This window comes from Dendrobates tinctorius, unplaced genomic scaffold (genome assembly GCF_039654945.1).
Source record: "Dendrobates tinctorius isolate UK_male_01 unplaced genomic scaffold, ASM3965494v1 ptg000086l, whole genome shotgun sequence".
In the NCBI taxonomy this organism is placed as follows: domain Eukaryota; kingdom Metazoa; phylum Chordata; class Amphibia; order Anura; family Dendrobatidae; genus Dendrobates; species Dendrobates tinctorius.
Genome location: NW_027361754.1, coordinates 56,605,412 through 56,677,500, shown reverse-complemented (window position 1 = coordinate 56,677,500; position 72,089 = coordinate 56,605,412). Strand labels below are relative to the sequence as shown.

The 72,089-nt window shown below is 45.5% G+C and overlaps 1 protein-coding gene across 2 annotated transcripts; it reads left to right on the top strand.

The window, feature by feature from the left end:
• The first annotated feature begins 39,693 nt into the window (after nucleotides 1-39,693).
• UBE2J2 (ubiquitin conjugating enzyme E2 J2) lies at nucleotides 39,694-67,907 on the top strand. Of its 2 annotated transcripts, none has more exons than XM_073585425.1 (7): nucleotides 39,694-39,901; nucleotides 51,456-51,586; nucleotides 63,097-63,137; nucleotides 64,077-64,179; nucleotides 64,293-64,431; nucleotides 65,599-65,679; nucleotides 66,999-67,907. In XM_073585425.1, exons 2-7 carry the CDS (start codon nucleotides 51,456-51,458, stop codon nucleotides 67,281-67,283), a joined length of 780 nt encoding a protein of 259 aa, XP_073441526.1. In that variant the 5' UTR covers nucleotides 39,694-39,901; the 3' UTR covers nucleotides 67,284-67,907. The 2 variants fall into 2 exon arrangements, with proteins under 2 accessions (XP_073441526.1, XP_073441527.1); XM_073585426.1 differs by lacking the exon at nucleotides 39,694-39,901 and adding an exon at nucleotides 47,770-47,908.
• The last annotated feature ends 4,182 nt before the right edge of the window (nucleotides 67,908-72,089 follow it).

Below are 72,089 nucleotides of genomic sequence, written 5' to 3'. Positions count from 1 at the left end.
CACCGGAACTGCTGCAACCCACCAACCTTCTGTCTCCTTCCCCACTATCCTGTAGCATGTAAGCCCGAAAGGGCAGGGTACTTTCCCCTCTGTATCAGTCTGTCATTGTTAGGTTGTTTACTGTAAGTGATATCTGAAATTTGTATGTAACCCCTTCTCATGTACAGCACCATGGAATCGATGGTGCTATATAAATAAATAATAATAATAATAATAATAATAATAATAATAATAATAATAATAATAATATGCTGTACTCCTGCATGGTAGTCTACCTGGACAATATCCTCGTTTTTTCTCCAGATCTGTCTGCCCACAGAAAGAACGTGCGCCAAGTACTTCTGCGTTTGAGGGAGAACCGCCGGCAAGATCGAGAAATTTGTCTTCGAACAGACGTCGTTGCCATTCTTGGGGTACATTATCTCAGACTCTAGTCTTCGCATGGATCCGGCGAAAGTGTCCGCCATTCTCGATTGGCCATGGCCCCATGGGGTGAAGGCAATCCAACGCTTCCTTGGCTTTGCGAACTACTATTATCGACAGTTCGCTCCCCATTTCTCCTCGTTGGTTCGACCTATCTCATCCCTTATCCGCAAAGGAGCCAACCCAAATGCTTGGCCCCCTGAGGATGCCTTCCAATCCTTGAAGCAAGCCTTCGCCTCTGCTCCGGCACTTCATCGTCCTGAGGTTAGTAAACCTTTCACTCTTGAGGTGGATGCATCCTCTACTGGGACCGGCGCAGTCCTTTTGCAGAAGTCTTCTTCAGGACGCCTAGTCATCTGTGGCTGTTTTTCTAAAGTATTCTCCCCGATTGAGCGAAATTACTCCATTGGCGACAAAGAGCTATTGGCCACTAAGTTTGCCTTGGAGGAATGGAGATGCTTACTAGAAGGCACCATACATCCGTTCAAGATCTTCACCGACCATAAGAACCTGGCGTACATCCAGTCTGCACAGAGGCTCCTTCCCCGGCAAGCCAGGTAGTCTTTGTTCTTCTGCCCCTGACACTCCCTGTATAGGGGGTGGTCCTCACTAGGTCAGCTCGCCCTGGGTGGGTTGGTATCACGACCTAGAGGGTCCACTCCAGGAGTTGTCACAGTCCCCAATGTCTGCTGCTTGATCTTTTTATAATAGACTGCTATCTTAGAAATTTTATGGACGGAGGAAACATGACGCTCACTGTATCCCTCTGCTAGAAAGCCAGAATTTAGCCCTTCTTTTCTTCACTCAAGACTTTTCTTTTCAACTCCTTTGGCATGGTCAAAAGTTATATTTTCATTCCTGTTACTTTTGGGATATTACTAGAACTTGTTTTCCCATCCAGCTTGTCCTATTGCAAGAGGATTGTGAACACCACAGCAGCGCTTTTTATAGTTTATTTCGTTAAATAAGATTTGGTTCAGGTGATCACCTAATCAGAAGCACATTAAGTAGAATGAGGTGTACTCTGGTTGGAATTCAACTGACACTGGAATTGAATGGATGTCAGGCATGTAGAGAAGCTGATTTTTATAAAACTGTGCAGTGGTCTCTTAAGTTTTGCTAGAGCTGTATGTTCCCCTCACTTATTGTTTTACCTCCATTCTTTAAATTTTCAGACCTTTTAATTCTAAAGGTGAACTAATGAATCTCAAGACTTTACCTCCTCTCTCCTGCTTTGGTGAATCTACATTGGCATACTTATTCCTTTTATATCCACCTTTGCTCACAATCATTTCCCCACAATTTTCTCTGCCACACAAGATACGAAAAAAAGTTGGGGCAGCCATTTTTTTTTGAACGTGCCCATAGGTGCCCTCTAATTTGGATCCTGATGGAAGATACATAATATCAGAAGGCACCCTAAGGGGAAATCCTCTTATATGTGCAACATATATGCTCCTATTGCAGCCTAAATCAAATTTCTTACACGAGTTATGCTTAAGATTTCACGTCTCCCATTTGCAACCATAACCTTAGGAGTGGATTTTAATATGATGTTCTCCGAAACTATGGATAGATCTGCCTTGTCTGGTAAACCACCATCTCCATCCCAAATTTATATTTCTAAGGAATTTTGTAAGCTCATTAGGAAATATTCTTTATATGACTTATGATTATCACTGTGCTTATTATCTCTGTGCTGTGACATAACTGTGCTTATTATCCCTGTATTGTGACATTACTGTGCTTATTATCCTTGTACTGTGACATAACTGTGCTTATTATCCCTGTGCTGTGACATCACCGTGCTTATTATCTCTGTACTGTGTTATGACTGTACAATCTCCAGAAGTGAGCATTAGATTCTTTTTTTAATAAATATAAACTAAAAATTTGAATCACCCTTTTTATGTTTTAAAAAACATATTTAGTAACCCTGTATCAATAAAAGGCTGATCTATCACTATATAACATTAATTTACCTTATTGGTAAATGGTATGAAAAGTAAAAAAAATTGAAACACCACCGGTGCAGTTTTTCGGTCACCGCAACTCTGTAAAAAAATGCAATAAAAGGCAATCAAAACGTCATATCTTCCCCAATATAATATCAATAAAAATCTAAGCTCAGGGCGCATAAAATAAGAAAACAAGCCCCCCGCAGAGCTCAGTATATGTAAAGATGAAAACATTAAGGGTGGCAGAAAATGGCAACCAAAGCTAGTTATTATTATACAGTAATTATTATTACTAGTAGAATACCCGCGGCTTTGCTCGTGGAAAATATGTTAAATTGTTGGTTAGGCCTGTTTCACACTTCAGTTTTTCGACGTCAGTCAAGATCCGACATCTTGGCGGATTGACGGATCCGCTATAAATGTGGCAAAATGGATGCGAGCGGTTGATACGGATCCGTTTTTTGACGGATCCGCTGTACGGATTTTTATACGGATCCATCAAAAAACAGATCCGTATCATTCGCTTGCATCCGTTTTCTGACGGATCCGTTTTTCCACACCTCCAAAATGGGATGCTCCCAAATATGATAGGCGCTTCGAAACTGCTTCCAAACGTGATTGGATCCTGGAAACTAGGGGAAAACTATATCTAGGGTGTTTTAACACAATATCTTTGAAAGGTTGTAGAGCTAGTGGCAGAGATGGAAGGAGTAATAGCGAATATTAATAGCATCTGTGTGGATTTTGATTTTGAGTGCAATCGTTTGGCAATTATTGCTCGGCAGAGGAAGGAAACAAGACTGCGCATCCTGCGTTGGCGAAAGAAGAGACGGCAGTGGATTCATCCTATAAATGCACAGAGATTGACCCTTGGAGTTTTTTCTACAGTACACTTTATCTGGAATTGAGGGAAAACCAGGAAAAGTTCTTCAATTATGTGCGGATGAGACAGGACCTCTTTGAGATTTTGGTGGAGCGTGTCGGAGCGCAAATCCAGAGAAGGGACACCTACTTGCGCTTTTCTTTATCACCGGTGGAGCGTTTGATGGTGACCCTTCTGTAAGTTATCTTTTTTTTTTTAAAGTTTTCTGATTCTGCAGGCTTTTATAGTCATGTCCTTGCTTGTATTTTGTATTAAATTAATTTTTTCCCCTTTTTTTAACAGATTCCTGGCAACTGGAGAATCCTTCACCTCCCTCCATTACCAGTTTCGGCTTGGGATATCTACAATCTCTGGAATAGTCCAACAGACTTGCCGGGCATTGTGGGATTGTCTAAAGGAGGAGTACATCCCACAGCCAACACAGGAAAGGTGGCTTGAGATTGCAAAAAACTTTCAAGAAATACTGTCAATTTCCTAATTGTGTTTTTGCAGTGGATGGGAAGCACATAAGAATTGTGAAACCCGTTGGATCCGGATCTGAATATTTCAACTATAAGAAATTCTTCTCAATTGTACTGATGGCCATTGCAGACTCAAAATGCAAATTTATTGCGGTCGACATTGGTGCGTATGGTCGATCCAATGATTCTCAGGTATTCAAGATATCCGCAATGGGCCGTCGTTTGTATGGAAAAAATTTTGAATTCCCACCTCCAAGACCACTCCCTGGAACCACAGGCCCACCAATGCCATTTGTGTGTGTTGGTGACGATGCATTTCAACTGTGTATAAACATCTTCTGAAGCCATATGGAAATCATGGATTGACACACAGGAAAAAAATCTTTAACTATCGATTAACAAGAGCGCGAAGAGTGGTGGAGTGCGCTTTTGGGACTTTAACATAAAAATGGAGAGTACTGTTAACTGCCATAAAAATGAAAACTGGATCTGTGGATGAGGTGGTGAAGGCATGTGTGATCCTGCACAATTTTGTGATTTCAAAGGAACCTGTTTCTATTGAAGAAAATGTTTGTGAAACCACCTTGTGGGATTACCACCAGACAAGTGTTCGGAGTACTGTGTCAGTGACACAAATGAGGGACACATTTGCTGATTATTTTGTATCACCGGAAGGAAGAGTTGACAGGCAAGATGACAAGGTATAATTTTTTTTTTTTTTTAATTTTAGATCAAGGTTCCTTTTTTGTATAACAAAGTTTTGTAAATTTGCCTTTTTTGTTTCAGAGTTTTGGTACCTTTACACCAATTTTGTGTAATAGAAGTGGGGTGTTTTTTCCATATACACCACCGGTGTACCTTGAACCTTTTTGTACCTTTACCGAAAAGTGTTGTGTATTACCTGTACACCACCGGTGTTTTTTTTTTTTACTTAACACTAAAGAAAAAAATTAATCTACACAATAAAATTCTTTTGAAACAAAAAATAATTTATTTTTTTTAACAATTTTTAAAAAATTTGTTACTGATGCCGGTATTGTTGGGTGGAGATATCATCGGAGGGGTTAACAGGGCTGACCACATCGAGGGAGGGGAGGACTGGGAATGGAGTTGGTGAGGATCAGAAATGGAAGGGGGGTTTAAAACATGAGGTTAGGATGGGAGTTGATGGACAGAGGAGGTTTGTGGGAACATTGAAGGTGTGGCTGGGGGTGGGTACGGTGAGGTCATTGGGGTATAATGCAATGGGGAAGGAAGGTACTGGGAAGAATGGAATGGGGAATTCGAGAAAGGAGAAGGAGTGATGGGAGGATGGACGGTGGTAGGATGGACGGAGGGAGGATGGACGGAGGGAGGATGGACGGTGGAATGAGAAGGTGATGGAATAGGTGCATGGGTAGGTTGGGAGGCCTGGGAGATTGCAGTCACTAGAGCATTGTGACAGCTTTGCATCACATGCATGTGCAGGTAAGGATTTAAATCTTCCATGTGCCGAACAACTGATTGAAAAAAAAATATGTCTCGGTGCCTGGTTTGACTCTGAATTCATCCTCTCCATATAACTTCTGAGTTCCATGATATTTTGATTTACCATGCTCAACCCAGAAGTTATCTGTTGCCCTAAAAGTTGGAATGCATTCTGGAAGGATGAATTCAGATTCAAACAGTCAGAGAAAAACATCCTTTCCTGACCTCTCAGATGCTGCCGTCCAGAACCAAAAGTTGGTAGAGATGTTGCGGCAGTGTCAGAGGGGTGGGGTAAAGGGTACTGTAAATCGTCACCTGCAGCTTCATGTGATGAAGACTGCTCTGCTGCTCCAGTGCTGGTGGATGGGACAGAGGGATGACACAAGAGGGAAGGTACAGAGGGGTCAGATACCTCGATGTGGTCCCGGGTGGTGGTCTCCGAAGGGATCCCTCCAGAGGGAGGCAACTCAGAAGCAGGCTCCCAAGTGCTGCAGATGGTGCTGCAAAAGAGAAAAAAAAGATATATTAATATATTGATATTTCATTGGCCTTGCTGGAAAAAAAAATTAGGTTAAACATGTAAACATTTGTACTACAGAAATGGTGTGTGGAATATTTACCTTCTGCTCACCATCGTCGACCGGAGGAACGACAGGGCTCTGTAGTGTTTATACTGGCTGCTCCTGCGTCCTCTCGATCCACTCAGGGCCTGCATCTCCTTGTTGAAGTCCCTCTTGAAGCGATCCCTGAGTGACCGCCACCGTATGATAACCCTGTCACCTGTGAAGCAAAAAAAAAAAGTGGTTAGTATTCAACACTTCACATGCTGTAATATAACTTACTGAAATTGGAATACTTACGCACAAAATCCTTGTCCCTCGCATCAAGCTCCTCCCAGTTCTCTATAACCTCAAAGCAGACTTCATCCCAAAGCCGTCGGGTGGTTGGTCGGCATGGTGGCGGTCCGCCATGTTCCACAGCGGCTCCCGCTGTTGCACAGCCTCGATGAGGGTGTCCACATCTATGATCCCCTCTTCAAATGGTCTGTCAGGAGCACGCTGTGAAACCTGTGGAAAAAAAAAGTAATATTAAATTCAGACACATGAGGTTCATTAATCAATCACCCAAATAAAGTGTTACTTACTGTTCGCCGACCGCCGGAAGCATCACCTCGACGACGCTTGGATGTCCTGGGGAGTCACTCTAGTGCGGGCACCGGATTGTGAAGACTATAAAAAAAACATGATTATGTGCTTGAATGGATGCGTAGTTATTGTGTGTGCTGTGATGAATGTTTGTGTTGGGTGTAGCATTATGTATGTCAGTGTTTGTATCTGCTAAATTTACACTCTGCGCGCCCCCTCCTTGCATTTCTCCACCCTGCATGTCTCCTCCTGGAAGCTCCTCAGATTCAGCTTCCTGTGAATACATAATACATGCATATAGGGTTAAAAAAAATATGTAAAATAAGAGAAAAAAAACATTATTTATATTACCTCAGTTTGCTGATGCTGTGAGGGGGGCTCCCAGGAGAAGACATTATTAAGAAACTGCTGTGGCCTGGCTGGCGGGTCTGCTGCGGCTTGGCTGGCGGGTCTGCTGCGGCCTGGCTGGCGGGTCTGCTGCGGCCTGGTTGGCTATGCTTCCTGAACAGATCCGCAAGTATAAAAAGACACTTGTTAAGCTGCAATACAAAGGATAAAAAAGCTTTCAGGCCTTTATACTTACTGGGAAAATTGAAGTGTTTCCTAGTGGTCTCTGCTGGGGCCTGGCTGGCGGGTCTGCTGGGGCCTGGCTGGCGGGTCTGCTGGGGCCTGGCTGGCGGGTCTGCTGGGGCCTGGCTGGCTGTGCTTCCTGAACGGATCTGCAAGTATAAAAAGACACTTGTTAAGCTACTATACAAAGGATAAAAAAGCTTTCAGGCCTTTATACTTACTGGGGAAATTGAAGTGTTTTCCTAGCGGTCTCTGCTGCGGCCTGGCTGGCGAGTCTGCTGTGGCCTGGCTGGCTGTACTTCCTGAATGGATCTGCAAGTATAAAAAGACACTTGTTAAGCTACTATACAAAGGATAAAAAAGCTTTCAGGCCTTTATACTTACTGGAAAAATTGAAGTGTTTTCCTAGCGGTCTCTGCTGCAGCCTTGCTGGCGGTGCTTCCTGAACGGATCTGCAAGTATGAACACACTTGTAATGATAGTATACAAAAGATAATAATAATAATAAAAAAAAAAAAAGGTATGTTCAGATATATTTTGATTTAAAAACCACGTCAAATAAATTTATACCAAAAACACAGAAAAATATTAATTGAATGTTTACCCCTCCTGTTTTAATTTAACAATTAACATTGAATGTTGATATGCGCAATGCGCAACCTTCCCAACCCTACACCTCGTGTTCCCCTTTAAAAAAAAAAAAAAAAAATTGGTATTGTATGTATACCCACACTTTCACAGTGACCTGGTTTTGGTATTGCAGCTATACCCACACTTAAAGTGACCTGGTTTTACAATGATACCCACACTTAAAGTGACCTGGTTTTGGTATTGCATGTGTGTCATTCCCTGCTGCAGAGTTAACTGAGAATCTATCAGTGAACATATTCCACACTTAAAGGTATTGCACGTATACCCACACTTAAAGTGACCTGGTTTAGGTATTGCACGTTTACCCACACTTAAAGTGACCTGGTTTTACAATGATACTACGGACAGTTTTTGGAGACAGTTTTTGTTTATTATATTTTTTTCTCTTTTCATTATTTTTTTTTTTTACAAGTAGGAGCTACTATGCTCTTTATTTGAAATACCACAGTACATGAAAAAAAGATAAAAAATTGCTGAACACATGCTACAGTCACACCACATACAATACCACAGTAACACCACATACAATACACACATAACACACAATCACAGCACACTTGGAAATATTGAAATAAAATTACATTAGTATGAAAATAAAATTCAGCACACATGCAACAATAGAAAGAAAATTAAAGTATGAAAAAAATGCATAATAAAAATACACACACACAGACATGCAACACTGGGAGGCCACACACACACACAGGCAGGCAGGCTGGCAGACCACACACACACACAGGCAGGCCATACACACACAGCTAGGCCACACACTCACACACACACACACACACACACAGGCAGGGAAGCCACAGACACACACAGACATGCCCCGCACAAATAGATTATGCTCACACTTGCAGGCCTCTTTGCTGGCAGGCTGTTGGTGCTGGCTGGTACTGGCAGGCCTCTCGGTCCTGGCTTGATGGTGGCAACCTTCTTGGTGCTGGGCAGGTGCTGGCAGGCCTCTTGCTTCTGGCTTGTGGTAGCAGGCGTCTTGGTGCTGGACAGGTGCTGGCAGGCCTCTTGCTCCTGTTTTGTGGTAGCAGGCGTCTTGGTGCTGGGCAGGTGATGACAGGCTTTGTCTCTTCTTGTCTCTTGCTGCTGGTGCCGGATGACTGGGCCCAATGATTAATTAGCCAACCTTATATAGTTTTTGGACTGTCTGGAAAAGTATCTTTTTATCTGAGCATGCTCAGTCCGAAAAAGCGGATTCCACCGGCGGATTCTGCTAAATGGCAGATCCCGGCGGAGTCGCCGCCCGTAGGCGGCCATTCTATCAAATGGCGGACGATGGCGGATCCGCCGTGATCTGCCATTTTGACACAGACAAAAAACATTACAAAGTCCGTCCACCTCAGACAGAATCCGCCAGAAATCTGGCGGATCCGCCAAATAGCGGACGTAACGGATGACCATCCGCCAAAATCCGGCACTAATGTAATTCAATGGGAAATAACACTGCAGATCTGCTAAAAAAAGCAGATCTGTCATTTTCAAAAATTGGCGGATTTTGACTGACATCGAAAAACTGAAGTGTGAAACAGGCCTTATGGAAGCTAAAGTAAAATTTTCAGTGTCACACTGAAATTGTCATTTTCAGAGTGCAACAGTAAATTTTTTTCCACTTTAAATTTTTATTATTTTGGTATTTTACTAATTTGTCGTAACATTGATGTGAACAACTTTTTTTAATTTCAAAATTTTTTTTATTTTTACATATTCAATACATATTATGTAGTATAAACTATTACAACTATTTTTTTAACTATTTTTTTTATCAAAAATGAAAATTTATGCACCTTACACAAACATATAAAACATTTACACCCAATTAACAACATAGTGCAACCCTTCCCCCCTCCTTCCAGTGTAATCTATAAGTATTTCACGGACAAAAGAGTATAATTAGTTTACAGTTAAATAGCTATCTATTGTAGTGCTTTTTGGTGAACAATGTTTCTGGTTTTACCTTTAGATGCATAGATGAAAAGATTTTGCAAGCAACGCACAACTGTCCATGTGAAAAACACGGGCTACTTTAAGGGTGTGTGCACACGTTGCGGATCCTACCACGGATCCGCAGCGGATTTGGCCCTGCAGGTCCGCAGCAGATTCTGCTGTGTTGTACAGTACCATTAAAGTCAATAGAATGTGAAAAACGCTGTGGAAAAATCTGCGCGGATTAGCTGTGGGTTCATTTCCGAAGCATGTCACATTTCTGCACCCATTGACTTGCATTGATCATCAGCAAAACCGCAGGTCTCAAAAAGATCTGCAGCTTTGCTGCGGATGAAAATGCTGCAGATTGGGAGGGGGGAAAGAGTGGGGGTGGAGTGTGGGCAGTGATGTGTGCGTGTATGGTGTGTGGACGGTGACTGGGCGTGTATGTGTGTGCGGGCTAGGTGTGTGTGCGGGGGTCTGCGGGGCTCATCGGGCTGGCGGGGGGTCTGTGCGGGGCCTGTGTGATGGTCATCAGGCTGTCGGGGGTCTGTGCGGGGCTGTTGGGGGTGTGTGCTGGGCTGCCGGGGGTCTGTGTGGGGCTGTCGGGGGTCTGTGAGGGCTGTCAGTGTCTGTGCGGGGTTCATCGGGCTGTCGGGGGTCTGTGCGGGGCTGTCGGAAGTCTGTGCGGGGCTGTCGAGGGTCTGTGCGGGGCTGTCGTGGGTCTGTGCGGGGCTCATCGGGCTGTCGGGAGGTCTGGCGGGGTCTGGCTGGGGGGCTGCAGGGCTGTACGTGGGTCATCGGTCTGTCTGGTGGGGAGGGGGGGTGCGGGGCTGTGTATATATGTATGTGTGTGTGTGTATGCAGGCATCGTCAGATGGGACTACAAGTCCCATCGGGCGATGCCTGCTACCCTGACAGTGATTGACACATTAGCCAATGATGGGACAGTAGTAGTCCCATCATCCAGCTAATGTGCTGAATGTAACAAAAAAAAATATAACATATAAAATGCAGAACTTATAACATACAGAACATACATATAACATACAGAACATACAACATATAACATACAAAACATACATATAACATATAGAACATACAACATATAACATACAGAACATATAACATACAGAACATATAACATACAGAACATACATATAACATACAGAACATACAACATATAGCATATAACATACAGAATGTACATATAACATACAGAACGTACATATAACATACAGAACATTCAACATATAGCATAGAGTACCTACATATAACATACAGAACATACAACATATAACATACAGAACATACATATAACATACAGAACATATAACATACAGAACATACATATAACATACAGAACATACAACATATAACATACAACACATAACATAGAGTACATACTTACCACACACACCTAATTCCCCGAAGCCATCGATCTCCTGTAATAAAGATAAAATAATAAAGCAACCTATACTCACCTCTCCTCCGTAGTCCAGTTAATATCGAGGGTCCCACGACGATCTCCCGTGGAGAATAGCCGTATCAGGTAATCCTCTGCTGTGTATCCCTCCGTCGGGAAAGAGGTCCCGTAACCCTAGCCCTAGCCCTAACCCTAGCCCTAACCCTAACCATAATTCTCACGCAGCAGTGCTGTAAAGTGAGACTCTGAACTCAGGTAACCTCAGTGATGGACTGCAGGAGGCATTGTCTCCTGTCAGTTCATCACTGGGATGCCCCATAGAGCAGTGACATCACCTGATGTCACTGTTCTATAGGGGAGATCATTGTGGGACCCTCGTTATTAATTGGACTGCATCGGACAGGGAGTATACGGATGGTTTATTATTTTTAGTTTTTAAAAAGATGAAAACCGTGTTGTGTTTTATTTCATTAAAAGACTTTATTCTTATGTGTGTGTTTCTTTAACCCTTTATTAATATAAGGTTAATAATGGATCGGTGTCTTATTGACACCTCTCCATTATTAACCGGGCTTAATGTCAATAGCAAGGTGACATTAACACCTTGTATTACCCCATATCCCACCGCTACACGGGAGTGGGAAGAGAAGGGCTAAGTGCCACAATTGGCACATCTTACAGATGCGCCATTTCTGGGGCGGCTGTGGGCTGGTATTTGTAGCCAGGGGGGGCCAATATCCATGGCCCCTTCCTAGGCTATGAATATCAGCCCGCAGCTGTCTGCGTAGCCTTTCTGGCTATAAAACATAGAGGGACACTACATCATTTTTTTTAGGGTCCCCCTATTTTAATAGCTAGTAAAGGCTATGCAGACAGCTGAGGGCTGATATTCATAGCCTGGGAAGGGGCCATGGGTATTAACCCCTTCACAGGCTACAAATATTGGTCCCCGGTCATCAGCTTTACCCCTCTGGTGCAGAAAATTGTGCGTGAGCCCACGCCATTTTTTCAAAAAATCTATATGGCTATATATCTTTAGATATATCTATGTATATGTCTATAGATACATCTATGGAAATATCTATAGATATATCTATGGAAATATCTATAGATATATCTATGGATAGATAGATCTATATATCTATATCTAACTATCTATCTATCTTATATTTATCTATCTATCTATCTATCTATCTATCTTTCTGTCTATGTTCTACCTATCTATCTATCTATCTATCTACAGTATCTATCTATATTTCTATCTGTGTCTGTAATGGAGTGTGGGTTGGACAAATGTGAAAGAGGAGGTTGGACAGAAAGGTTCGGCCAGGACCGTAGTCGTAACCGACGACACCGGGGGCTCTGGTGTCCTGGCCTCCCCTCACAGAAAATTCACATGCATTCATCAGCATACCTGTGTCTTCTGGTCCAGCTCCTTCTGGGTCCTCCAGTCTTTCACAACTTTAACAAGAACATCTTTAGGCTATGTGCACATGTTGCGGAATTCCCGTGGGAAATATGCGAGAAAACCGCATTTTAATTCCCGCCTATTTCCCACGGAAAAACTAGCGATTTGCAAGCGTAATTAGCTTGCAGAATGCTAGCGTTTTCTAAGCGATCTGTAGCATCACTTGGAAAACTGATTGACAGGTTGGTCACATTCGTCAAACATAGTGTTTGACGAGTGTGACCAACTTTTTACTATTGAGGCTGCCTATACAGTGTCAGTAGTAAAAAGATCTAATGTAAAAAATAATAAAAAAAAATAAAAAATCGTGTTTTTCTCATCTTCCAACGTCCCACGCAGCGTTCCCGATCATCGCGATGCTTCCGACAGGTCCCGCTCCCAGTGATGCATTGCGTCAATGACCTTTGATGACGTCGCGGTCTCGCGAGACCGCTACAGTATCGCAAGACCGCGACGTCATCAAAGGTCATTGTCGCAATGCATCACTGGGAACGGGAGTTGCCAGGAGCATCGCCGAGGCCTGCTGACGCTGCGAGAGACATCGGAAGGTGAGAATATGACGATTTTTTTATTTTAATTCTATTTTTTACAGGGATATGGTACCCAGAGCCTGGAGGAGAATCTCCTCTCCTCCAAACCGTGGGTACCATCTGCAAATGTTCTGCTTACTTTTCGCATGGTGGGCACAGCCACATGCGGAAAGTAATTAGAACAATGCATTCCTATGTGTGCGGATTTTCCCGCGATTCCGCACAAAGAATGAGCATGCTGCGTATTTTTCCGCTATGCAATTCCGCCGCAGAAAAATCCGCAGCATTAGCACAGCATGTCTGGAATCACATAGGATTGCATGGGATGCTTTTTTTTTGCATTTTCACTTAAAATCGCTGCGAAAACGCAAAAAACGCTACGTGTGAACGCAGCCTTACTTGACTTGTTACACAGCACTTTCAAAATTTCCACAGCATTAACAACAAGTTTTGAATCGTTTCTTCACTTTCCCTGCGCTTTCTTCACGGCTACTCATCATGGACCCCGGTCGGACCGTCCCTGACGGTTTCTCAACATTCTCTCTATACAGCTCCACTACGGATATGCATCCCTCGGTCTGTTTCGCCCCAGACACAAGATCATTAATACCTGCAGTCAGTAGCTTTTGAGAGCGACCTGTTCTGATGTTCTGTCCACTGTGCTGGCCCCGCTTTGTCACTGTGTGCACTCACTGCTTCCGTGGCTTCCCTCGGCCATTCTGCCCTGGTCCTAAGGGTTTGTGCCCAAGTAATGAGTTGCCACATCTTGGTACTACTTCTGGCCCCCAGCTGCGCTGGTCCACTGTTGTATGGTGCTGTGCTGTGGTGAGCTGGGCTTCACTCTTAAACATTTTGTTGTTGCTGCGGCGTCCTGGGCCTATAGCCCATGTGGACCCTTCGGGCGCCTCTGGCCCTCTGCCTTAACCTAACACTGTGCAATACCTTACTATACAGCAGCCCCTCCTACTTTAACCATGTACTTACTCTATCCACTAACTGTGAACCGTATGCACTAGGATGTCCCCATCTAGTGGCCAAACCTTTGAACTGCACTTTCCCTAATATAATAGCATATAAATATTTACATAATATATAGAACAGTAAAGGTAATACATCTGATGATGTAGCAATACCAAAGCGACATAGACAATGGTAATACGCATTATTGTGCAGCAGTATCAAAAGCATATGCATTAATATGAGATAAAAGACAAACAATATAACAACAACATTTCTCTATCCCCTTACGTGTGTGTGTGGTGTGCATGTGGTATTTATCGGGTGGTGTTGTGGTATTTGTGGGGTGATGCTGGTGTTGTGTGTGTCTAGAGTGGTCTGGTGTTTGTGTGGTGTGTTGTGGCATTTGTGTGGTATTGTGCTTGTGGGTTGGTGTATGTGTGCTGTCTGTGTGATGTTTTTATGGTGTTTGTGAGATGTTTGTGTGTTGTGTGTGGTGGCGCAGCCCTTTTAGAAGCGACTCTTTGGCGCCGTCGCTATAATCCATCAATGTCAGTCACAACTGTTGTTTTCCCCTCAGCACTTTTACTTTCACCTTCACATTTCTTCATTATATGTATAGGGCCTAAATTCGGGAGCCCCAATCTCATGACGGGGGGGACGCTAGCGAGATTTAACGTGTGCAGTATTCTGCTCCTGTGGGTGGAGAGGGGAAATGCCAAATTTCACCCAAATCGGGCGAGAACTGTGGATTTGTATAGAGCGGGCTACTACAGATTTTGAGTTTTATATACAGTATATAGAGTGTAGCATAGGCGTACCCAGGATCAAAACTAGGGGGGGAAAGCCATGGTCGTTCAGGTTGTGAAATTTTAGAACGAAAAAGGTGAATGAAGCGAAACGAAAATGAACAGATGACCACCATACACAACACAATCCCCTATACCAAGATCAATAATACCACATACAGGGATAAATACCACGACACCATGAACAGATCACACAGTGACTGCATAATACCACACACAAGGAGAAATACAGCCATGATCAATTCTATTAGGTAAACATTTCATTGATTTTAACCTCTTAACGACAGAGCCAGTTTGCAGCTTAATGACAGGGCCAATTTTTACAATTCTGACCACTGTCACTTTATGAGGTTATAACTCTGGAACGCTTTAATGGATCCCACCGACTCTGAGGTTGTTTTTTCGTGACATATTGTATGTTAGTGGTAAAATTTATTCGATAAGTCTTGTGTTTATTTATGAAAATAACGGAAATATGGCGAAAATTTTGCAATTTTAAAATTTTAAAATTTTATGCCCTTAAATCAGAGAGATGTGTCACACACATTTCTTAATAAATAACATTTCCCACATGTCTACTTTACATCAGCACAATTTTGGAAGCAACATTTTTTTTTTTGTTAGGAAGTTATAAGGGTTAAAAGTTGACCAGTGATTTCTCATTTTTATAACAAAATTTACAAAACCATTTTTTTTTAGGGACCACCTCATATTTAAAGTCATTTTGAGGGGTGTACATGACAGAAAATACCCCAAAATGACACCGTTTTAAAAACTAGACCCCTCGAGGTGCTCAAAACCACATTCAAGTTTATTAACCCTTTACTTGCTTCACAGGAACTAAAGCAATGTGGAAGGAAAAAATTAACATTTAACTTTTTTTTGCAAAAAATTTACTTCAGAACCAATTTTTTTTATTTTCACAAGTGTTAAAAGAGAAAATGAACCACAAAAACTGTTGTGCAATTTCTCCTGAATACACCAATACCCCGTATGTGGGGCTAAACCACTTTTTCAGCGCACAGCAGAGCTCGCAAGGGAAGGAGCCCGTTTGACTTTTTCAACACAGAATTGGCTGGAATTGAGATCGGATGCCATGTTGCGTTTGGAGAGCCCCTGATGTTCCTAAACAGTGGAAACCCCCAATAAGTGACCCTATTTTGGAAACTAGACCCCTTAAAGAACTTATCTAGATATGTGGTGAGCATTTTGAACCCCCAAGTGCTTCACAGAAGTTTATAAACCTAGAGCCGTGAAAATTAAAAATAATTTTTTTCCTCCAAAATGATTTTTTAGTCCGCTATTTTTTATTTTCACAAGGCTAACAGGAGAAATTGGACCACAAAAGTTTTTGTACAATTTGTCCTGAGTATGCTGATACCCCTGATGTTGGGGGGAGCCACTGTTTGGGTGCATGGGAGAGCTTGGAATGGAAGGAGTGCCATTTTGGAATGCAGACTTTGATGGAATGGTCTGTGGGCGTCACGTTGCGTTTGCAGAGCCCCTGATGTGACTAAACAGTATAAACCCCAAAAAAGTGATCCCATCTTGGAAACTAGACCCCAGAAGGAGCTTATCTAGATATATGGTGAGCACTTTGAACCCCCAAGTGCTTCACAGAAGTTTATAAACCTAGAGCCGTGAAAATTAAAAATAATTTTTTTCCTCAAAAATGATTTTTTAGCCCTCTATTTTTTAATTTCCTAAGGGCAATAGGCGAAATTGGACCACAAAATTTGTTGTGCAATTTATCCTGAGTACGGTGATACCCTATATGTGGGGGGAACCACTGTTTGGGCGCATGGGAGAGCTCGGAAGGGAAGGAGTGCCATTTTGGAATGCAGACTTTGATGGAATGGTCTGCGGGCATCATGTTGGGTTTGCAGAGCCCCTGATGTACCTAAACAGTGGAAACCCCCCACAAAGTGACCCCATTTTGAAAACTAGACCCCCCCAAGGAGCTTATCTAGATGTGTGGTGAGCACTTTGAATCTCCAAGTGCTTCACAGAAGTTTATAACGCAGAGCCGTGAAAATAAAGTCTTTTTTATTTCCACAAAAGTGATTTTTTTACCCACAATTTTTAGACCCCCAAAGTTGGTAAATAGTGGAAACCCCTCAATTATTGCTCCAACCCTAACCCCAACACACCCCTAACCCTAATCCCAACCCTAACCCTAATCCCAACCCTAATCCCTAATCCTAATTCTAACCCTAATCCTAATTCCCCCTAACCCTAATTCTAACCCTAGCCCTAACCCTAGCCCTAACCCTAACCCTAGCCATAACCCTAACCCTAGCCATAACCCTAGCTCTAACCCTAACCCTAACCCTAGCCGAGACCCCGGAGAAAATCCGACACTGGGGGGCGTTATTTACTTACTCTACAGCGCCGTGAATTCACTGTGCTGTGGCTTAAGTACCCTTAATTACCGCCGTTAAAAGGCGTATCGGCGGTCGTTAAGGGGTTAAACTTACCTTTGCATTCTTCTGTTCAGCAGGGGGGCTTCAAGCTCATGCATGCTTATTACACACTGAAACTGAGCCACAATGCCCTTTCCAGACACAGCAATTGGATTGATCTTTAGGGGGACAAAATGCATAATATTAGATAGATAGATAGATAGATAGATAGATAGATAGAAATCTGTTATGAGCTCATTTTCTGCTCCTCCAGTTGAGAGTTCTCCTTCCGTTCTCCCTCTGGTGGTGACAGGAGGTAGTGAGGTTGGTTTAAGTGGTAGTGATCTGCCACCTGATGAGAAGGATAACGTTTGGCTCTCTGGAGTATCAGACTGAATATAAGACAGCCGATGCCCTATCCTGCTGCTGGTGATTCAGTCTGCTTCTCAGGTCTTGGACTTCAGCTCTCTTCCAGTCTTCTTAAGTTAAGTTTGTTTTTTGCTAATGTTCACACTTGCGCTTGTTGGTCAATTCAGTTTCTTGTGTGGTCAGCTTGCCCCTGCTGGGGCTATGCCGAACTTCCACTTCTACTTATCTGTATTTGCCAATTTGCCTTTTTGTCCCTTATTAGATTGGCCTCTTTTTGCTCTGTTTCAGAATATTTCAGAGTACTGATATAGTGGGAGAAGTCTAGTGACTTCAGGGTTAATTTTGCTATCAGACGTGTTGGACATTATTTTTGGTAGGGTATTTTTGGCAGATTGCAGACAGTGGCTTTCCTTTCCTGTCCTTTCTAGTTAGTCGGGTCCCATCGTTTGCTCAGCCTATTTTCCTGCCTGTGTATGTGTTTTCATCTTGCTTCACCGTCAATACATGTGTGGGGGCTGTCTTTTCCTTTGGGGTCTGCTCTGGGGAAGTTAGTTTTCCCTTTTCTTGCTTTAGGTTTATGTAGTCCTCTGGCGGTGACGAGGCGTCTAGGAACAACGTAGGAACGCTCCTCTGCTACTGTTAGTTGTGTGGTTAAGATCAGGGATCTGCAATCTGCATAGTGACCAACCTCTCTGGTTTTCTGGGACTTAGCTTTTTGTTGTTCCTCCTCGGTGACCCATTCATAACAGAATCACCAGCCATACTGCAGATTCTAGGGTACTCAAAAGCAGGGAAAGATTGTTTAAGGGAAAAGGAAAAGAAAAAAGAAAAGTGTCAGAATTTTTTTTTTTTTTCCCTGGGGCTGTAGGAGGATTTTTTTTTCTAATGGAGATTAACCCCTTCCTGACATCCGACGTACTATCCCGTCCATGGGACCCGGGCCCCTATGCCCATGGACGGGATAGTACGTCTACCGCGATCAGCGGCGCCCACGTGGTGAGCGCCGCTGATCGCGGCCGGGTGTCAGCTGATTATCTCAGCTGACACCCGGCACAATGTGTCAGGGGCGGTCACGGACCACCCACGACACGTTAACCCCTTGCACACCGCGATCAAACACGATCGCGGTGTACCGGGAGTTAAAGGGAAGCATCGGCAGGGAGGGGGCTCCCTCCGTGCTTCCCTGAGCCCCCCACGGCAGCGCAATGTGCAGCGCTGCTGCGGGGGACTCCTTTCCTGCAGGCCCCCGAATCCAAGATGGCGACGGGGGCCTTCGGGGGCCTGCAGGAAGCTGGCTTCCTCAGTGCCTGCAAAGCGCAGGCAAGAGGAAGTCTTCTTCAATGCCTGTGACAATTGCTGATCTGTCACAGTGATCTGTGTTGTGACAGATCAGCGATCTGTCACAGGACAGTGATGTCCCACCTGGGACTATGTAATAAAGTAAAAAAAAAATTAAAAAAAAAGTGTAAAAATAATTTTAAAAAAATCGCCAAATAAATTAGTAAAAAAAAAAAAAAAAAAAATTCCCCAATAAATTCATTTTTTGAAAATAAAAAAAACCCAAAACAATAAAAGTACACATATTAGGTATCGCCGTGTCCGTAACGACCTTCCCTATAAAACTGTCCCATTAGTTAACCCCTTTAGCGAACCCCTTAAAAAATAAAAATAAAAAACGAAGCAAAAAATAATGATTTATTATCATACCGCCAAACAAAAAGTGTAATAACGCGCGATCAAAAAGACGCATATAAATATCCATGGTACCGCTGAAAACGTCATCTTGTCCCGCAAAAAACGAGCTGCCAGACAGCATCATCAGTGAAAAAATAAAAAAGTTATAGCTCGCAGAATAAAGCGATGCAAAAATAATTATTTTTTATATAAAATAGTTTTCATTGCATAAAACCGACAAAACATAAAAAAACGACCTAAATGAGGTATCGCTGTAACCGTACTGACCCGAAGAATAAAACCGCTTTATCAATTTTACCGCACGTGGAACGGTGTAAACGCACTCCCCCAAAAGAAATTCATGAAACGCTGGTTTTTGTTCATTCTGCGTCCCAAAAATCGGAATAAAAAGCGATCAAAAAATGTCACGTGCCCGAAAATGGTACCAATAAAAACGTCAACTCGTCCCGCAAAAAATAAGACCTCACATGACTCGGTGGGTCAAAATACGGAAAAATTATAGCTCTCAATATGTGGTGATGCAAAAACTATTTTTACAATAAAAAGCGTCTTTTAGCGTGCGACAGCTGCCAAAAATAAAAACCGCCATAAATAGTAAATCAAACCCCCCGTTATCACCCCCTTAGTTAGGGAAAAATAATAAAATTAAAAAAATGTATTTATTTCCATTTTTCCATTAGGGTTAGGGTTAGGGTTAGGGCTAGGGTTAGGGTTAGGGCTAGGGTTAGGGTTAGGGCTTGGGTTAGGGCTAGGGTTAGGGCTGAGATTAGGGTTAGGGGTGTGTTGGGGTTCGGGTTGGAGTTAGAATTGGGGGTTTCCACTGTTTGGGCACATCAGGGGCTCTCCAAATGCAACATTGCGTCTGATCTCAATTCCAGCCAATTCTGAGTTGAAAAAGTCATATGGTGCTCCTTCCCTTCCAAGCTCTGCCATGCGCCCAAACAGTGTTTTACCCCCACATGTAGGGTATCAGCCTACTCAGGACAAATTGCAAAACAATTTTTGGGGTCCAATTTCTCCTGTTACCCTTAGGAAAATAAAAAATTGAGGGCAAAAATATCATTTTTGTGGAAAAAAAGGATTTTTTTATTTTCACGTCCGAGCGTTATAAACTTCTGTGAAGCACTTGGGGGTTCAAAGTGCTCACCACAAATCTAGATAAGTTCCGTGGGGGGGTCTAGTGTCCAAAATGGGGTCACTTGTGGGGAGTTTCAATAGTTTAGGTACATCAGGGGCTCTCCAAACGCACATGACACCCGCAGACCATTCCATCAATGTCTGCATTCCAAAGCGTCACTACTTTCCTTCCGAGCCCTGACGTGTGTCCATACAGTAGTTTTCTCCCACATATGGGGTGTCAGCGTACTCATGACAAATTGGACAACAACTTTTGGGGTCCAATTTCTCCTGTTACCCTTGGGAAAATAAAAAAATTGGGGACTAATTGATCATGTTTGTGGAAAAAATACGATTTTTTTATTTTCATGCCCTGGCATTATAAACTTCTGTGAAGCCCTTGGGGGTTCAAAGTGCTCACCTCACATCTAGATAAGTTCCTTAGGGGGTCTAGTTTTCAAAATGGGGTCATTTGTGGGGGGTTTCCACTGTTTAGGTACATTAGGGGCTCTCCAAAGGCAACATGACACCCGCAGACCATTCCATCAATGTCTGCATTCCAAAACGTCACTACTTCCCTTCCGAGCCCTGACGTGTGTCCATACAGTAGTTTTCTCCCACATATGGGGTGTCAGCTTACTCAGGACAAATTGGACAACAACTTTTGGGGTTCAATTTCTCCTGTTACCCTTGGGAAAATAAAAAAATTGGGGACTAATTGATCATGTTTGTGGAAAAAATATGATTTTTTTATTTTCATGCCCTGGCATTATAAACTTCTGTGAAGCCCTTGGAGGTTCAAAGTGCTCACCTCACATCTAGATAAGTTCCTTAGGGGGTCTAGTTTTCAAAATGGGGTCATTTGTGGGGGTTTCCACTGTTTAAGTACATTAGGGGCTCTCCAAAGGCAACATGACACCCGCAGACCATTCCATCAATGTCTGCATTCCAAAACGTCACTACTTCCCTTCCGAGCCCCGACGTGTGCCCATACAGTAGTTTTCTCCCACATATGGGGTATCAGCATACTCAGGACAAATTGGACAACAACTTTTGGGGTCCAATTTCTCCTGTTACCCTTGGGAAAATAAAAAAATGGTGACTAAAAGATCATGTTTGTGGAAAAAATATGAATTTTTTATTTTCACGCCCGGGCGTTATAAACTTCTGTGAAGCACTGGGGGGTTCAAAGTGCTCACCACACATCTAGATAAGTTCCTTGGGGGGTCTAGTTTACAAAATGGTGTCATTTGTGGGGGGTTTCCACTGTTTAGGTACATCAGGGGTTTTCCAATCGCGACATGGTGTCCGATCTCAATTCCAGCCAAAAACGTCAAATGGCGCTGCTTCCCTTCCGAGCTCTGCCATGCGCCCAAATAGTGGTTTACCCCCACATGTGGGGTATCAGCGTACTCAGGACAAATTGCACAATAACTTTTAGGGTGCTGTTACCCTTGGAAAAATAAGAATTGAGGGTGAAAAGATCATTTTTGTGGAAAAAATATGATTTTTTAATTGTACGGCTTTATGTTATAAACTTCTGTGAAGCCCTTGGGGGTTCAAAGTTCTCACCACACATCTAGATAAGTTCCTTAGGGGTCTAGTTTCCAAAATGATGTCATTTGTGGGGGGTTTCCACTGTTTAGATACATCAGGGGTTTTCCAATCGCTACATGGTGTCCGATCTCAATTCCAGCCAAAAACGTCAAATGGCGCTGCTTCCCTTCCGAGCTCTGCCATGCGCCCAAATAGTGGTTTACCCCCACATGTGGGGTATCAGCGTACTCAGGACAAATTGCACAATAACTTTTAGGGTGCTGTTACCCTTGGAAAATTAAGAATTGAGGGTGAAAAGATCATTTTTGTGGAAAAAATCTGATTTTTTAATTGTACGGCTTTATGTTATAAACTTCTGTGAAGCCCTTGGGGGTTCAAAGTTCTCACCACACATCTAGATAAGTTCCTTAGGGGGTCTAGTTTCCAAAATGGTGTCATTTGTGGGGGGTTTCCACTGTTTTGGTACATCAGGGGTTTTCCAATCGCGACATGATGTCCGATCTCAATTCCAGCCAAAAACGTCAAATGGCGCTGCTTCCCTTCCGAGCTCTGCCATGCGCCCAAATAGTAGTTTACCCCCACATGTGGGGTATCAGCATACTAAGGACAAATTGCACAATAACTTTTAGGGTCCTGTTACTCTTGGGAAAATAAAAATTGGGGTGAAAAGATCATTTTTGTGGAAAAAATATGATTTTTTAATTGTACCGCTGTACGTTATAAACTTCTGTAAAGCCCTTGTGGGTTCAAAGTTCTCACCACTTATCTAGATAAGTTCCTTGGGGGGTCTAGTTTCCAAAATGTGGTCACTTGTAGTGGGTTTCCACTGTTTAGGTACATCAGGGACTCTCCAAACGTGACATGGCGTCCGATCTGAATTCCAGCCAATTTTGCATTGAAAAAGTCAAACGGCGCTCCTTCCATTCTGAGCTCTGCCATGCACCGAAACAGTCGTTCCCCCCACAAATCAGGTATCAGCGTACTTAGGACAAATTGCACAATATCTTTTGCAGTCCAATTTCTCCTGTTACCCTTGGTAAAATAAAAAAAATTGAACCTGAAGTATTTTTTTTGTGAAAAAAAGTTAGTTGTTCATTTTTTTTTAAATATTCAAAAAAATTCCTGTGACGCACCTAAAGGGTTAATAAACTTCTTGAATGTGGTTTGAGCACCTTAAGGGGTGCAGTTTTTAGAATGGTGTCAATTTTGGGTATTTTCTATCATATAGACCCCTCAAAGTGGCTTCAAATGTGATGTGGTCCTAAAAATAAAATGGTGTTGTAAAAATGAGAAATCGCTGGTCAACTTTTAACCCTTATAACTTCCTAACAAAAAAAAATTTTGGTTCCAAAATTGTGCTGATGTAAAGTAAACATGTGGGAAATGTTAGTTATCAAGTTTTTTGTGTGCTGTATCTCTGTGATTTAAGGGCATAAAAATTCAAAGTTGGAAAATTGCGAAATTTTCAAAATTTTTGCCAAATTTCCGTTTTTTTCACAAATAAACGCAAGTTATTTGAATGAAATTTTACCACTAACGTGAAGTACAATATGTCACGAGAAAACAATGTCAGAATCACCGGGATCCATGGAAGCGTTCCAGAGTTATGACCTCATAAAGGTACAGTGGTCAGAATTATAAAAATTGGCCCGGTCATGAACGTGCAAACCACCCTTGGGGGTGAAGGGGTTAAGCAATTGTCTGATCGTGTGGAGCAACTTGCTGCTGAAGTGCAGGGAATTTCCACCTACCTCATTCAGTCACATGCTGCTGAACCTAAGATTCCTACTCCTGATGTGTTTTCTGGGGATCGGTCTAAATTTCTGAATTTTAAGAATAATTGTAAATTATTTCTTGCCTTGAAGCCTAATTCATCGGGGAGCTCTGTGCCGCAGGTTAAAATTGTCATCTCCTTGCTGCGCGGCGATCCCCAGGATTGGGCTTTTTCTCTGACACCTGAAAATCCTATTTTGACTAATGTGGATGCATTTTTTCAAGCCTTGGGGTTGTTGTATGATGAACCTAATGCTGTTGATCAAGCTGAGAGAACCCTGTTGGCATTAGACCAGGGTCAGAGATGTACTATCAAAAATTCCGAAAGTGGGCGGTCCTTACTACATGGAATGATAGTGCAATGGCGGCTCACTTTCGGAATGGTTTGTCAGAGACCGTAAAAGAGGTTATGGTGGGATTTCCTGTTCCTTCTGGTCTGGATGGCTCTATGTCATTAGCCATTCAAGTTGATCGGCGTTTACGTGAACGTAAAACTACACGGGAGGCGCTGCCACCTTTTGAACAAATGTCTGAACCTATGCAATGTGATGGGGTTTTGTCTAGGGCGCAAGATCGGGAGTTTAGAAGGCGTAATAAGCTGTGTTTTTTCTGTGGAGACGCCTCTCATACTATTTCTGTCTGCCCTAGACGAGAGAAACGTTTTGCACACACATTTGCTGTGGGCAGTATACAACCTAAGTTCCTTTTGGTAATTACTCTGATCTGCTCCTTGTCCACATTTTCCACTAAGGCTTTTGTGGATTCAGGAGCAGCTCTGAATCTGATGGATTTGGACTTTGCTAAATGTTGTGGTTTGTCCATGACACCTCTGCAGACGCCTCTTCCTTTGAGGGGTATTGATGCCACTCTTTTGGCGGAGAATAAACCTCAGTTTTGGACCCAGGTGATAATGCCCCAGACCACCAAGAAAATTGTAAATTTTTGGCGCTGCATAATTTGCACGATACTATTGTTCTGGGGTTCCCCTGGTTGCAAACTCATAACCCAGTTTTGGATTGGAAATCTGTCTCTGTGGTGAGTTGGGGTTGTCAGTGTGTTCTTTGGGACGCTCCTGTTTTTTCCACCTCTCCTCAGTCTCATGATGTTCCTGATTATCTGGTTGATTTCTCTGATGTATTTAGTGAGAGTAAGTCTGCATCTTTGCCTCCTCATAGGAGTTATGACTGTGCAATTGACTTGATGCCTGGGTGTAAATTTCCCAAGGGTCGGCTTTTCAACTTATCTGTACCCGAACATGATGCTATGCGATCCTATATTAAGGAGTCGTTGGAGAAGGGTCATATTAGACCATCCTCGTCACCTTTAGGTGCTTGGTTTTTTTTTGTGGCCAAGAAAGATGGTTCATTAAGACCGTGTATTGATTATCGCTCCCTTAACAAGATGACGGTTAAATATTAGTACCCGTTACCTCTGATGTCTGATTTATTCTCCAGAGTTAAGACTGCCTGCTGGTTTACTAAGCTTGACCTCAGGGGGGGGCGTATAACCTTATTCGCATCAAGCACGGGGATGAATGGAAGGCGGCGTTTAATACTCCGGAGGGACATTTTGAGTACCTGGTGATGCCTTTTGGGCTCTCTAATGCCCCTTCTGTCTTCCAGTCCTTTATGAATGATATTTTCCGAGACTTTGTGGATACGTTTTTGATCATCTATCTGGATGATATTTTGATCATTTCTAGTGATTGGGATTCCCATGTGGAACATGTCCGGACTGTGTTCCGGATTTTGAGGGAGAATTCCCTGTTTGTTAAGGGATCGAAGTGCCTCTTTGGTGTACAGAGGATTTCATTTTTGGGATTTATCTTGTCTCCATTGACTATTGAAATGGACCCGGCCAAGGTACAGGCCATTTATGATTGGGTTCAGCATACTTCTTTGAAGGCTCTCCAGAAGTTTTGGGGTTTTTTTAATTTCTATCGTAAATTTATAGGTAATTTTTCTAGTATTGTCAAACCACTGACTGATCTGACCAAGAAGGGAGCTGATGTGCTGAATTGGTCTCCTGAGGCTGTCTCAGCATTTCAGGAGCTTAAGCGGAGATTTACTTCAGCTCCAGTTTTACGGCAACCTGACGTCTCACTTCCATTTCAAGTGGAGGTAGACGCTTCTGAGATTGGTGCAGGAGCTGTTTTGTCCCAAAAAGACCCTGTGACTTCTAAGATGAATCCCTGTGTCTTCTTTTCTCGAAAGTTTCCCCATCTGAACGCAACTATGACGTGGGGAATCGGGAATTGTTGGCCATGAAATGGGCATTTGAGGAGTGGAGACATTGGTTGGAGGGAGCTAGACATCAATTTGTGGTCCTCAACGATCACAAGAATCTGATTTATCTGGAGTCGGCCAAACGCTTGAATCCTAGACAGGCTAGATGGGCCTTGTTTTTCACGCATTTTAATTTTTTGGTCTCTTTTCTTCCAGGCACTAAGAATGTTAAGGCAGATGCCCTTTCTAGGAGTATCTTTGCTGATTCTCTTAATGTGACCGAGTCTACTACTATCCTAGGTGAGGGGGTAGTTCTTTCTGCCATTTCGCCCAATTTGAGATGCGCCCTGAAGGAATTTCAGGAGGATAAACCTGAGCATTGCCCTATGGGAAGATTGTATGTTCCTGACCAGTGGAGAGAGAGAGTGATGTCTGAAGTCCATTGCTCCGCATTGGCTGGTCATCCGGGTATTTTTGGTACCAGAGATTTGGTGAGTCGGTCGTTTTGGTGGCCTGCCTTATCTCGTGATGTCAGGAATTTTGTACAGTCCTGTGGGACTTGTTCTCCGTCTAAACCCTGTTCTCGTTCTAGTGGGTTGCTGATGCCCCTGACGGTGCCTAAGAGGCCATGGACCCATATCTCAATGGATTTTATTTCTGATCTTCCTGTCTCTCAGAGAATGACTGTTATCTGGGTGATTTGTGATAGATTTTCGAAGATGGTCCATCTTGTACCACTCCCAAAGTTGCCATCTTCCACTGAGTTGGTACCCTTTTTTTTACAACAGGTGGTTCGGTTGCATGGGATTCCTGAGAACATTGTGTCCGATAGAGGGGTCCAGTTTGTTTCCGGATTTTGGAAAGCCTTTTGTTCCAATCTGGGAATTCAGTTATCCTTCTCCTCCGCGTTTCATCCCCAGACCAATGGGCAGACTGAGAGAACAAACCAGACCCTGGAGTCTTATTTAAGATGTTTTATATCTGCTGATCAAGATGATTGGGTCTCATTTTTGCCCTTGGCCGAATTTGCGCTGAACAATATAGCTAGTTCTGCCACTTTGATGTCACCCTTTTTCTGTAATTTTGGGTTTCATCCTCGATTCTCTTCAGGGCAAGTGGAATCTTCGTCCTGCCCAGGTGTGGACACTGTGGTTGTGAAAATGCAGCAGATATGGGACCAAGTGGTGGATAAGTTGTCACTCTCTCAGGAAAAGGCCCAGCGTTTTTCCAACCGGCATAGGACCATTGGTCCCCGGTTTAAAGTGGGTGATATGGTTTGGTTGTCGTCTAAGAATATTCCTATGAAGGTTGCCTCTCCAAAATTTAAGCCCAGATTTATTGGACCTTATAAGATTTTGGAGATTCTTAATCCTGTTTCTTTTCGATTGGCTCTTCCAGTTACGTTCAAAATCCATAACGTATTTCACAAGTCACTGTTGAAGAGGTTTGTTGAGCCAGTAGTTCCTGTGGCGGCACCTCCTCACCCTGTATTGGTTAAAGGCAATGTGGAATATGAGGTAGAGAAAATATTGGATTCTCGTTTGGTTAGACGGAGACTCCAGTATTTGGTCAAATAGAAGGGTTATGGCCAGGAGGATAATTCTTGGGTCTCTGCCTCTGATATTCATGCCAATAAATTGGTTCGTGCTTTTCATCGGGCTCATCCTGATCGGCCTGGTGGCATGGATGAGGGTTCGGTGACCCCTCCTCAAGGGGGGGGGTACTGTTATGAGCTCATTTTCTGCTCCTCCAGTTGAGAGTTCTCCTTCCATTCTCCCTCTGGTGGTGACAGGAGGTAGTGAGGTTGGTTTAAGTGGTAGTGATCTGCCACCTAATGAGAAGGATAACGATTGGATCTCTGGAGTATCAGACTGGATATAAGACAGCCGACGCCCTATCCAGCTGCTGGTGATTCAGTCTGCTTTTCAGGTCTTGGACTTCAGCTCTCTTCCAGTCTTCTTAAGTTAAGTTTGTTTTTTGCTAATGTTCACACTTGCGCTTGTTGGTCAATTCAGTTTCTTGTGTGGTCAGCTTGCCCCTGCTGGGGCTATGCCGAACTTCCACTCCTACTTATCTGTATTTGCCAATTTGCCTTTTTGTCCCTTATTAGATTGGCCTTTTTTTGCTCTGTTTCAGAATATTTCAGAATGCTGATATAGTGGGAGAAGTCTAGTGACTTCAGGGTTAATTTTGCTATCAGACGTGTTGGACATTATTTTTGGTAGGGTATTTTTGGCAGATTGCAGACAGTGGCTTTCCTTTCCTGTCCTTTCTAGTTAGTCGGGTCCCATCGTTTGCTCAGCCTATTTTCCTGCCTGTGTATGTGTTTTCATCTTGCTTCACCGTCAATACATGTGTGAGGGCTGTCTTTTCCTTTGGGGTCTGCTCTGGGGCAGTTAGTTTTCCCTTTTCTTGCTTTAGGTTTATGTAGTCCTCCGGCGGTTATGAGGCGTCTAGGAGCAACGTAGGAACGCTCCACTGCTACTGTTAGTTGTGTGGTTAAGATCTGGGATCTGCAATCGGCATAGTGACCAACCTCTCTGGTTTTCTGGGACTTAGCTTTTTGCTGTTCCTCCTCGGCAACCCATTCATAACAGAAATCCAGAGGAATTGGAGGCAGCACACCATTTGTAGTGAAAAAAAAAGCTATTTAATAAGGCCAAAATGCGACATTTTGGTCCAAACAACAGGAACTTTTCTCAAGCCTTCTTAAATGTTCCTGTTGTTTGGACCGAAACGTCGCCTTTTGGCCTTATTTGCCTGGGGGCTCTGCAGCAGGACTCTTTCTTTGTGCTGCTCTAATTTTCTTATTTTTATATAGATAGATAGATAGATAGATAGATAGATAGATAGATAGATTTTAGCATGGAATGCAAGCAGATTCCACGCTGAAATATGGCCCATCATTGTCCACTTCTTTTAGTAATGTCCCATAATGATCCCCTCCATGTAGAAATGTCTCATCATGATCCCCTTCATTTAGAAATGTGCCCCATCCTGATCACCTTTATGTAGAAATTGCCCATTTCACCACCTCCATCATTTCCTCCTCCCCTATCACCCCATCATTGCCTTTTCCACCATCAATGTCCTTTCCACTACCACTGTAAGGGGGGAAGCACAAGAAGAATCAGAAGTGGGTTACCTCCTCTGCTATGTGTCCTGAACCATATAGCTGGGCAGCAGGATTGCCAGGGGGAAGACTTTTGGACCTGGACCGACTGCATCATTTGCCTGTCAGTAGCAGTGGGGAAGGTGAGAGGGTGCTGGACAGGAAGCAGTGCAGGCTGAGGGCACGAAAGCGAAGTGCGCGCAGGTCAGAGCAGCGTGTGCAGCAAAGAGAGCAGGTCGCAGCAGGGTGAATGGGAGGAGAGAGAATTCCCGGTCAGAGGGATAAGACAGGAGGATGTGACATACAGTATATACTGCTGTCTGTGAGTACGTGGACGCGGAATCCCCATTAACTAGAGGAATACGTCCTCCTGACCGTGCAGAGATGGAGACCCGCGCATGCAGCCCCGTTGCCCACGGTGACAGGTCAGAGCCCCTGTTTACGGCAGAGAGACTTAACAAAAGACTGAGCATTGTTCCGGCGGAGAGACTGTTAGTTTGAAAGCAGAGACTGAGAGCAGGGGAGACCCAGTTTGACCCAGTGTCCCCCCTGCCTTCCTCTTTAACCCCTGAGGCCCCGGTTACCCTGTAACAGAGACTAAAGAGACTACAGCGTTTACAGAGACTACAAGTGCCGCTGTTGACGGCGCCTACGTTGGAGAAGACGACCTTTCAAGCAAGATTTCTTCAGACTGATAAGTTGCAAGAATACCCATTAATTACCGATGTTCTGCTTGACTGTCTAGTTTACATGAACCGTTAAATCACTATTACCTTGCCAGTTTATCCCCCACTGTTTTCTCCCTGCGAGGAGATTCTGACCCCTGTAAATAAACCCTTTAACTTTTGGTCTGTCTCTGTTCCGTGGTGACATAATCAGCACCTGCACATTATTACACCACCATCATTGCCTATTCCTCACCACCCCTATTATTGCCCATTCCACCACCTCCATAATTTCCTCCTCACCACCCCATTATTGCCATTTCGATCACCACCATCATTGCCCTCTCCGTCACCCCTATCATTGCCTTCTCCCTCACCACCCCATCATTGCCTTCTCCCCCCACCTCCATAATTGCCCTCTTCATCACCCCCATGATTGCCTTCTCTCCCACCACCCCATAATTGCCTTCTCCCCCACCCTCATAATTGTCCTCTCTGTCACCCCCATCATTACCTTCTCCATCACTCCCATCATTGCCTTTTCCATCACTCCCTTCATCCCCATCATTGCCTTCTCCATCACTCCCATCATTGCCCTCTCCCCACCCCCCATCATTGCCTTCTCCATCACTCCCATCATTGCCTTCTCCATCACTCCCATCATTGCCTTCTCCATTACTCCCTTCATCCCCATCATTGCTTTTTCCATCGCTCCCATTATCCCCATCATTGCCTTCTCCATCACTCCCATTATCCCCATCATTGCCTTTTCCATCAATCCCATCATCCCGATCATTGCCTTTTCCATCACTCCAATCATCGCCATCATTGCCTTCTCCATCACTCCCATCATCCCCATCATCCCCTTCTCCATCCCTCCCATCATCCCCACCATTGCCTTCTCCTCCCATCATCCCCACCATTGTCTTTTCCATCACTCCCATCATCCCCATCATTGCCTTTTCCATCACTCCCATCATTGCCTTCTCCATCACTCCCATCATCCCCATCATTGCCTTTTCCATCACTCCCATCATCCCCATCATTGCCTTTTCCATCACTCCCATCATTGCCCTTCCCCATCACTCCCATCATTGCCTTCTCCATCACACACACATACACACCTCTCCACTGCTCTGAGCTCTCTGGCGCTGGCAGCTTCCTCCCGCACTTCCTCTCTCTGGCACACAGCGGCGCGGAGCTGAATGATGATGTCATCCAGCCGTGCCGCTGAATGCCGTGTGAGGAAGGAATGAGCAGGTTAGGGCCGGCGATGCCGCATGCCAGCAGAAAGGGCTCTGTGTGCCCTCTCTGGCATGCGTGTAGGTTCGCCATCGCTGTTCTGAAAGGGGCAGCTTCCCCCCCGCCTCACGGGGGGTACGCCCATGGACTGAAGATTATTATTTATTTATACAGCACCATTAATTCCATGGTGCTGTACATGAGACAAGGTTACATCAAAATACAAATGTCACTTACAGTAAACAAACTATCAATGACAGCCTGATACGGAGGGGAGAGGACCCTGCCCTTGCAGGCTTACATTCTACAGGCTTATGGGGAAGGAGACAGTAGGTCGGGGGTTGCAGTAGCTCTGATGATGCTGAGGTGGCTGCGTGGTCATTGCAGGCTGTAGGCTTTCCTGAAGAGATGGGTTTTCAGGTCTCTTCTGAAGGATCCAAATGTGGAGGATAACCGGACGTGTTGGGGCACAGAATTCCAGAGGATGGCGGATATTTGATAGTCGGGAGAAATCTTGGAGGTGATTGGGTGAGGAGCGAATAAGCGTGGAGGAGAGAAGGAGCTCTTGGGAGGACCAGAGATTAGGTGAGGGAAGATTTTGAGAGATTAGTTTGGAACTATACGGAGGAGAAAGGTTATGGATGGCTTTATAGGTCAGTGTTAGTAGTTTAAACTGGATATGCTGGGAAATTGGGAGCCAGTGAAGGGATTTGCAAAGAGGGGAAGCAGGAGTGTAGCGAGAAGAGAGATTAATTAGTTGGGCAGCAGAGTTAAGGACGGACTGGAGGAGTGCGAGAGTGATCGAAGGTAGGCCACAGAGGAGGATGTTGCAGTAGTCGAGACGGGAGATGATGAGGGCATGCACAAGCATTTTGGTAGAGTGAGGGTTGAGGAAACGACGGATTCTGGAAATATTTTTGAGCTGGAGGTGACAGGAGGTAGAAAGAGCTTGGGTGTGCGGTTTGAAGGACAGGGCAGAGTCAAGGGTTACTCTGAGGCAGCGGATTTCTGGGGCAGAGGAAAGTGTGGTTTAATTTATTGTGATAGATAGATCAGGTAGGGAAGGTATGCGAGATGGAGGAAAGATAATTAATTCAGATTTGTCCACACTGAGCTTGACTAAGCGAGAGGAGAAGAAGGAGGATATGGCTGATAGACACACTGGGATTCTGGATAGCAGAGAGGTGTCATCTGGGCCAGAAAGATAGATCTGAGTGTCATCAGCATATAGATGGTACTGGAAGCCATAGGACTTAGGACTAGTTAATTTAGTTTCATCATTTAAAAATGACACACGTTTGGTATGGTGTTGAGGTCGTGTGCTGTTATATGGCACTTATGTTTCGTGTGTCGCTATATGGCGCTCTGTTCCGCGTGCCGCTATATGGCGTTCTGTTTCGTGTGTCTCTATAATGCGCTCTGTTTTGCGTGTCACTATGTGGCGCTCTGTTCCGTGTGGCGCGATATGGCGCTCTGTTTCGCGTGTCACTATATGGCGCTCTGTTTCGCGTGTCGCTATATGGCACTGTTTTGTGTGCCACTATATGGCACTCTGTTTCGCGTGCCGCTATATGGCGCTCCATTTTGCGAGTTGCTATATGGCGCTGTTTCGTGTGATGCTATATGGCGCTCTGTTTTGCGTGTTGCTATATGACACTGTTTCGCATGTTGCTATATGGCGCTCTATTTTGTGTGCCGCTATATGGCGCTGTTTCGCATGTCGCTATATGTCACTGTTTGGTGTGCCTCTATATGGTGCTCTGTTTTGTGTGTCACTATATGACGCTGTTCTGTGTGTTGCTATATGGCACTATGTTCCGTGTGCCGCTATATAGTGCTGTGTTTCGTTTGCTGCTATTTGGCGCTCTGCTTCATGTGCCACTATATGGCGCTCTGTTCCGTGTGCTGCTGTATACCGCTCTATTTCGTGTGCTGCTATATGGCGCTCTGTTTCGTCTTCCGCTATATGGCGCTCTGTTTCGTGTGTCACTATATGGCTCTCTGTTTCGCTTGTCGCTATATGGCACTCTGTTTTGCGTCCCGCTATATGGCGCTCCATTTTGCGAGTTGCTATATGGCGCTGTTTCGTGTGACGCTATATGGTGCTCTGTTTCGCATGTTGCTATATGGGACTGTTTCGTGTGTTGCTATATGGCACTGTTTCGCGTTTTGCTTTATGGCGCTGTTTCGCGTGTTGCTATGGGCGTTCTATTTTGTGTGCCGCTATATGGCCCTGTTTCGCATGTCGCTATATGGCACTGTTTCGTGTGCCTCTATATGGTGCTCTGTTTTGTGTGTCACTATATGACGCTGTTCCGTGTGTCGCTATATGGCACTCTGTTCCGTGTGCTGCTATAATGTATAGCGCTCTGTTTCGTTTGCTGCTATTTGGCGCTCTGCTTCGTGTGCCGCTATATGGCGCTCTGTTTCGTGTGTCGCTATATGGCACTGTTTCGTGTGCCGATATATGTCGCTCTGTTCCGTGTGCCGCTATATAGCACTCTATTTTGTGTGCTGCTATATGGTGCTGCGTTTTGCCTGTCGCTATATGGCGTCTGTTCCATGTGCCGCTATATGGCGCTGTTTCGTGTGCCTCTATATGATGCTCTGTTTTGTGTGTCACTATATGGCGCTGTTTCGTGTGCCACTATGTGGCACTGTTTCGTGTGCCTCTATATGATACACTGTTTTGTGTGTCCGCTATATGGCACTCTGTTTTGTGTGTCACTATATGGCACTGTTTTGTGTGCCGCTATATGTCGCTCTGTTCCGTGTGCCGTTATATAGCACTCTATTTTGTGTGCTGCTATATGGTGCTGTGTTTTGCCTGTCGCTATATGGCGCTCTGTTCCATGTGCCGCTATATGGCGCTGTTTCGTGTGCCGCTTTGTGGCACTGTTTCGTGTGCCTCTATATGATGCACTGTTTTGTGTGTCACTATATGGCGCTCTATTTTGTGTGTCGCTATATGGCACTGTTCTCTGTGCTGCTATATGGCGCTGGGTTTCATGTGCCTCTATATGATGCTCTGTTTTGTGTGTCACTATATGGCGCTGTTTTGGCGTGATGCTATATGGTGCTCTGTTTCGCATGTTGCTATATGGCACTGTTTCGTGTGTTGCTATAGGCGCTCTATTTTGTGTGCCGCTATATGGCCCTGTTTCTTGTGCCTCTCTATGGTGCTCTGTTTTGTGTGTCACTATATGACGCTGTTCCGTGTGTCGCTATATGTCGCTCTGTTCCGTGTGCCGCTATATAGCACTCTATTTTGTGTGCTGCTATATGGTGCTGTGTTTTGCCTGTCGCTATATGGCGCTCTGTTCCATGTGCCGCTATATGGCGCTGTTTCGTGTGCCTCTATATGATGCTCTGTTTTGTGTGTCACTATATGGCGCTCTGTTTCGCGTGTCGCTATATGGCACTGTTTCGTGTGCCGCTATATGTCGCTCTGTTCCGTGTGCCGCTATATAGCACTCTATTTTGTGTGCTGCTATATGGTGCTGTGTTTTGCCTGTCGCTATATGGCGCTCTGTTCCATGTGCCGCTATATTGCGCTGTTTCGTGTGCCGCTATGTGGCACTGTTTCGGGTGCCTCTATATGATGCACTGTTTTGTGTGTCACTATATGGCGCTCTGTTTTGTGTGTCGCTATATGGCGCTGTTTCGTGTGCCGCTATATGGCACTGTTCCCTGTGCTGCTATATGGCGCTGGGTTTCGTGTGCCTCTATATGGCGCTCTGTTTTGTGTCGCTATATGGCACTGTTCCCTGTGCTGCTATATGGCGCTGGGTTTCGTGTGCCTCTATATGGCACTGTTCCCTGTGCTGCTATATGGCGCTGGGTTTCGTGTGCCTCTATATGGCGCTCTGTTTTGTGTCGCTATATGGCACTGTTCCCTGTGCTGCTATATGGTGCTGGGTTTCGTGTGCCTCTATATGGCGCTGTTTTGTGTCGCTATGTGGCACTGTTCCCTGTGCTGCTATATGGCGCTGGGTTTCGTGTGCCTCTATATGGCACTGTTCCCTGTGCTGCTATATGGCGCTGGGTTTCGTGTGCCTCTATACGATGCTCTGTTTTGTGTGTCACTATATGGCGCTGTTTCATGTGCCTCTATATGGCACTGTTCCCTGTGCTGCTATATGGCGCTGGGTTTCGTGTGCCTCTATATGGCGCTCTGTTTTGTGTCGCTATATGGCACTGTTCCCTGTGCTGCTATATGGCGCTGGGTTTCGTGTGCCTCTATATGGCGCTGTTTTGTGTCGCTATGTGGCACTGTTCCCTGTGCTGCTATATGGCGCTGGGTTTCGTGTGCCTCTATATGGCACTGTTCCCTGTGCTGCTATATGGCGCTGGGTTTCGTGTGCCTCTATACGATGCTCTGTTTTGTGTGTCACTATATGGCGCTGTTTCGTGTGCCTCTATATGGCACTGTTCCCTGTGCTGCTATATGGCGCTGGGTTTCGTGTGCCTCTATATGGCGCTCTGTTTTGTGTCACTATATGGCACTGTTCCCTGTGCTGCTATATGGCGCTGGGTTTCGTGTGCCTCTATATGGCGCTGTTTTGTGTCGCTATGTGGCACTGTTCCCTGTGCTGCTATATGGCGCTGGGTTTCGTGTGCCTCTATATGGCACTGTTCCCTGTGCTGCTATATGGCGCTGGGTTTCGTGTGCCTCTATATGGCGCTCTGTTTTGTGTCGCTATATGGCACTGTTCCCTGTGCTGCTATATGGCGCTGGGTTTCGTGTGCCTCTATATGGTGCTGTTTTGTGTCGCTATGTGGCACTGTTCCCTGTGCTGCTATATGGCGCTGGGTTTCGTGTGCCTCTATATGGCACTGTTCCCTGTGCTGCTATATGGCGCTGGGTTTCGTGTGCCTCTATATGGCGCTCTGTTTTGTGTCGCTATGTGGCACTGTTCCCTGTGCTGCTATATGGCGCTGGGTTTCGTGTGCCTCTATATGGCTCTGTTTTGTGTCGCTATGTGGCACTGTTCCCTGTGCTGATATATGGCGCTGGGTTTCGTGTGCCTCTATATGGCGCTCTGTTTTGTGTCGCTATATGGCACTGTTCCCTGTGCTGCTATATGGCGCTGGGTTTCGTGTGCCTCTATATGGCACTGTTCCCTGTGCTGCTATATGGCGCTGGGTTTCATGTGCCTCTATATGGCGCTCTGTTTTGTGTCGCTATGTGGCACTGTTCCCTGTGCTGCTATATGGCGCTGGGTTTCGTGTGCCTCTATATGGCGCTGTTTTGTGTCGCTATGTGGCACTGTTCCCTGTGCTGCTATATGGCGCTGGGTTTCGTGTGCCTCTATATGGCGCTGTTTTGTGTCGCTATGTGGCACTGTTCCCTGTGCTGCTATATGGCGCTGGGTTTCGTGTGCCTCTATATGGCACTGTTCCCTGTGCTGCTATATGGCGCTGGGTTTCGTGTGCCTCTATATGGCGCTCTGTTTTGTGTCGCTATATGGCACTGTTCCCTGTGCTGCTATATGGCGCTGGGTTTCGTGTGCCTCTATATGGCACTGTTCCCTGTGCTGCTATATGGCGCTGGGTTTCGTGTGCCTCTATATGGCGCTCTGTTTTGTGTCGCTATGTGGCACTGTTCCCTGTGCTGCTATATGGCGCTGGGTTTCGTGTGCCTCTATATGGTGCTCTGTTTTGTGTCGCTATATGGCACTGTTCCCTGTGCTGCTATATGGCGCTGGGTTTCGTGTGCCTCTATATGGCGCTCTGTTTTGTGTCACTATGTGGCACTGTTCCCTGTGCTGCTATATGGCGCTGGGTTTCGTGTGCCTCTATATGGCGCTCTGTTTTGTGTCGCTATGTGGCACTGTTCCCTGTGCTGCTATATGGCGCTGGGTTTCGTGTGCCTCTATATGGCGCTGTTTTGTGTCGCTATGTGGCACTGTTCCCTGTGCTGCTATATGGCGCTGGGTTTCGTGTGCCTCTATATGGCGCTGTTTTGTGTCGCTATGTGGCACTGTTCCCTGTGCTGCTATATGGCGCTGGGTTTCGTGTGCCTCTATATGGCACTGTTCCCTGTGCTGCTATATGGCGCTGGGTTTTGTGTGCCTCTATATGGCGCTGTTTTGTGTCGCTATATGGCACTGTTCCCTGTGCTGCTATATGGCGCTGGGTTTCGTGTGCCTCTATATGGCGCTGTTCCTTGTGCTGCTATATGGCGCTGGGTTTCGTGTGCCTCTATATGGCGCTCTGTTTTGTGTCGCTATGTGGCACTGTTCCCTGTGCTGCTATATGGCGCTGGGTTTCGTGTGCCTCTATTTGGCGCTCTGTTTTGTGTCGCTATGTGGCACTGTTCCCTGTGCTGCTATATGGCGCTGGGTTTCGTGTGCCTCTATATGGCGCTGTTTTGTGTCGCTATGTGGCACTGTTCCCTGTGCTGCTATATGGCGCTGTTTTGTATCGCTATGTGGCACTGTTCCCTGTGCTGCTATATGGCGCTGGGTTTCGTGTGCCTCTATATGGCACTGTTCCCTGTGCTGCTATATGGCGCTGGGTTTCGTGTGCCTCTATATGGCGCTCTGTTTTGTGTCGCTATGTGGCACTGTTCCCTGTGCTGCTATATGGCGCTGGGTTTTGTGTGCCTCTATATGGCGCTCTGTTTTGTGTCGCTATGTGGCACTGTTCCCTGTGCTGCTATATGGCGCTGGGTTTCGTGTGCCTCTATATGGCGCTGTTTTGTGTCGCTATGTGGCACTGTTCCCTGTGCTGCTATATGGCGCTGGGTTTCGTGTGCCTCTATATGGCACTGTTCCCTGTGCTGCTATATGGCGCTGGGTTTCGTGTGCCTCTATATGGCGCTCTGTTTTGTGTCGCTATGTGGCACTGTTCCCTGTGCTGCTATATGGCGCTGGGTTTTGTGTGCCTCTATATGGCGCTGTTTTGTGTCTCTATATGGCACTGTTCCCTGTGCTGCTATATGGCGCTGGGTTTCGTGTGCCTCTATATGGCGCTGTTCCCTGTGCTGCTATATGGCGCTGGGTTTCGTGTGCCTCTATATGGCGCTCTGTTTTGTGTCGCTATGTGGCACTGTTCCCTGTGCTGCTATATGGCGCTGGGTTTCGTGTGCCTCTATATGGCGCTGTTCCCTGTGCTGCTATATGGCGCTGGGTTTCGTGTGCCTCTATATGGCGCTCTGTTTTGTGTCGCTATATGGCACTGTTCCCTGTGCTGCTATATGGCGCTGGGTTTCGTGTGCCTCTATATGGCGCTGTTCCCTGTGCTGCTATATGGCGCTGGGTTTCGTGTGCCTCTATATGGCGCTCTGTTTTGTGTCGCTATGTGGCACTGTTCCCTGTGCTGCTATATGGCGCTGGGTTTCGTGTGCCTCTATATGGCGCTCTGTTTTGTGTCGCTATGTGGCACTGTTCCCTGTGCTGCTATATGGCGCTGGGTTTCGTGTGCCTCTATATGGCGCTGTTTTGTGTCGCTATGTGGCACTGTCCCCTGTGCTGCTATATGGCGCTGTTTTGTGTCGCTATGTGGCACTGTTCCCTGTGCTGCTATATGGCGCTGGGTTTCGTGTGCCTCTATATGGCACTGTTCCCTGTGCTGCTATATGGCGCTGGGTTTCGTGTGCCTCTATATGGCGCTCTGTTTTGTGTCGCTATGTGGCACTGTTCCCTGTGCTGCTATATGGCGCTGGGTTTTGTGTGCCTCTATATGGCGCTCTGTTTTGTGTCGCTATGTGGCACTGTTCCCTGTGCTGCTATATGGCGCTGGGTTTCGTGTGCCTCTATATGGCGCTGTTTTGTGTCGCTATGTGGCACTGTTCCCTGTGCTGCTATATGGCGCTGGGTTTCGTGTGCCTCTATATGGCACTGTTCCCTGTGCTGCTATATGGCGCTGGGTTTCGTGTGCCTCTATATGGCGCTCTGTTTTGTGTCGCTATGTGGCACTGTTCCCTGTGCTGCTATATGGCGCTGGGTTTCGTGTGCCTCTATATGGCGCTGTTTTGTGTCGCTATGTGGCACTGTTCCCTGTGCTGCTATATGGCGCTGGGTTTCGTGTGCCTCTATATGGCGCTCTGTTTTGTGTCGCTATATGGCACTGTTCCCTGTGCTGCTATATGGCGCTGGGTTTCGTGTGCCTCTATATGGCGCTCTGTTTTGTGTCGCTATGTGGCACTGTTCCCTGTGCTGCTATATGGCGCTTTTTCGTGTGCCTCTATATGGCACTGTTCCCTGTGCTGCTATATGGCGCTGGGTTTCGTGTGCCTCTATATGGCGCTGTTTTGTGTGTCGCTATATGGCACTGTTCCCTGTGCTGCTATATGGCGCTGGGTTTTGTGTGCCTCTATATGGCGCTATGTTTTGTGTCGCTTTGTGGCACTGTTCCCTGTGCTGCTATATGGCGCTGGGTTTCGTGTGCCTGTATATGGCGCTGTTTTGTGTCGCTATGTGGCACTGTTCCCTGTGCTGCTATATGGCGCTGGGTTTCGTGTGCCTCTATATGGCGCTGTTCCCTGTGCTGCTATATGGCGCTGGGTTTCGTGTGCCTCTATATGGCGCTGTTTTGTGTCGCTATATGGCACTGTTCCCTGTGCTGCTATATGGCGCTGGGTTTCGTGTGCCTCTATATGGCGCTGTTTTGTGTGTCACTATATGGCGCTGTTTTGGCGTGTTGCTATATGGCTCTGTTTCTATGCTGTGAATATAAACAATTAGCGAAAAAAAAAGCAAATATGTGATGAAGAGCAATAAAAAGTGAGCAAATCGGTTTCAACACCATAAAGGTGACGGCTCAGTGCTGCACTCTGCATTATGGGCCGTGTACTGACATATACTACAGGCTATGACGTCTCTCAGAAAACTGACTACCACAGGTGTGACGTCACCACGCCGCTCTGCTGCTGCACGTACACTGTTACCATAACAACCAGCGCTTCCAAGCTGACTGCGCTGAGCGCAGAGAACCGGAAACGGAAGTCGTAGTGCCCGGAGCGGCCATATTGGAAGCGGGGGAGGAAATACACAGGAGGAGATCGAGGAGGAGAAGAAAAAGAAAAGAGAAGCGCGCTGACCCCGGGCTGAGAGGTGAGGAGGCGGCAGGCTGCGGGGTTATGTCACTGCGGAGCACCGGGAGATGGAGGGAGCAGGAAGCGGAGTGGCGGGCTGCTGGGGATATTTGTGGCCAGGCCCTGGAGGAGGGGGAGGCACCTAGTGCTAGTTGTCACCTGGGGAGGTTTCTAGGGGTGGTGGGTATTGGTATCATGTGTGCCGGTGACCTGGTGCTCAGGGGGTGACAGAACCCCAGTGCCGGCCATGGACACCGCTGATTAGCGCTCGTCTGTTCCTATGGAGACCAGACACTTCCTGATCACTGCTGGCACTGTCTGTTGTAACCTGCAGGGAGCCTCCATATGACAATCTGCCATGTATTGTCCATAGAGGACCAGATTTTGGGCGACTTTGTTGTTTTGCCTGTTGTACGACTGTCTGAGAGCGGCACGTCAGTTCCTATTGATGTGAATAAGGATGACCACTACTCTTCTGTGGGGACACCGGGTGTCGGCCCCCACTGATCTGATATTGACCACCTATCCATAGAATAGCTCATCAATATGACGCTGGAAATCCAGATTAAAGGGCTATTCCCCAAAGGTTCAAGGAGGCACCCTGTCCTCAGGATAAGGGATAACTTGCTGATTGCTGGTGGTCTGACAGCTGGGACACACAACGATCACAAGATTGGAGCTCTGCACCCCTGTCCTAAATGGTGCATATACTCGGCCTATGCTCCATGCATTACCTATGGGAGTGGAGAATGAGCATGGGCACCTGCTCCATGCAGGACAGAGCCCTGATTTCAGGACCTCTCCCACAGGATTCAGCAAGGTATTCCTTATCCTGTGGTTAAGGGAGAGCATTATTTTATACTAGATGGAGGTCCGATGCTTTCGCATCGGGAGGGCGGTAATGTCACGATGGGGGCTGGCTTTGCAGCGTTAAGAATCTCCCCCTCCACCATGTGCTCACCCACCTATCCACTCTCTCTTTCCCCATGTGCTGACTTCTCCCGTCTGTGCTCTCTTCTTTGACCTGTCTACCCCATGTGCTATCCCCCTTGTCTGCTGTCTCTCCTTCCTCTGCTGTGTTCTCCCCTCATGTGCTGTCCCATTTGAGCTGTCTCCCCCCTGTGTCTGACCGTGTACAGAACATACCACAGCTCCTGGGCAGGGGAGAAAGACAATACGGACATTACAGCAGGGGATCACAGAGGATTCATTTTGTGTGATAAAATATTGTTTAAAAACAGTCAGTGAAATATTTTACCTCACAAAAGGAATCCTCTGTGATCCCCTGCTGTAATGTCAGTATTGTCTTTTGCTTCCTCCCCTGCCCAGGAGATGTGGTATGCTCTGTACATGGTCAGACACAGACAATTTTTAAAATGGACTTTCGTTCGTGGGAAACCCCTTTAATGTGACCGGCTTCCTCTGCCTGTAGAGACGTTGCTCATCTGCCGCCGGGATCAGCTGAATGATTCACTGCGCCTGCGCGGAATTCATGCAGGCGCAGTGTGACGGTGTTCCGCTGGTGGTACTGCGCAAGAGGCTGTGTGAGTGTGGTGCGATGGTGTTCCGTTGGTGGTACCACGCAATAGGTTGGTACCAGCAGCAGTTTCCATATTGAGACACATCACTTGGGTGTCCCCAATGTGGCGGTCAGTGAACTTCCTCCTCTTGGAATTCTGGGATACGGTGACATCTGGACAGGGCAGGAAATGAAAACATTACAAGGCAATTATAGATTATAATGTGATCTCTGTTATACCCAGTTCTGGGCCTCGGGGCGCTAGCCCGTCACCTGTTAGCTCCTCTGACTTGTCAGGTTTAGTAAACAATTACATTCCTCATGAAATAACTATTTTGATGCACCTATTCCTCTAGTTTTGCATCATGCTGTTCTTCTGTTTATTCCTCCTGAGAATTGTACAAATAAATTGGACATTAACACTCTTTGTCAAAAAGGGAAGTGTCATTACACAGCCTGACACTGTTCACATTGTTGGGTGAGTGTCAAGATGATCAGGGACACATCCCTTTAACTGGTAACTCCTGGTTGTCATTATAGTCATACGTTTCCAAGAGGGGTTTCAGAGGAATGACACAATACGGAGTTGCAAGAAAAGATGATTTAGTCCTCTGGGGACTCCACTGCCCTGCCGCCAGCCCTCCTTTACTCCTCTGGGGACTCCACTACCCTCCCTGCCACCCTTCCTTTCCGCCTCCTGCGTGGACTCCTCTACCCTCCCCGCCACCTTTCCTTTCCGTTTGCGTGGACTCCTCTACCCTCCTCACCACCCTTCCTTTCCTCCTCCTGCGTGGACTCCTCCACCCTCCTCACCACCCTTCCTTTTTTTTTTTTCCTCCTGCGTGGACTCCTCTATCCTCCCCGCCACCTTTCCTTTCCTTTTGCGTGGACTCCTCTACCCTCCCCACCACCCTTTCTTTCCACCTCCTGCGTGGACTCCTCCACCCTCCCCGCAACCCTTCCTTTCTTCCTTCTCTGTGGACTCCACTGCCCTCTCCCCCACCCTTCCTTTCCTCCTTCTCTGTGGACTCCACTGCCCTCTCCCCCACCCTTCCTTTCCTCCTTCTCTGTGGACTCCACTGCCCTCTCCCCCACCCTTCCTTTCCTCCTTCTCTGTGGACTCCACTGCCCTCTCCCCCACCCTTCCTTTCCTCCTTCTCTGTGGACTCCACTGCCCTCTCCCCCACCCTTCCTTTCCTCCTTCTCTGTGGACTCCACTGCCCTCTCCCCCACCCTTCCTTTCCTCCTTCTCTGTGGACTCCACTGCCCTCTCCCCCACCCTTCCTTTCCTCCTTCTCTGTGGACTCCACTGCCCTCTCCCCCACCCTTCCTTTCCTCCTTCTCTGTGGACTCCACTGCCCTCTCCCCCACCCTTCCTTTCCTCCTTCTCTGTGGACTCCACTGCCCTCTCCGCCACCCTTCCTTTCCTCCTTCTCTGTGGACTCCACTGCCCTCTCCGCCACCCTTCCTTTCCTCCTTCTCTGTGGACTCCACTGCCCTCTCTGCCACCCTTCCTTTCCTCCTTCTCTGTGGACTCTACTCTCTGCACTGAACAAGAAGATGGGGCATCTGAATTTAATCTTCCCAGTCCTTTTGTCCCATTTCATAATGTGTTGGAGGATAGCCGAGAAGACCCCATACACAATAAATGGTCAACCGAAATTGGTGCATTTGACTGATCTTTAAGGTGTATGGGGCCCTTTTAGACTACACTGTCACCCATTGATGGTCTGAGAGTGGTGGCATTCATCTACATAGCTCTATTGGGCGTCATTACGGCTGTTCAGCTTTATTGAGCCTGATGAGTAAAGTGTGCTTTTTCACAGTGTATACTGAGAGCTTTTTGCTCACACTAGATTCCGGGCTTCTACATACACGAAGGCTCTCTCATCTGCTTAACCCCCTGTTTTGCCCCCCTAGATCCAGTCCGGTTTCTGTTTTCTTTCTACAGGCGTGAATAACATATTGTGTGGCTGCTCTGACCAATGGAAAATTTCTGCCACAAATGTGAGCAGAGCATTTTTTTTTTTTTTTAACTTGGTCTTATAATTCTGTTTTAGGTCCTGTTGTTGATCGCAGTTGGAATAGGTTCTCTCCCATCCCATTATTAGCCTCAGTAAATGGACCCTTGTTTATCACCAGCTGTGTACCTCTATACAGTGACACGTCCTACAATGGCTTCTGATCTGTTACTTGTAGATTACGTGACGTCACGCAGGGCTGCCACTAGGAATTTCGGGGCCCCGTACTGGCAAAATTTTCGGGGCCCCCTTGAGACTCTGCCCAGGCTCAACCCCAGCACCGCCCTCCACCACTCGAACTGTCCACAGCCCCACAGTTCTCTTGGAAAAACTCCACCTCTCACCAATCACTCATTAACAGTTCGCATCTCCAGATCACACACATAGCCAGCAGCTCTTGTTTTGGCCAAATGATTTTTTAAATCTGCCACCACGACAAGGTAGACTCTTTTGGCCGGGCCCTACTCTACTCTAACCTATTAAACATTTGCTAAAATTTCCAATACAATTTAGGTATATTTTTAATTTATTTTTCAACTTTAAAAATGACCAGTAATATCACATCCAAAGGGACAAATACCACCGCAGCACGTCCAGACCACATATTACCACCACATAGTGACCTATAATACCACATACAAGGAACAAATACAGCCACACCATGACCAGACCACATATTACCACCACAGAGACAGAATAATAGCACATATAAGGGACAAATACCACCACACCATGCCCAGACACCGTATTACAAGCACATGGTGACTGGATACTACAATACTGATCGTTAAAAAAAAAAAACAACATAATACTATCACCATTAGTGCCATTATACACAGGAGATCTGTACTTAGTATGTAGTGTCTGTGTACAGGTAATACAGTGATCACAAGTGACATTATACACAGGAACTCTGTATATAGTGTCAGTGCACAGGTAATACAGTGAACACTGGTGACATTGTACAAAGGCACTCTGTATATAGTGTCAGTGTACAGGTAAGGTAACACACTGACTCACCAGTGACGTCTCTAGGTAAAGTCCTTCATCTTTGCTTTTCATCTTTCATCCAGCACAGATCGCCATCATGTCTTCCAGTCAGGGCTCATCTCTGCAGGAAATAAGTTATCTAGAGCTCCACTTGCAGAACACATTACTTAATTTTTTCCCAACTTCTACACTACACCAGATGAAGAAAAAAGGTGACATAGTGTTGCTCTGCACAGTAACAGAACCTCCCCCCATTTAACCCCTTCATGACCAAGCCTATTTTGACCTTAATGACCAGGCCATTTTTTGCAATTCTTACCAGTGTCCCTTTATGAGGTAATAACTCAGAAACGCTTCAACGGATCCTAGCGATTCTGAGATTGTTTTTTCGTGACATATTGGGCTTCATGTTAGTGGTAAATTTAGGTCTATAATTTTTGCGTTTATTTGTGAAAAAATCAGAAATTTGGCGAAAATTTCGCAATTTTCAAATTTTGAATTTTTATTCTGTTAAACCAGAGTTATGTGACACAAAATAGTTACTAAATAACATTTCCCACATGTCTACTTTACATCAGCACAATTTTGGAAACAAAATATTTTTTTGTTAGGAAGTTATAAGGGTTAAAAGTTGACCAGCGATTTCTAATTTTTACAATATAATTTACAAAACCATTTTTTTTAGGGACTACCTCATATTTGAAGTCACTTTGAGGGGTCTATATGGCAGAAAATATCCAAAAGTGACACCATTCTAAAAACTGCACCCCTCAAGCTACTCAAAACTACATTCAAGAAGATTATTAACCCTTCAGGTGTTTCACAGGAACTAAAGCAACGTGGAAAGAAAAAATGGACATTTTAATTTTTCCAACAAAAATTTTCTTTTAGCATCAATTTTTTCATTTTCACATGGGCAACAGGATAAAATGGATCCTAAAATTTGTTGGGCAATTTCTCCTGAGTACACCGATACCTCATATGTGGTCATAAACCACTGTTTGGGTGCATGGCGGGGCTCAGAAGGGAAGGAGCGCCATTTGACTTTTTGAATGGAAAATATGCTGGAATATTTAGCAGCTGCCATGTCACGTTTGGAGAGCCCCTGTGTGCATAAACATTGTAGCACCCCCACAAGTGACCCCATTTTGGAAACTAGACCACCCAAGGAACTTATCTAGATGCATAGTGATCACTTTGAATCCCCAGGTACTTCACAAATTGATCTGTAAAAAAAAAGTACTTTTTTTTCACAAATTTTCTTTTAGCCTCAGTTTTTTCATTTTCACATCGGCAACAGGATAAAATGGATCCTAAAATTTGTTGAGCAATTTCTCCTGAGTGCACAGATACCTCATGTGGTCATAAACCACTGTTTGAGCGCACAGCAGGGTTCGGAACGGAAGGAGCACCATTTGACTTTTTGAATGGAAAATTAGCTCCAATCGTTATCGGACACCATGTCGCGTTTGGAGAGCCCCTGTGCACCTAAACAATTGGAGCTCCCCCACAAGTGACCCCATTTTGGAAACTAGACCCCCTTAAGGAACTTATCTAGATGTGTAGTGAGCACTTTGAACCCCCAAGTGCTTCACAAAAGTTTATAACACAGAGCAGTGAAAATAAAAAATATTTTTTTTTCCTCAAAAATGATTTTTAGCACACTATATTTTTAATTTTCACAAGGCTAACAGGAGAAATTGGACCACAAAAGTTGTTGTCCAGTTTGTCCTGAGTACGCTGGTACCCCATATGTGGGGGGGAATCACTGTTTGGGCACACGGCAGGGCTCAGAAGGGAAGGAGCGCCATTTGACTTTTTGAAATGCAAATTGCTTCTAATCCTTAGCGGACACAATGTCGTGTTTGGAGAGCCCCTGTGTGCCTAAACATTGGAGCTCCCCCACAAATGACCCCATTTTGGAAACTAGACCCCCTAAGGAACTTATCTAGATGCATAGTGAGCACTTTGAACCCCCAAGTGCTTCACAAAAGTTTATAACGCAGAGCCGTGAAAATACAAAATATTTTTTTTTCCTCAAAAAATTATTTTTTAGTGCGCAATTTTTTATTTTCACAAGGGTACCAGGATAAATTAGACCCAAAAAGTTGTTGTCCAGTTTGTCCTGAGTACGCTGGTACCCCATGTGTGGGGGGGGAACCACTGTTTGGGCACACGTTGGGGCTCGGAAGGGAAGTAGTGACATTATGAAATGCTGACTGATGGAATCGGGGTGGATAAAAATCAATGTTTTTTTAAAAAAAAATCAAAAAAATCGGATTTTTTTTATTTAAATTGGATTTTTTTGATTTAAATCGGATTTTTTTCAATAAACTGCTTTTTGAGGAAAATATTTTACCATCCAAAGGTTCTTCCATCATGAGATAAAGCTGAGTTGTTTAACTCAGTAGACTAAAGGCTGTATATGTGTAACATTCACAATGCCATGCTCTTCCAGAGGTTTCTGTAGGATTAGTGGGCAGTTTCTCTCCTATATTATCACAGACGCTCGCTTTACTTACGCAGTTCTCAAAACTGAATTTGACTCCGCAGAGGTCCCAGCCTCTTCTTCACGGCAAAAATGTTACAACATGAACAGAGTTGGGAAAAAGACCTTAATCCTATTGTTCTACAAACCTATGAATACAGAATCAACCCCTTCAGTGCCAAGTCCAAGAAGTTAGACAATATGTTTCTGATTGTTTGGAGTGGAATAGATCTGCACAACACAAGAAGAATGTGAATCTAAGTGTGAGGAGGAGGAAGGGCAAGCAGACAAGAAAATGAAAGTGAAACTTTGAGCACAATACTGCAGCATAGCCACAGACAGACAAGTCTGGATCTGTTTGTGTGTACGATCTGAGGTTTATTACATTCTTTCCTTATAATGGCAGCAGGCCGTAAAAGAGACCCAGTTTGGGAATATTTTAATGAAGCTCCTTCGCCTATCGGTAAGGCTGGCATGCGTGTAAAATGCAAACGATGCAACAGAGATGCAAGGCCTGGTGGCGCGAATGAGGCAACATCATGAGAAGTGCGGTGATGAAGATGACCAAAGAAACACTTCTGAACAGGCAGGATCTTCAGGTTGGTAAACATTTTTATTGAATCCTATTTCTAAAGACTGAACTGCCATGTGTGAGAAAAATTATATTTCTTTTTATTACTGCATGTTACTGTCATTTGGTACAGTTATGAAGAAAAACAAATATTCCTTTTGGGGCAGGGGCAGTGATGTGTTGTGTACAATAAGCAGAAATTGTATAAACAATAAAATAACAGCATTGACTTTTTTTGTTTAGGGGAATTCATGGATTCTGGAAACTATCCACCTCCAAGATCACCATCATCCTGTTCTACAGTTTCAGAGTTATCCATCCAGGCAGGATAGTGCTTCATTAGCAGCAGCAGCATCATCATCAGACACCCACAGCCACATATCACCATCACCCAAAAGGAAGAAAAAACCTTTACCTCCTGGAACCACCATAGATAGGTTTGTGATAAGAACTAGCAGATTAGAAAAAGAGTTGATTGATGAAAAAATTGCCCAGTTTATTTATGCAACGAACTCTTCTTTCCGTCTGACTGAGAACCCACATTTCATTAATATGGTTCAGTCACTGAGACCAGGATACAGTCCACCCAGCAGAGCTGATGTTGCAGGGAAACTGCTGGATCAAGTGTATGACAGAGAAATGGAGCAATGTGCAACAGCTCTGGAGGGTAAAATTGTTAACCTAAGTATTGATGGGTGGAGTAATGTCCACAATGATCCTATTGTATGTGCTTGTATAACAACAGAAGAAGGTAAAGTCTTCCTTGCACAAACAACTGATACGTCAGGAAATGCACACACAGCAGAATACTTACAAGAAGTGGCAGTAAAAGCTATAACGACATGTGAACAAAAATTCAAATGTCTAGTACGCAGTTTGGTCACTGACAATGCTGCAAACGTATCCAAGATGAGAAGAGATTTAGAAGAGCAGGGAGGGAATACAAAGCTGCTAATAACATATGGTTGCAGTGCTCATTTGCTGCACCTCTTAGCCAAAGACTTAAGTGTTCCAGAAATAAAGGCTAATGTTGTTGAAATTGCTAAATACTTACGTAATAATCATTTTGCTGCAGCAGCTCTGAAAAGGATGGGTGGAACCAAGCTAACGCTCCCACAAGATGTTAGATGAAACTCTGTGGTGGACTGTTTTGAGCAGTATATCAAAAACTGGCCTATTCTGATGACACTTTGTGAAGAAAATCGAGATAAAATAGATGGCACTGTCACGGCCAAAATCCTCAACATTGGGCTTAAGAGAAATGTTGAACATATGCTGAGCTTCCTGAAACCCATCTCTCAAGCTTTAAACAAAATACAGAAAAATAGCTGTTTTATTGCGGATGCTGTTGAAATTTGGAAGGAACTGAGTGAACACTTAAAAACAGAACTACACATGGACAGAATTAAATTACAAGCAGTAAACAAACGAATGGGACAAGCACTGACTCCAGCTCATTTTTTGGCAAATATTGTCAATATCCAATATCAGGGTCAAAACCTAAGTGCTGAGGAAGAGGAGTTAGCTATGACATGAGTATCCAGCAATCATCCATCTTTAATGCCAACTATAATAAACTTCAGAGCTAAGGGGGAACCATTCAAGAAATATATGTTTGCTGAAGATATTTTAAGGAAGGTCACACCAGTAAACTGGTGGAAGTCACTTAAGCGCTTGGATTTAGAGACTGTTCAAGTAATGATTTCACTTTTAACAGCAGTAGCTTCTTCTGCAGGCGTTGAAAGAATATTCTCTTCCTTTGGACTCATTCATTCTAAATTGAGAAATCGGTTGGGACCCAATAAAGCAGGAAAGCTTGTTTTTCTTTTCCAGATTATGAATAGGAACAAAGAAGAAGATGAAGATGACAAGTGAGCTACAGAGGACAGCAGGGACAGTAGTATTTAAGTTTTTCATGTGTCGGCTGGGCTGACAGTCTAAGTTTCTTAAAATATATATATATATATTTTGTTTAGCCAAATTAGTTAACAAACATGGATGTTTGTTTAAGCAAATAACTTATGCTGTAATGTTGTTATTGTTTCAGTTGAATAAATCTATTTAAATTGTTATTAAGGTCAGGATTATTTTTCTCCTTCCTAAGTACAACAGAACAGTGGAGTCCAAATATGAATGATTAACCCATTAAACTGGGGAGAAAAAAGTAATATAAAAAGTGATTCTAAAAATCTTCATCTACTTGCATGTTAAAGTAGCAAGAACTAGTTTAGGTAGAAACTTTGATTTAAATCACTGATTTAAATCAAGCCTTACTGACTAGTGATTTAAATCGTGATTTAAATCAGTTAGATTTAAATCAAATCCACCCTGGATGGAATGGTCTGCGGGCATCATGTAACATTTGCAGAGCCCCTGATGTACCTAAACTGTGGAACCCCCTCCACAAGTGACCTCATTTTGGAAACTAAACCCCCCAAGGAACTTATCTAGATGTGTGGTGAGCACCTTGAACCCCCAAGCGCGTCACAGAAGTTTATAACGCAGAGCCGTGAAAATAAAAGCTAATTTTTTTTCCTAAAAAAAATGATTTTCAGCCAGCAATTTTTTATTTTCACAAGGGTAGCAGGATAAATTGTGGACCCCAAAAGTTGTTGTACAGTTTGTCCTGAGTACGCTGGTGCCCCATATATGGGGGGGAACCATTGTTTGGGCACACATAAGGACTCGGAAGGGAAGGAATGCAGACTTTGATGGAATGGTCTGCGGTCGTCGTTACGTTTGCAGAGCCCCTGATGTGCCTAAACAGTGGAAACCCCCCACAAATGACCCCATTTTGGAAACTAGACCTCCCAAGGAACTTATCTAGATGCCTGGTGAGCTCTTTGAACCCCCAAGTGCTTCACAGAAGTTTAGAATGCAGAGACGTAAAAATGAAAAAAAAAAAGTTTTTCCACAAAAATATTTTTTTTAGCCCTCAATTTTTTAGTTTCCCAAGGGTACCAGGAGAAATTAGACCCCCAAAGTTGTTGTGCAATTTTTCCTGAGTACGCTGATACCCCATATGTTGGGGTAAACCACTGTTTGGGCACACGTCGGGGCTTGGAAGGGAGGGAGCACCGTTTAACTTTTTTTGAACGCAAAATTGGCTGGAATCAATGGTTGCACCATGTCGCGTTTGGAGAACCCCTGACGTGCCTAAACAGTGGAAACCCCACAATTCTAACTTCAACCCTAACCCCAACACACCCCTAACCCTACTCCCAACCCCAATACACCCCTAACCCTAATCTCAACCCTAACCACAAGCCTAACACTAATTCCAACCCTAACCCTAATTGTAGCCCTCTTTCCAACCCTAACCCTAATGGAAAAATAAAAATAATTTCTTTATTTTATTAGTTGATCCTGCCTATGTGGGTGATAAACGGGGGGGTTTATTTACTTTTCATTATATTTTGATCACTGTGAGAGTTTATCACAGTGATCAAAATGAATGAATGGAAATTTTTTTTTTATTTGTTTACTGCTCGTTGCCTAGGTTACCGGCCACCTCAGGCTATCAGAGATGGCTGGTCTCTTACATGAGGAGCGTATTGCTTACATCCCTTTCCAATAGGAGCTTGTAAGCGCTGCTCTGAAGCTGGATGGATCACTGGATCCAACCTATTTGTGTGCCCCTGCTGTGGAAGAGGCAAAGCTGCCATTTGTAGATGTACACAGCATTGGACAGCACACAGTTCAGAACTGAAGCCATGTGATGGTCTAAACTGTCAATCATCAGGAGCACACCGCTCCCTAGCATGCACGATACTGGGAGGCAGAGGAGCGGCATGCTCCTGAAGATCCATGCTGAGAACCCTTTTTAAGCAAATATCCTTAGGGTTGGTCACTATCATTAGGTTTGTGGGATCTTGCTGAGGCATCGTGTCCCCTTCATTGTAGATGTGTACATTATGTAGGCTGCTATAAGGACTGCACATCTGTGACCACCACACGTCTCTTGTCTTCTTCTTTTTCGTGTAGATGAGCAGCAACAGTAATAAGAGAGCACCAACCACTGCAACACAACGGTTAAAGCAGGACTATCTGAGGATCAAAAAAGACCCAGTGCCTTACATTTGTGCTGAACCTCTTCCGTCAAATATTTTGGAATGGTGAGTACCTGTCCCACAGGGGCGGCCACAGCCGTAATGACCTACAGTGGGCTTTCCAGTACTCAGGAGCGTCTCGAACCCGCTAGGTGTCGCCGCACATGTCCGCGGACTGGCCCTGTGTATTCTGAGCCACCTGTCCTATTAGACATGTATCTGTCAGGTTTGGTCATGTAGTTATTTTAGTCCCTGGCTATCATCAGTTGATTATTCTGCCAAAGGACTTTCTGTAGGTCCACAAAGTCATAAGACATCGCTCCTTCAAGGACAGAACAGTCATTGGCTTTACAGGAACGAGAAGTGAAGCAACAAATGCCGATATCACAGTTCTGGCCTGTGTACAGGGGCACGGTGTGATACACCAGAGCTTAGCTGCTCTGTACTCTTTACAAATACTATGTCCTCCTTCACAGGTAAGTCGGTAACTGCTTACTCCTGTCCCTTAGGTGTCAGTTTTACTGCAAATTTTCCATAGGGAAAACTGAGATCTTCAATGACTGGGGTCCCATGACTGTTGTGAAAAAAGTAGTCCCTGTGGTGAGCTGTGATTTGGGAGATCGGTGGCTACATCTTCATTCTCACAGAGGTCTGGCATTAGGATGGTTGTTCTGATCTACTAATGTAAGCTTTGCAAGAGCTACAGGACACAAAGCTAAACCCCATTGAAGTGGACTCACCTGTTGCAATACCACACATGGCCTAAGTACAGGTGTGTCGATATTTTTCAAAACTAGCCACCAAGTTATATTAATCCTGAATAACAACTTGACAGAGGAGGGGGACTCTGAGATCTCGTAAATATTTTTTATTTTTTTTATGTGCACCACGTAGAGAAGTACAGTTCCATAATGCAGCGACGTGTCACTTGTTCTTCTGGGTGAGAGGCTGGTATTTGTTTTATAGTGTTCAGCTTTCTAAGGTCACGTGTATAGAAGTTCACACGTGGAGCAAACAAACCAAAAGGCCGTGTGTGCACAGAGCTTGTTTATTGGGTCTGAGCAATACGAACAGCTGTTCAGTATTGTCATCTGTCTGCTGGGGTTATAGTGACCTGACTTCTCTGGGAGACAGCATTTTTTTGTTCTTTTATTAAAAATGTGTGCGTAATACACACATCAATGTTATATGTACCGTGTTTTCCAGGACGTCCCCCTGACAGCACCATGGAGGACCTCCTCCTTACAGGGACAGGAAAGTACACGAGAGGTTAAAAGGTCCCGTCCCACCCCCTTTCCCTCAGTATTTTTCCTGTCTCTGCATGGAGGGACACACGAGAGATCGCTGCGCACAGCTTACCGGAGGGCTCAGGGGGATTGTGCGGCCAGTCCAATCCTTCCCCCTGTCAAGAAGCCCAGGGCCGAAACTCCCAGTGGGGAGTCCCTCTGCCCCAAAGGCCAGTGAGCAGGACGACGCTCCTGGAGGGAGCCGCTCCTCCCGGGGTAGGCTCTCTGCTCCGGACATTAGAACGCCGGATCCCTGACGCGGTGAACGCGGTATGGAGCACGGTCCCCGCAGGCAGCTGGGCTTCCGGGTGGGGGCTGACATCATGATCAGGCGGCGACTTGCTTTCCAGGGTGGAAAGCGGAAGTGGCTGGCGCGCGGTTTCCCGACCTCTCGTGAGAGGATGCACGTCACTTCGGTGACGTCACGGATACTGGGTTTGAACTTTCAGCGCACGCTCCGTGCCAGAGAGTGGCTGCAATCGCAGGAGACGTGGTGGCAAAGGAATCAGAGGCTCCAGCAGATAGAGGGGTAAGTGCGCCTGGCGCAGACCACCCTCCCCATAGCCAAGCCCCGCAGCCACTTACAGGGCCCGGACCGACCTGACTATCCCTATCAGATGCCCTGTATGTTGTGTAAAGCTACCAGACACCCACGGCAAAACCCTCTGTGGGCCCTATACATCAAGGGTCATAAGAGATGAGCAGCCATCCCTCCTCTCAGAGATGAAATTCCTGATACGTGAGGAAGTTCAGGCCTCCATGTCCAGCCTCTCGCGACAGCAGCCTCCCAGCCCAGGGCCTAGCCGCAAGCACGCAAGGTGGGAGGCAGACCCAGGGGAGTCCGAACCAAGCTCTGATGAGGGGTCCGACTTAAGGGACTCCGATCCAGAAGAAGGCGAGATCCCAGCAGACAGCCATGACTGGGGCAGAAAGTACACCGGACAGGACACCGACGAGTTGGTCCAGGCTATAAGAAACACTATGCAGATTAAAGAAGTCCCTAAGCCACAATCCAGACAGGATCTGATGTTCGGGGGGACTCGCATCACAGAGGCAGACTGTGTTCCCTATAAGAGAACACATCAGAGCTATGGTCCTAGAGGAATGGAAAGATGCGGAATGTCGACTGGTACTGTCCCATGACTTTAAGGGTCGTTTACCTTTCGATCCAGAGGAAACAAGGCTATGGGAGGAGATCCTTAAGATCGACGTCCCAGTAGCCCAGGTCACAAAGAAGACCGCCATCCCATTCGAAGACTCATCAAGCCTCCGTGACCCAATGGACAGAAAGGCGGACATTCTCTTAAAAAGCACATGGGAGACTTCTGCAGCGCTTATTATAGCTAACATAGCAGCCACCTCGGTGGCCAGATCTATGTTCTTATGTATGGGTCAGTTGGAGGAACACCTTGCCAACAAGACCCCTAAGAGCAGATATCCTAGCCTCCCTTCCTCTCATGAAATCAGCTACGTCGGCCGAATCAGTAAGATTTGCGGCCAGGAACAGCTCCCTGTCTAATGCAGCACGGAGAGCTGTCTGGCTTAAGTCCTGGTCGGGGGGATAACGCTTCAAAGTCCAAATTATGCTCTATCCCCTTCTCGGGCCTAAGAGTATTCAGGCCAGCCCTAGACAACATCTTGGAGCTGGCTTCGGACAAAAACAAAGGATTTCCCAAGGATAAACCTAAATAGCCCCAGTCCTTTTGGAGAGGATTCTCCAGGAGACAGCCTGACTTTAGTTGCCAGGGCAGGTCCAACAGAAGCTCCTACAGGAGCTCCCACAGCCAGGGTGGGAGAAGCAAAGGCTCCCTCTTTGCGTCAACCTCCAGATCCAAGAGGCAATGACGCCATTGGTATCAGGGGAAGACGCCGTCACTTCGTGGAAAACTGGGCCCAGATTACCCAAAACCAATAGGTCCTCAGAACCATTGCGGAGGGCTACAGCATCGAGCTCTACTCCACTCCCCCAGAAAGATATATTTCCCCCACCGTAGTTCTGGCAGACTCCGCCATGTGGACAGACCTTCAAGATATGGTCAGTTCTGCTGTTATAGCGCCAGTTCCCCTGACAGATGTGGGCTAGCGGTACTACTACTTGTTATTTTTCCATCACAAAACCATCCGGCGAGGCCCGCGCTATTATAAATTTAAAACCTTTAAATGCCTGGGTCAGGTACAAAAGGTTCCGAATGGAGTTGATTCGATCAGCAATCCACCTCATAGACTGGGACGCTCTCAAGTGCACCCTCGACCTGAAGAGTGCTTACTATCAGGTCCCGATCCATCCCTCATCCCAGAAGCTGCTAAGGTTCGCAGTCGAACTACCGACCCGGACCTGCCACTTCCAGTTCCAATGCCTCCCATTCGGGCTGGCTTCGGCCCCCCCGAATATTCACAAAGCTGGTAGCGGAGGTAGTGGCCTACCTGAGAAGCCAAGGAATCGTGATTATACCATACCTAGACGATTTCCTCCTGGAGGCAGGATCAGAAGAAGGGCTCATCAGACACAGAAATCGAACGATTACAGTAATGGAGTTTCTGGGCTGGACTATCAACTGGCAGAAGTCAGACCTGGTACCAGAGAACAGAAAGACCTTCCTCGGAGTACTCCTAGACTCAAGGCGCAGGATATCTCTTCTACCAGAAGAAAAGCAGGAGGCAGTACAATACAATCGAAGACCTCCTGAAGCACCGCGCCTCCATAAGGGCTGCCATGAAGGTTCTGGGCCTTATGACGGCATGCATTCCATGCGTCAGATGGGCTCAGTTCCATTCGAGACCCTTACAAAAGGAGATCCTGTCGATATGGGACCGTCGTCAGTCCTCACTGGACAGACCCATGAATCTACTAGGGCCTGTAAGGAGGTCGCTTCGATGGTGGACACAGCCCAAGAACCTGCAAGTGGGTGTACTATGGACCACCTCTCCATACGTAGTAGTCACCACAGACGCCAGCACGTGGGGATGGGGAGCCCATGTAGAAGGGAAAATCTTTCATGGCAGATGGCCAGAACACATCAGAGACAGATTATCCAATTTCAGGGAACTTTATGCGGTCTGGGAAACCCTAAGACAAAACAGGACTACCCTAAAGAATCAACACGTCCGACAATGTGATAGCAGTTTCGTTCCTGAAGCACCAGGGAGGTCCCAGACATCGACCACTTCAGGCCCTCGCGGAGAAAATATTTTCCTGGGCAGAAGGCGTAGTCCTCTCTGTAACCGCAATACACCTAGTCTGTTACCACATTCTGGGAACCCTCTATCTGAGCAGACAGCAGGTCTGCCCAACAGACTGGGAGCTGAACCAGGAGATATTCCACCAACTGTGTCAGCTCTGGGGGACCCCCGGAATAGATCTATTCGCAAACTGATGAAACTCGAAGGTCTCCAGATTTAACTCCCTGAACCCTACGGACCATCCAGAGGGCATAGATGCCCTGAGCCAGGTCTGGGAGGAACATCTCTCATACGCATTTCCACCGCTGGCACTCATCCCAGCGGTACTCAGGAAGATCCATGAGGACCGCGCAAAGGTGATTATGGTTGTCCTATACTGGCCGAGAAGAAGTTGGTTTCTCCTGCTGGTGGCCATGGCAGTAGAAAGCCCAATCGAGCTCCCTCTGAAGAAAGATGTCATCCACCAGGGCCCGATCCGCCACCCGAATCCAGCAAGACTTCACCTCTCGGCCTGGATCCTGAAGGGGACATCCTGAAGGCAAAAGGCTTATCAGATCAGGTCATAGCTACTCTACAGGCCAGCAGAAAACTGGTCACATCCGCAATATACCTAAAAATATGGAAGAGATTCTGTCTGGAGGGTGGCACGTCCAACTTCGTGGCAGGTTTCCCTGACCTCCCTAGCGTCCTAAACTTCCTGCAGTCGGGGTTTAGCAAAGGCCTTAAGCCCAGCACTTTAAAGGTCCAGATTTCGGCCCTCAGCTCCTTTGATTACCCCCTGGCCTCTCACCCTTGGATAGTAAGGTTTATACGGGCCACACAACGGCTACGCCCTACAATCAGTGTAATCACAGGAATTGCCCAACAATTGCACATTCCCAATTATGGGTAATATACCACCAACAGATAATAATCACTCTATGGTAACCAAAAAAGTAGAAAAAGGAATTTGGCACCACACAATGGCATATAATTAATAAAACCACATTTTATTTATGCAAAACATAAAAAAACAAGGTGTAATAAGAAAGGTGTCAAACAAAGGGACTTAAAAAAGTCCATGGAAAGTCCTACCACAGCAATTTGTTTAAAGCATTTTAGTGCACCCAAAGATATAATGAAAAAGGGACAAGAACGCACACCAAATGGTGTATATATAATGGATATCCTTGTCTATGACCAATAATAATAATAGTACCGATCCCTTCTCATATAGATGCCCTGATGGTGCTAACCGCAGGGCGGGTGAACAAATAAAGGGTTAATTAAGTGTAAGCTGGAGGAGAACCCTGGACGTCCCTTGAGCCCCGACGCGCGTTTCGCACTGCTTCTTCTGGAGGCGTGTCAGGGCAGGGGGCATAACCCGGTTTAAATACCTGACCTATCGTCACCATTGGTCAGTGATAATGTGTCATCTGCGTTGAATAATAGTGAAGCGCCATGCATCCTAGAAGGTCCTGTATGTTACTATATATGTGGAGGCATAGAGCGGCGCATACCCGGGTCACATGAGACCCGCCATCCAATCAGGGGAATAGTGGGCGGTCACGTTATGCGGAAACGACAGGTCCTGTAAGGGACGTGTAGAGACCGTAACCGCGGCAGACCACGGAGTAAACCCCGGCGGCTCTGTATACTGGTATGCGCTCAGCCTTAGAACAAGTTAAACTACTAATTAGCAAGCAGCAATGAACAAATCACTTGCTAAAAAAACTAAATCACATGGACATGAAAAAGAAATAGGCACCAATATATAAGTGTATAATATAATATCAGGCAGCTCACCCCGCCTTGGGAACTTAATTTGGTCCTCAGATCCCTATGTAAAGATCCATATGTCCCTAGTGAGGAGATGCCTATCTCGACTCTCACTAGGAAGACTGCATTTCTTGTAGCCATCACCACGGCTAAGAGAGTTGATGAGATCCAGGCCCTGTCCACCAGAGACCCATATCTCCAAATCAGAGAAGACAGTTTAATCCTGAGACTAGTCCCGACATTTATACCGAAGGTAGCCTCTAGTCAAAATTTAAACCAGGAGATGGTGTTACCATCCTTCTGTGACAGCCCTCACAATGAGGAGGAACAGTCTCTGGATGTGAGACATGCCGTTATAGACTATCTAGAGGCCACTAACAGTTGGCGTATCGACCCTAACCTATTTATCCTTTTTCGGGGAAAAAATAAGGGGGAAAAAAAGCCTCGAAGGCCATATGCACACGTTGCGTATTGTGCTGCGGATCCGCAGCGTTTTTGGCCCTGAGGGGTGTACAGTACCACTATAGGCAATGGAAAATGAAAAACGCAGTGCACACGCTGCGGATTTGCTGTGGTTTTAAATCCGCAGCATGTCAATTCTTTGTGCGGAATCCGCAACGGTTTTACACCTACTCCATTGTCCAGGTGTCAAACCGCAGGCTAATCCGCATGTATAACGCAGGTCTTTTGACCTGTGGATTTACCTGCAGATTTTTCCAAATCCGCGTGGAAAAATCCGCAGCAGAATCCACAACGTGTGCACACACCCTAAGGCATCCATCGCAAGACGGATTACTTCCGTAATCTCAAACGCCTACCAATCTGAAGGCGCTAACCCGCCAGCCTAAGAGCCCACCCTACCAGGGTGGTATCTGCCTCTTGGGCCAAGCGAGCAGGCGCCTTGGTTGAGCGAATCTGTAGGGCAGCAACCTGGGCCAGACTTGACACATTCTGCAAGCACTACAAGCTTGACGTGCTATCTGGTCAACAGACTACATATGGGAGAAAGGGCAGCACGGTGGCTCAGTGGTTAGAGTCCTGGGTTCGAGTCCCACCAAGGACAACATCTGCAAGGAGTTTGTATGTTCTCCCCGTGTTTGCGTGGGTTTCCTCCCACACTCCAAAAAACATACTGATAGGGAATTTAGATTGTGAGCCCCATCAGGGACAGTGATGAAAATATGTGCAAACTGTAAAGCGCTGTGGAATAAAAAAAATTCTTCAGGCGGTAATCCCACCCTGAGGAGGTGCTTTGGTACTCAACATGGTGCTGTCAGGTGGACGTCCTGGAAAATAGGTATTAGACCTACTGGTAATTATGTTTCCAGGAGTCCATCCTGACAGCACAGGTAGTTCACTCCCTGTTCATGTTATGTCATATGCTGTAATATTATTGTCATTAAAGTGTTATTTGCATTATCCACGCTGTGGTACTCGTTAAATCACTGAGGGAAGAGGGGTAGGACGGGACCTGGTAACCTCTCATGTGCTTTCCTGTCCCTGTAAGGAGGAGGACGACGTCCTCCATGGTGCTGTCAGGATGGACTCCTGGAAACATAATTACCGGTAGGTCTAATATCTATTTTTCAGACTGTAAGATTGTTTCCACAGTCAGTTTCTGGCAGCGCTTTGGACGCAGCACGTGTCCGCTCCGTCCGAAGCGCTGCCGGTTTTTGAACGTCGGTTATTCCCCATGTGTTCATTGAACCGTGCAGAATCACAGCGTCCTATACATTGTATGGGTGACTTTATCTTGCGGAGATGGAGCGTCTCCGCAAGATAGACATGCTGCAGTCTGGAAAGACGCGCCGCATGTCTGGTTACGCAGGGAAACCGGAGGCATCCCTGCACTTATAGTGGAGATGGGATTTCATTAAATCACATCCACTATGCTTTAACATCTGGGCGCCGCGGGTTGGACACTTATGGTGTACACAGCTTCCAACCCGCTGCGTTTACTGACCGTGGAAACATACCCTTATATCAGCGGTCTCAAACTCGGCAGAGTAAATGGGCCGCACATAAAAAAAAAATTGAGCTGGGGGGCCGCATTCCTTTCAAACTTTACACCCCGTACACGCGCAGCTCCGCTCCGTACACCTCGAACACGCGCAGCTCCGCTCCGTACACCTCGAACACACGCGGCTCCGCTCCGTACACCTCGAACACACGCGGCTCCGCTCCGTACACCTCGAACACACGCGGCTCCGCTCCGTACACCTCGAACACACGCGGCTCCGCTCCGTACACCTCGAACACACGCGGCTCCGCTCCGTACACCTCGAACACACGCGGCTCCGCTCCGTACACCTCGAACACACGCGGCTCCGCTCCGTACACCTCGAACACACGCGCCTCCGCTCCGTACACCTCGAACACACGCGCCTCCGCTCCGTACACCTCGAACACACGCGGCTCCGCTCCGTACACCTCGAACACACGCGGCTCCGCTCCGTACACCTCGAACACACGCGGCTCCGCTCCGTACACCTCGAACACACGCGGCTCCGCTCCGTACACCTCGAACACACGCGGCTCCGCTCCGTACACCTCGAACACACGCGGCTCCGCTCCGTACACCTCGAACACACGCGGCTCCGCTCCGTACACCTCGTAAACCCCTCCTCACCCCACGCATAAACTTACCTTCCTCCAGTACCATGACAACCAGCACACAGACAGCACGGTCCATCCTGCACACACTGAGGCATCTGATCATGTGACCCCTGACTCCTCCCCCTCCCGTGACCTCATCACAGGTCCTGTGCAGTGTGTGCACACAGAACAGCCAATGCCATCGCCGATCCTGAATGCGTGCCTTCCCCCTGCCTCAGGGAGTGAGACATGTGGTGCACCGCGGGCCGCAGATGCCTGCCTCAGGGCATGCGGCCCGCGGGCCGCGTGTTTGAGACTCCTGCCTTAGATGCTCTTTTTTCCCAAAAATTTTGGGGGAACATGGAGGTGCGTCTTATAGTCGGAATATACTTACAGATACTTTGGTGGCAGCAGGAGTGGGACGATTCTGCGGCGGTCCCGGTCCAACGCTGCCGGGCGATCACCCTCCCTTCCCATGCTGGTGCGGCAGGTTCGACTGTGATGCAGGGCGGGGGGCTGCGCAGGCATTTTGTGAAAGCCCGGAGGACACGCATATCCATTGCTGCGATGCGGTGGCCTCCGGGAAAATGTCCGCCTGGGTCGGCGCATGCTCAGATTAAGATCTCTGCAACGAGATTTTGTCTTCCAAGGTCTCAATCTGAGCATGTGCCATCCCCGGCGGCCATTTTCCCGGAGTAGAGGCCACCGCATCGGAGCAATGGCTATGATGGGCCTCCGGGCTTTCACAAGATGCTGGCAGAGTACCCCGCACCACAGAGAACCACCGCCGAACCTGCCACATAAGCCTCTGGGATGGGATTTCCTGGAGGCCACCGCATCGCAGCAATGGATATGCGGGGCCTCTGGGCTTTCACAAGATGCCAGCGGAGCCCCGAGAACCACCGCCAAACCTGTTGCATCAGCCTGGGATGGGATTTCCCAGAGGCAACTGCACCTGCCGCACCAGCCTGGGATGGGAGTCATATCGCCGGACCACCGAACACTCCCTGTGACCCCGCTCCACCAGCACTGCTGATACTAAAATCTCCCCCCCCGGTAAGCTGAATTCGGACTGTAAGACGGACACCCATTTGACAGATTAATTTTTTTCCCATATTTTCCTTCTGAAAATTTGGGGTGCGTCTTATAGTCTGAAAAAAAATACGTTGTGTGTGTGTGTGTGTGTGTGTATATACATGAAGGCTGTGTGCAATGATAGCGTAGAGACTCGGGGAAATAGATACACTAAAACTGCAACTGACTCTGCCAGTTTGTGTACAGACTAGAGATCCTGATACACACACACACACACACACACACACACACACACACACACACACACACACACACACACACACACACACACACACACTCGCCAGTGGTTCCTGCTTCAGTAGAGAGAGCCCTAACCACAGACTAGACAATGACAACTCTGACCTGAAAGGCCGTTATGCATGTCACATTCCTCCTAGAGATTCGGAGGGCAGAGCAGAGTGCAAATTATATACAGAAGGGAACGTGTGCTGAAATAGAAAAAGATTCCCAAGTGAGTAAAGAAAGCCACAGAATATAAAATAGAGCATTAAGTAGTATGTACTGTTAGAGAATATGCCGCCTACTTCCTGAAAAAAAGAGCAGAAGATAAATGCAAGGTAAAGAACATAAACAGCAGAGGGATAAACCCTAGCTGGCCTTTCTTTGGATTAAACTACAGCACTATTGCTGGACATCCCAATGAGACTATCACCAGCAGGAAATACCAGCAGGGGAAAGGATATAAAGCCGCACCCAAAAGGTGGTAGGGCAGACAAATGAGTAAATGAAATCACCTGTTACCCTATAAAGACTGAAGCAAGGATAACAGAAACTAAACATCGGAGAAGCAGACTATAAAGCACAGGCTTCAAGGGTTCGAACCCAGACACATGACAGTGTGCACATCTGCATCGTTGACAGATTCCCTCATTTGATGGGAAGAACAGTGCCGCATACAGTGGTGTTCTACTATCACATCAGATGACACAATGGATCCCTTTGGACCTTTTTTTTTTTTTTTTTTTAAGTAAAAAATACCAGTGGCATTTGTAGGACATGTCGGTGATCTGACTGCTCGAGAAAAAGAAAAAATAAAACATTTTTATTTTCACACCTGCCTAAAACTTTGCATAGTACTGTATATGAGTAATATTTTTATACATTTTTACACACAGAACGGTGCAACACTTTTAGGCAGATGTGAAAAAAAAATGCTGCAAAGTAGTAAAATATGAGTGCTTAAACTAATAAAACTTCTATTTTTTTATTTTAATCTATGTCAATTGCAAAAGTGAATGAACGAGTACTTGGAAATCTAGCCCTTAGGATATGAGGGCATGACTTTTTTTTCTTTTGAAGCTGTCAAAAATTTTGAATTTTCTAATGGAAACTGCTTTGGGGAAAAGCTCCCAAGTCTGTGTGCACACGGTATCTTCTTCAAGGCTGATACCGCCTGAAAAAGCATTGCATGAACGCCCCATAAAATGAACGCAATGCATAGCAATGTCAAAATGACGCAAACTTGCTCCAGAAGACTCCTCCAAAAACATGGGTTGCATGTTGCCAAGGAGGTTTACATGGCGCTGGAAAAACACCGCTAGGTAATATGTAAAATGACTTATTCATGTTAAATTTTTTTCTTTTGCAAAAAAAAAAATTAACACGTATTCGTTTTGTTTTGGCTGGGTAATAGTTGATGCCTCTTTTCATTTCTGCTTGCAGGCATTATGTGGTCCATGGACCTGAGATGACACCTTATGAAGGTAAGTCGCCAATAACGGCATTTGAGGTATCTATTCCTACCACACTATTGTTACGGTTACAAAACGGTTATCACTAAAAGGGAAGAAAATGGGGGTGATGCGCTCCTGATTGACCGTTTGTGCAAGCAGCGGGGCTCCATGTACTCTCCGATGTTGCAGAAGGTAGCCGGAGCCAGCAATCTGGCCAACTTCAGAGCAGCGCTTATAAGTTCTGCAGCAAAGAGCTCGTAAGCACTCTGCTTCTTGCCTTGGAGACCGGCCACTTTTAATAGCCTGCAGTGGAAGCCGGTAAATGTAAAGGTATTTGCACACACTGCCTTTTTCAGATGGATTTTACCTGTAGTCCGCCTGATAACGCACCGCAAAAATTGTATATAATGCACAGCATTGTGAAAACAACACAGCTGTGCACACGTTCAGTCTTTTGTCACTTCTTTTAATCGCTTCAGGGTCCAGAAATAATGAAGCGGGTAAAAGAAGTAGCATGTTCATTCTTTGGGTGGCTTCATTTGGAAGCCTCCTGATCTTTTATAGTTGAAAGTATAGGTAAAAAAAAAAGATGTTACTAAGCCACTTCAGGGAAAAGACCATTGGCGGAATTAAGATTAAGACGCCTTGTGCACATACCCCTCATTGAGAGATGAGCGTGTTCATAATGAGACATAAATTGCAAAGCTGCTTGGTTTTTACAAGCACTTTGTAATTTTACTCATCAAAGGACTTGGGAATAACCCATTGATAGCGGCGTCACAGACATATCAAAGTTTTCAGTCTCTGAAACTTTTTAGTTCCCCCCCCCCCCAAATTTGTCTGCATTGAAAGTTTTACCTATAGCCCGCCCATAGATTGCTATGTTAGGACAAACCAGCGTATATCTGAGAACTTCACTTGGGTGAGATCTTACTAATTGTAGCTGTAAACTTGTCTTATCTCTTGCAGGTGGCTACTACCATGGAAAGCTAATATTCCCCAGAGAATTCCCATTCAAGCCTCCCAGTATTTATATGATTACTCCAAATGGCCGGTTTAAATGTAACACACGGTAAGTTTAGTTTGCTGGACTATGTCTGCGATTTGGATTTTTTTTTGTCTTTATTTAAAAAAAAAAAAAAGTTCTGAATAAATAATCATTATTCTTATAAATCCTCCCGGTAGACTCTGCCTTTCAATCACAGACTTCCACCCCGACACTTGGAATCCTGCATGGTCGGTATCCACAATCCTCACAGGACTCCTCAGCTTCATGGTGGAGAAAGGTCCCACACTCGGCAGCATCGAGACCTCAGACTTCACAGTATGTGACACCATCATTGCGTTATTTGTATCTGCTTACCACAGGCATATCCCATTGGGCATTGTGGGTGATATGCTGAGATAACATGCATTAAAGGGAATCTGTCAGCTGGTGTATGCTCTGCAATCCAAGAGGTTTCTGCTATGTAATCCGAGAGAATCATGATGTAAGGGCTGAGAGCCTGATTCCAGTGACGTCACTTACCATGCTGATTGCTGCAGTTTAGATAAAAGCTGCTTATAAGTGGTATGGAAGAGATAACAAAGCAGGACTAGAATGCACAAAACAACTAGTCTTGTAATGATAATCTCCTGCTGATAATACACTGATTTTATTGAGACACCAAAAAGCAGCCGAGAAAGTGACAGCTCTCTGGAGTCTGAGTCTCTGACCCTATGTCATGCTGCTCTGATTAATCCCTTCACGTCATATGACGTACAGTTACGTCACATGTCATGTCCCTGCCTTTGATGTGGATTCTCAACCCCGAGGCCTCTAACAGCCATGTTAGTTCAAATCGCTCCTCTTTTTGCCTCATTAAAAATAAAACCATTAAAAAAAATAAAAAAAAATAAAGTTAAAATATCAAAAGGGGGGTGGGGCGTTAAAACAACATTGCAATAAGAAGCACTGAAAATATTATATCTACCTCAAAATGGTAAAAAACGTCAGCTCACAGTGCAAAAAAAAAAAAGCCCTCATACTGCGCCATGTCCCGAGAATTGAAAACGTTACAAGTCTCAGAAAATGACGACAAATGCAACTTGTTCTTACAAATTTCCAATTTTTTTTTTGCCACTTCAATATAAAAAAAACCCAAAACAACCTATAAATGTTTGGTATCTGCATAATCGTACTGACCTGGAGAATCCTATTACCAGGTCATTTTTATGGTATAGTGAACATGGTAAATAAAAACCCAAGAAACCGTTGTGGAATTGCACTTTTTTTGCAAGTTCGCTGCACTTGAAATTTTTTTTCTGCTTTCCAGTGCATCTCATGATAAAATGAATGGTGCTATTAATAAGTACAACTCGAACTATGGGAACGAAAATGGGATAAACTTCCCCCAGAAAATGGCCTAGTCATGAAAGTGAAAAACTGCAAAAACCTGCTGACAGATTCCTTTTTTTATTAACTTCTTCTTTTTTTTTCTTTCTTTTGCAGAAGCGTCAACTCGCAGCACAAAGTTTAGCATTTAACTTAAAGGATAAAGTTTTCTGTGAGCTTTTCCCAGAAGTAGTAGAGGTAAAGTCCTCTCCCCTCCAGGCATAAAGGGACAATTTTCTTGTGTCAGAATAAAAATTTATATTTTTATGTTAAGGGTGAATTCACACGAAGCAGATTTTATTGTAGAGCGTTCTGCAGTTTTCCTATCCCGACTTTTTCAGGTGGATTCCTCTTTTAAATGTGCTCTGTAAACTTAGAAAATTAACTTAATGTACAGCAATGGAAAACAACTTGCCGTGCACGTGTTCTGTTTTTTTTTTTTTTTTTAACTTTGGTTAACCACTTCAGGGTTAAGATTATTTATTTTTATTTAAAAAAAAAAAAAAAAAAAAAAAGCTTGTGGCAAAAATTTGACATAAATGGCAAAGAAGATGCTTCAGGAAAAAATGTCCAACAATTTCCTGTAGATTCTTCCTCCTCAAAAACTATGCAAGTCTGGAAGATGTCATGTGCACATATCCAAAATACTGTATGTACTCGAGTATAAGCTGACCTGAGTATAGGCTGAGGCACCTAATTTTGCCACGAAAAACTGGGAAAACTTATTGACTCAAGTATAAGCTGGGTATGCGTGGCCCCCCTCATCCCTATCCTGGCATGCGTGCGTGGCCGCCCCCCCCCTCATCCCGGCGTGCGTGGCCGCCCCCCCCCCCCCCCCCTCATCCCTATCCTGGCGTGCGTGGCCGTCCCCCCCCCCCCCCCCCCCATCCCTATCCTGGCGTGCGTGGCCCCCCCCCCCCATCCCTATCCTGGCGTGCGTGGCCCCCCCCCCCATCCCTATCCTGGCGTGCGTGGCCCCCCCCCCCATCCCTATCCTGGCGTGCGTGGGCCCCCCCCCCCATCCCTATCCTGGCGTGCGTGGCCCCCCCCCCCTCATCCCTATCCTGGCGTGCGTGGCCCCCCCCTCATCCCTATCCTGGCGTGCGTGGCCCCCCCCCTCATCCCTATCCTGGCGTGCGTGCCCCCCCCCCCCCCCCTCATCCCTATCCTGGCGTGCGTGCCCCCCCCCCCTCGTCCCTATCCTGGCGTGCGTGGCCCCCCCCCCTCGTCCCTATCGTGGCATGCGTGGCCCCCCTCGTCCCTATCGTGGCATGCACGGTCGGCTCATCCCAAACCAAAAAAAGCAAGAATATTTGTCAAACCAATAAACAGTGATATGAAAATTTTGACCCATGTATCACGAAAAAAGACACACAAATTTTACACCTCCTTGTTCGATTAAAAAAAAAAAAAAAAAAAAAAGTGCTTCATCAGGAGTGGGGGTCTTCCCCCCCCTTCACCCCATTTTTTTTTTTCTTTTAATCTTATTTTGTATTTTTTTGTATTTTTTTTTATAGGAAATAAAGGAAAAGCAACGAGAGCAAGAAGAGTTAAACAACCGGCCACAAACACTTCCTCTCCCCGACGTAGTGCCGGATACAGAAGCTCACATTGGTCAGAACGGTGCTGCACTTTTGAATGGTCATGTCCCCCTTGCAGCAGCAAATCACCCAGGTCTACAACAGCCAAACCGCAACCATGGACTTTTGGGGGGCGCGTTGGCCAATGTCTTTGTCATAGTGGGTTTTGCTGCCTTTGCCTACACAGTCAAGTATGTACTGAGAAGCATAGCTCAGGAATGACGGGCTTGCCGAGTACGCCAATAAAAATCGGAGACCAAACTAGCGCTAGTCTGAGAGAGCGAACTGTACTGCTGGGAGGAGTTGGACTTGCTGGGCACTACGCTCGGGTTACTACTTTTCGTGCTACAGTTGTGCAAAGTGATATATCGTTGGCTCATGGGTTTAAGATTATAATTTTTTAGAACATGAGATGAGTGGTTGCGTGTTTTCCATGGCAGCAAACTCTGGTAGAGAACCTGTCGACTGCATTCTCCTACCAGGCATTTTCATTTTCTATCATCCAATTTAGTGAATAGAAAATTGGTGACCTAGAGGGGGAAGACTTTTTTTTTTTTTTTTATGGGCCAGGAAGGAAGACCTTATTCCCTTGACGATGGGGTCCACCTGCTTGCACCTCTTCCACTTTACAGATTCTGAAGGATTGTCCACTTTTTCCGGACAGCAATGATTATGTTCTAGTGTCTAATGTTCACGTCTTTATCGTCACACTTTTTCTTTTTCCCTCTTTTTATGTTGCTGTATATTTTAGGAATGACACTGAGGTGTATTTTATGATGAACGCTGAAATGATTATATCAGTTAATTTATATCCTAATAAAAATGGGTAACAACCTTTTTTTATTAGATCATGGTGACCATACCCAGAACTATGGCTGCTACTTCTGTCAACTCTGGTCTTTCCCGAGTGATCCAATGGGCTTAGTATGTAGAAACTGATGTAGAATGATCCTTGGAATCCTGAAACGTCTCAATATTCTACCCCTAGAATAGTAAGTGTGGATAGGAGGAGGCACAGTCCGGTTTGAAGATGGTAAGTTGGTTGACAATAGTTTTTATCATGATTGGCTCCCACAGAAAGTGGAAACCATTTGGCCACTATGAAGAAAGTTGGCCGTTGACAAAATCCAAGATGACTTATCTTAGAACTTCAAACAAATAAAGCAGCACTCTGTACAGAGTGCTGCTTTATTTATTTGTTTGATTATATATGAGTTGGCTACTCTTAGTAAGTACCTGTTCAGACCTAATTTGTGTTTGGATGTGACGGTCAGTCTTTTGATCTTTGTTATCTTAGAACTTGGCATTGTGGCGTTCCTCAGATATTCATCAGGGAAATGCATTGCTATTACCTCTAAACTCTAACAGTGTCACTGTTTAGGGACCTTCCCTATTTACACCAAAATTGCTGTCTCCATACATTTCCAAGAGGAGTAACAAAGGGACAGCAAGCAGTTCTAAGATAAGTTGCGGGCACTCTCTGTTTGCAGGAAAAAATGCTGTCTGTTACTTCATACGTTTCCAGGAGTAACAGAGGAACATCACAGCACACAGTTCTAAGAGAAGTTGCTCCAGAATTGTTTTCATGGCGGGTAAACAGGTATTTACTAAAATACTTGCTTTTTTATAGCAGAGAGGAGGCACAAGTGACATAAATGGCACAAGATGTATAGGCGACACAACTTGTTTTATAAATGACACTAAAGATGGACGAGGCAAATCAGGAACCTTAAAGTAATTGATTTCTAATCGGAGCTTAATGGATTATGGTATATACTTAAAATGTGCAAGCGATCGCCATGGTTTGGTTATGACGTCTTTACATTTTTGTATATTCGCTGTGTTGGCAAATGTACTGAGTTTTATAAACTTAATTTCTTCTGCAGTTCAATCTCTCCTTGTGGTACAGTGTGTCTCACATTTGGGTAGTGCAAAGGAGCATTGATTATTCTAATATTTATGCCGGTACACGGACAAGCCAAGATGTGATACATTTTTTGGTGCTTCTTTCTTTAGCACGCCTTAACGACTGGTGGGATGTCAGCAGTAAAGAGCACCGTTCGTTAACTTTGGCCTTATCAACTGTACATTCGTGCACATACAGCTCTGGCAAAATTTAATAGACCACTGCACAGTTTTAGAAGAATCAGCTCTACATGTCTGACAGCCATTCCATTCCAGTGTCAGTTGAATTCCAACCAGAGTACACCTCATTCTACTTAATGTGCTTCTGATTAGGTGATCACCTGAACCAAATCTTATTTAACGAAGGAAAGTATTTAAAAAAAAAAAAACCCTGCTGTGGTGTTCACAATCCTCTTACAATACGACAAGCTGTATGGCAAAACAAGTGCTAGTAATATCCCAAAAGTAATAGGAATGAAAAAATAACTTTTAACCGTGCCAAAGGAGTTGAAAAGAAAAGTCTTGAGTGATGAAAAGAAGGGCTCAATTCTGGCTTTACTGGCAGAGAGGGATACAGTGAGCGTCATGTTGCCTCCATCCTTAAGATTTCTAAGACGGTAGTCCATTACAACAAGGTCAAGAACCAGTTATTGGGGACAACAAAGCCACAGACCGGCAGAGGGCGAGAACAACTTTCCACTGACCGGGATGACCGTCATCTTAGTCGAATGTCACTTGGCAATCACAGGATGACATCAAGTGACCTACAAAAGGAATGGTAAATGGCAGCTGAGGTGACGTGCACGGCAAGAACAGTTCGTAACAGACTCCTAGAGGCAGGGCTCAAGTCATGTAAAGGTAGAAAAAAGCCTTTCATCAATGAGAGAAGCAATGGAGAGACAGGCTGAAGTTTGCCAAAGACCATAAGGATTGGACCATGGGGGACTGGAGTAAGGTAATCTTCTGAGTCTTAATTTTCAGCTTTGCCCAACACCTGGTCGTCTAATGATTAGACGGAGACCTGCAGAGGCGTACAAGCCATAGTGTCTTGCACCCACTGAAATTTGGTGGAGGATCGGTGATGATCTGGGGATGCTTCAGCAAGGCTGGAATTGGGCAGGTTAATCTTTGTGAAGGACGTATGAATCTAGCCGCATACAAGGTTATCCTGGAAAAACAGTTTATTCCTTCTGCGCAGGCAATGTTCCCCAACTCTGAGGACTGTTTTTTCCAGCAGGACAATGTGCCATGCCACACAGGTCAATCAATGTGTGGATGAAGGACCACCACATCAAATCCCTGTCATGGGCAGCCCAATCTCCAGACCTGAACTCCATTTGAATAACTCTGGAATGTAATCAAGAGGAAGATGGATAGTCACAAGCCATCAAAGAACTGCTTAAACTTTTGTACCAGGAGTGGCCTAAGATCACCCAAAAGCAGTGGTGGAAAGCATGCCAAGATGCATGAAAGCTGTGATTAACAATCATGGTTATTCCACAAAATATTGATTTCTGAACTCTTCCTGAGTTAAAACATTAGTATTGTTTCTAAATGATTATGAACTTGTTTTCTTAGCATTATTTGAGGTCTGCAAGCACTGCATTTTTTTTTTTGTTCTTTTGACCGTTTCTCATTTTCTGATAAATACAAATTTTGGTGCTTGGAAGACATGTCAGTAGTTTATAGAATAAAAGAGGAATTTACATTTTACTCAAAAGTATACCTGTAAAGAGAAAAATCAGACAAACTGAAAATTTTGCAGTGGTCTCTTAATTTTTGCCAGAGCTGTACAGTGAGGGAAATAAGTATTTGATCCCTTGCTGATTCTGTAAGTTTGCCTACTGACAAAGACATGAACAATCTATAATTTTAAGGGTAGGTTAAAGGGAACCTGTCATCCCCTGCAGGCGTTTTTAAGTAAAAGAGCCACTTTGTGCTCTTTTAACCGTGCTGCAGCTAATGCTGCATTCTGTCAAGGTGGCTCTTTTATTTAGCGTCCCTTCCACTGCCAAAATAATCGTTTTTAAAATTGGTCAGGCATACCTGATATTTGTCAGGGGGGCAGGGCTTTCCCTCCTGGACACAGACGCCTCACATACATCAGTCATGTCCAGCTTTTGAATTTGGCGCCGCCTCCTCAGCATTCATTTCTTTTTCTCATACCTGCTGCAGCTGCACCGCTGCCCTGCTTAGCTCCGGCCCTACTGGTCACATGGTGCTGACGTCATCACAGGTCCTGCTGGCACCCACTGCTCTGCTGAGCTCCGCCCCTACTGGTCACATGGTATGACATCATCACAGGCCCTGCTGGCATCACTGCTTGCTGAGCTCCGCCCCTACTGGTCACATGGTGCGATGTCGTCACAGGTCCTGCTGCACCACTGACGTATGTGAGGCTGTGTGTCCAGGGGGAAAACCCTGCCCCCCTGACAAATATCAGGTATGTCTGACCAATTTTAAAAACGATTATTTTGGCGGTGGAAGGGACGCTAAATAAAAGAGCCACCTTGACAGAATGCAGCATTAGTGCTGCACAAGGTGGCTCTTTTACTTAAAAACGCCTGCGGGGGGTGACAGGTTCCCTTTAATTTTAACAATGAGAGAATTTCAAAAATAAAATACAGAAAATCCCATTGTATAAATTATATAAATGTATTTGCATTTTGCAGTGAGAAATAACTTTGCCAGAGGGATCAAACGACTTAAAATTTCCCCCACTGTAATAGCAGGACTCTACATATTACTTTTTTTTTTTTTTTTAACTCTGTGAGTAAGGATACATTAGGCACCAGTCCTTTTGGTGCCCTCTGTTAATAGTCTTAGGCTGGTTTGACATTTGCGTCTGTACGCAGCGTTTCATCCGCATGCGTCCTGCGTACATATCTTTAACATGGTGTATGCAGGGACATGCGTATGCATGCATCGTTTCGCGGTGTGTGGCGGGGTGCAGCTAACATGCATTTTTTTTGAGGCGTCAAATATGCGTGGCCATACTCTTGCGGATGGAGTGCGTCAAAACAACGCATTACGGTCTATGGGAACGCATAGGTACGCAAGGTCTTTTGTATGCTTGCATTTGCGTACGCATGCATATTTCTGATTAAACATGTCCAGGAACTG

Coding starts and splice junctions, on each gene's coding strand:
- UBE2J2 (XM_073585425.1), top strand. CDS start 51,456: ATGAGCAGCAACAGTAATAAGAGAGCACCAACCACTGCAACACAACGG. Junction 64,432..65,598: donor TCGAGACCTCAGACTTCACA/GTATGTGACACC, acceptor TTTCTTTTGCAG/AAGCGTCAACTCGCAGCACA. Junction 65,680..66,998: donor TTTTCCCAGAAGTAGTAGAG/GTAAAGTCCTCT, acceptor TTTTTTTTATAG/GAAATAAAGGAAAAGCAACG.